The sequence below is a fragment of the Mya arenaria genome, chromosome 9 (assembly GCF_026914265.1).
Source record: "Mya arenaria isolate MELC-2E11 chromosome 9, ASM2691426v1".
Lineage (NCBI taxonomy): Eukaryota > Metazoa > Mollusca > Bivalvia > Myida > Myidae > Mya > Mya arenaria.
Window position 1 is genome coordinate 46,549,622 of NC_069130.1, and position 60,948 is coordinate 46,610,569.

The 60,948-nt window shown below is 37.1% G+C and overlaps 4 protein-coding genes and 1 long non-coding RNA gene across 8 annotated transcripts; 2 read left to right on the forward strand and 3 right to left on the reverse strand.

Moving 5' to 3' along the window:
* Positions 1-6,635: 6,635 nt before the first annotated feature.
* LOC128246097 (uncharacterized) lies at positions 6,636-8,377 on the reverse strand. Its single transcript, XM_052964302.1, has 4 exons — positions 8,057-8,377; positions 7,627-7,823; positions 7,047-7,408; positions 6,636-6,697 (listed from the first exon to the last, which is right to left on the reverse strand). Exons 1-4 carry the CDS (start codon positions 8,369-8,371, stop codon positions 6,636-6,638), a joined length of 936 nt encoding a protein of 311 aa, XP_052820262.1. The 5' UTR covers positions 8,372-8,377.
* A 3,991-nt stretch (positions 8,378-12,368) lies between these two features.
* Positions 12,369-14,361, reverse strand: LOC128245712 (uncharacterized). Its single transcript, XR_008263226.1, has 2 exons — positions 14,139-14,361; positions 12,369-12,445 (listed from the first exon to the last, which is right to left on the reverse strand). It is a non-coding gene; the product is annotated as an uncharacterized LOC128245712 (long non-coding RNA).
* Positions 14,362-19,489: 5,128 nt separating this feature from the next.
* Positions 19,490-20,005, reverse strand: LOC128246099 (uncharacterized). The gene has a single exon (XM_052964303.1). It carries the CDS (start codon positions 20,003-20,005, stop codon positions 19,490-19,492), a length of 516 nt encoding a protein of 171 aa, XP_052820263.1.
* A 9,953-nt stretch (positions 20,006-29,958) lies between these two features.
* On the forward strand, positions 29,959-50,862 carry LOC128203782 (uncharacterized). 4 transcript variants are annotated; one of them, XM_052905322.1, is made up of 6 exons: positions 29,959-30,093; positions 30,700-30,842; positions 42,459-42,629; positions 43,854-44,149; positions 48,489-48,596; positions 49,452-50,862. In XM_052905322.1, exons 2-6 carry the CDS (start codon positions 30,761-30,763, stop codon positions 49,953-49,955), a joined length of 1,161 nt encoding a protein of 386 aa, XP_052761282.1. In that variant the 5' UTR covers positions 29,959-30,093; positions 30,700-30,760; the 3' UTR covers positions 49,956-50,862. The 4 variants fall into 4 exon arrangements, with proteins under 4 accessions (XP_052761282.1, XP_052761285.1, XP_052761283.1 ...); XM_052905325.1 differs by having other exon boundaries at positions 48,515-48,596; positions 49,452-49,654; XM_052905323.1 differs by lacking the exons at positions 29,959-30,093; positions 30,700-30,842 and adding an exon at positions 41,968-42,059.
* A 5,504-nt stretch (positions 50,863-56,366) lies between these two features.
* On the forward strand, positions 56,367-60,712 carry LOC128203196 (uncharacterized). Its single transcript, XM_052904500.1, has 2 exons — positions 56,367-56,770; positions 56,992-60,712. The coding sequence occupies exon 2, from the start codon at positions 57,017-57,019 to the stop codon at positions 58,889-58,891; it is 1,875 nt and encodes a 624-aa protein (XP_052760460.1). The 5' UTR covers positions 56,367-56,770; positions 56,992-57,016; the 3' UTR covers positions 58,892-60,712.
* The last annotated feature ends 236 nt before the right edge of the window (positions 60,713-60,948 follow it).

Genomic DNA, 60,948 nt, shown 5'->3' on the forward strand with positions numbered 1-60,948 from the left:
ATTTTTCTTAAGCTGTCAGTATCGGTTTAAGCCATAAAACATTATTTTTAGAACGGAAATATGCAAATCTGCGATCTGATTTTTTGTCAGAAATCTTATATCACTGGTTTACAGATATATACGCAAAAAGTTGCTCTTTCCACGACAAAATATAAAAAAAAGTTGTAAAAATAGTATATCTGTGAGAGTGCAGTTTTAACAGTCTATTTTATAGTATTGTGTTTATCTTATTTGTTTGTCATTTTGTATATGGATATTTCGCCGTTAGCTTAATGTCACTTGGGTGGTATGCAACTTAAATCAATCGTATGTCATTTCATTCACTGTATTTGTTTGTTATTTATTTCTCGTGATCCGATACGCTACATCAATCTTAGATCCAATTTAGACCAATATAGAATACCATCCCTTGTCAACTAAACAGGACAAACATGATGAAACGGAACGACGGAATGAACATGAAAATCGGTCGTCCTTCTGCTCATCCGAACGTCGTCGGCCACGTCAGCGTCGGCGGCAGTTTCTTCGATGTCGTCGGTGTCATTGTCAGTGTCAGTGTTTTCGGTGTCGTTGTTGTCATCGTCAGTGTCAGTGTCGTCGTTATCGTCGGTTTTAGTACCAGCGTCAGGTTCGTCAGTGTCGTCATCAGTGTAGGTGTCATCGTCGGCGTTAGCATCGTCGGCGTAAGTGTCGTCGGTGTGCGCATCGGTGTCATGTTCGTTGGCGTCAGCGTTGTCGGTTTCATCGTCATTGTAAGTGTCGTCGGCGTCAGCGTCAGCATCAGCGCCGTCGGTGTCAGCGTCGTCGTTGTCGTCGGATTAATTCTCATTGTAAATGGCGTCGGTATCAACGTTGTCGTTGTCAACGTCGGCATCAGCGTCGTCGGTGTCAGTGTTATCTGTGTCGTCGGCGTCAGCATCAGTGTTTTCATTATCAGCGTCGGTTTGAGCGTCGTCGGTGTCGTCGTTATCAGCGTCGTCGGTGTCAGCGTAATTTAAATGATAAACCAGATTAACTACAGTCATTCAAACAGTGAGAATTAATACATGCGCGTTAAGCTCCAAAGTATATAACATTTTTTATATATATTACTAACGAATGTTAAGGGCCGGCCACAATGCAAAAGTAGATGGGGAAGTTGAATAATTAAAACATTAAAACAAAAATGCATGCATCTTTTTAAAAAGCTATCAACACAAAGCCCCAAGTCATTGTTGATTGGACAGCTCCGATAAATTTGGCAAATAAACGTATTCTTTTTGTATTAAGACATTTCCGGGTAAACGTAATTGCTTTTTGATTGGAAATCTGATAAAATATTATTTCGTAAAAATGGCTCAACTTCTAAATACAACATTTTGCAGGGGATATATGAATCATGCTTGTTAAATATTGAACCTCAAAACTAAATAGAATTGACTTTTTAAACACTCTAAGTTTTGGTTCTTCATCCGAATTTTGGATCGTTGCCGGCCCTTAAAATGGTCAGTCTGATGATATTTTGTTATATTTCGGCCCATTTAAAGGCATATTTATTCAATTTAAATAAGATTTAACAGACTTAATAATAATGTTTTAATATTCCAAAATAGATGAATAAATGTCGAAAACAATGGTTCTTATGAAGGATAACGAGTTTATTTGACAGAATTGAGCATAAAACGCAGTATCTCTACTTCATGAGACTATAGTAGAAGTATAATCTTTTAGCATTCACCAATCATTTAATATTTTTGCTTTTTCTGCTATATAAAAGGCGGTTACAACCTTGTCATGAGAAATTTATATTTTCAATAAATGCATTATTTAGTAAGTAGTTAAAGGTCTATCAGTCAAAATGTATGTTTGTTATACATGTGTATGTATTGATTTTGAATAAGAGCGTCACTTTATGGGTCTAAGACCTTCTGGTTAATTATAAATATAACTTGAAACTTGAAACTTTGAAATTAGAATACTAAAGCTTGACTATTGGAAAATTGGGCATTGAAAAATGGGGATTTGTATATTGTCCTTTCCGATAACTTGGTTACTTCCCCTGATTTCTAAGGGAGGCTACTCCATTTCCTACTTCCGGGGAATACATTTTGCAAGATGGCCGACGTAGACAATGAGATCACTGGGGCGTGTATGAATAACAATGAGTTGACACCATTTAAGGTCGTCGATTTGAAAAGATACCTTGCGAACCGGAAATTGAATGTATCAGGTCTTAAATGCGAATTGATTGAGAGGATAAAAGGCGCATATAGACTTTCTATAACTGACAAACGCGTGCTGGAGGAGAGAGATCGGGAAGAAAGAGAGAGAAGAGCAACCGAACGCTTTATCCTCCCATGTGGCGAGGGTCTTCCACCGCCATCAACACTGAAGGCATGGAAGTCCACTATTGATCTGTTTCCTGCTGTAGAGGAAAAGGATATATACAACTACATTGTACTGAAAAGAGACTCGAAACGTCAATTGAAGGCGAGGACTTATTATGTGGACGGACATGTACAGAAAGTTGAGGTATGTCAAATAGTGAGTTTATAATAAGTCTGAGGCTGTTTTTTCTGCCATGTTTACTTCATCTAGTTATATAATTAGCTCAAGGGGACTATTTTGACTTGGACATAAAAATAATTTGGTGTGAAAAATGTACTCAACATTTTTATGTAGGCGGGGCTAGCCACAATTAAGGGGGGTGTGGTGGATGCAAGCACATGTATGTGTCGAACCACACTGACTATATACTTATCTTAATTTTAAAAAAAATAATGTATTTTGTACAATTTTCATATGTTCTATGATGTATGTTGTTTATTTATTGTCATTTAAATTAAAATATTATTTATAATTTATTCTTCAGGTCCATCTCATAAGCGAAGAGTGCAGCCACTGTTATGTTCAAGCTTCCGTGCTGCCATCATTTCCAACTGCAGACAAAAGAAAGTCACCAGAGTACCAACCCTGGATCCTTCTGTCGAAAGTGACTGGCTGCATACACTCCGCGTTCTGCAACTGTCCAGCTGGGTAAGTTGAATTAATTTGTGATAAATCAAAGTCTCTGATCTGCATTGATGAAAGGTGTCAAACCCACACACGCTAGGCTATTTTGTCAGTATTATCAAATACTTAAACTTGGGGCATTCTTCAAACTATTTCATATCTTCTTATCAAACTTGGTACACTTGTTACAAGAGACAAAAAAGCACATGTTATAACTGTCATAATTTTGGCTTTCATGGTTAGCTGAGTTTTGCTATTTTTTTCTGAATGAAAGAACAGGCGAGCTTATGTATTGATTCAATGAACTCCCTTCACCGTGTTGGTGTTTACTTATGGCACTGTTTGTGTTTTGTATGTTCATGGCCTACCAGGAAATACTAAGTGTAAAATACTGTGTATTCACCTCCATTTTCAAACTTTAATGTTTTGGAATATACATGTAAGTATAACAAGTAAAAAGGCACACATGTAAATGAATTTTTTTATTTTCATCTAGTGAAGGTGAATGCTGCAACCATATTGGTGCCCTGCTGTATGGACTTGAAGACCTGACGCGTAAAAAAACCCTTGCTCCAACATCCAAACCCTGTGCCTGGAACAACTTCAGCATGCTGTCTGCACCACGGAAACGTAAGCTGTCGCCTAGGAAATCTGAAGATCTTATGTTCTCAAAGAAGAAACTGTACAACGTGTCAGTACGTAAAGTTTCTGTAAACAAAAACCATGAACTGAACTCTATCAATGGATGCACTGTTAACATTGACAGATTTAGGCAGAAACTGGTTGGTTCGAAGTTGAATGTAGGCTGGTTAAAAAACTTTGAAATTGAAACAACTGAAAATGAACCAGATCTCCCTGTGTTACATTCTGTGCCATTCAACTACCATGATAGTGTAAACTTGAGGGACAGTTCTAGTAAGACAGTGTTTTTGGATCATTTTGACTCTTTGAAGCAAAGCGCTGAAGAAATTCAATTAACTGAAATCTTAACAAGGGGCCAAAAAAGTGGGAAATGGCAAGAGGCCAGAAAAGAACGCCTAACAGCTTCAAACTTTGGCAGCATCTGTCGTAGGAAAGAATCAACTGAACCTGACGGACTCCTGCGGCAGATGTTGTATTCCAATTTCACAAGCAAGTACACAGAATATGGAATTAAACATGAGAAGGCTGCAAAGAGAATGTATGCGAAAGCAATGCAAACTGACCACAAAGGACTAGCAGTTAAAGACAGTGGTCTAGTTGTATGTGCCGACAGACCCTACCTTGGTGCCAGTCCAGATGGGCTTGTGTTCTGTTCACATTGTACAGAAAGTGTTGGTCTGGTTGAGATTAAGTGTCCTGCCTCTAAGAAATGGAGGATGCAAACGCCTGAGGAATGCTGTGAAGACAATGATTTTTTTTGTCAGTTAGAGAATGGCAAGGTGTTACTCAAGGAAACACACAAATATTACTACCAGGTCCAAGGGCAGATGGGAATCACCGGGAGGAAATGGTGTGATTTTGTAGTTTGGACATGTGTAGGTCTTTCTATACAGAGAATTGCATTTTGTGAATCATTTTGGCTGAAAATGTTGTGTCAACTTGACAGATTTTGCCTTGAATCATACATTCCTGAACTGTACGCACAACGTGTTAAAAGGGGAATGAGTCTGTTCAATTGATTTGTACATCGTCTAGTTATGTGTTGTTTATACATGTACATTTGAATGATCAATAATGGCAATTTATGTGAATATCTTGTTTGCTTTCAGTTATTTTCATAACTATATTCAAAATGAAACTCCAAAAATGACTGTATTGTTACTATAATTTGAAACCATGAATAAAAAAGTTGTAAATCCAAATTTTGGGCAGTATTTTGAAAGTATGTGTACTTTTGTCAACATATTGTGATTATGCGATGCTGTAAATCTACTTTAATTATTTCCTTGTTTTATGTTTGACCTTTTCTACTTTTCCTTTCCATTTATCTAGTTTTCAGGGATGTATTTCTGAGCTTAATAAATGGACATATGTTTAACCTTTCAAGTGTGTTATTATTGCATTTTGTGTGCAGGATAGTGATAGCGTTTATATTGCCATTGTTTAAAGAAGTAGCTGAGTTTTACTCTAAAACAATTGAAGATGTTCAATTGAATATTGGTTTGCATGTAGCTACTGCACGGCCCATAACTCAAGACTGTCGAGTTGTTCTCCTTTTCTGACTTGCTAATTAAAAACAACAAATGAGTGTTACTTTCTTATGTTTGCAGGGTGCAAAACTTAAAGGGGCTATACACCGTGTGATGAAATATCGAAAAAAAAAAGAAACTTGTCAAAAACTGACATAAACTTGGTATCAATGTGTACAATGCATTGAAACTAACTAACTGAAGTACCACATACCGTAGTATACAATTAATTTATTTTCGCATTATTTTTTCCATATTTCTCCATTAATTTTTTTTTACTGGGTATGTATACCTAGTAGAATTCATTCTTATGCGTGATTTGCTAGTTGATGATATCATGGGATATAACCAAGTAAGGTATATTAGCTTAAGCATTCATATGGTTTCGGATAAGCCTTCGTAGCAAAGTGGATACAACACTGGACAGCTATTTTGGTGACACTAGTTCAATCCATAGCTCAATTTTCTTTTACATTTTGGTATTTCTTTACCATTATCATATCAGAAGAGTAAAACATTTTATTAAATAATTTGTCCTGAGATTTGTTACAGAAAAAAACTTTATTGGTGCCAATCTGGTGTACAGTCCCTTTAAACATTGGGACATATTTAGCATGGGGCTAGTTTTTTTAATCTAATGTATCTTAAAGTTATCATTTGTCGGGCATTTCAGTTTGATCTATGGCACTCTTGCCTATTCTTATTTCCACTTAGTTCAATTATGAAACTGATATGAAAATGGTTCATACTGAAAAATCCTTTAAGCAATTCAATACTAATGATTTGAAGTACGTGGTAGATCAATTACACATGGCAAATAAAAAAAAACTCATTTCAGAGCCAAACTTAATAAGTGATCTTTGACTTTTATTCTTAGAAATGTTACAAATAATAAAACCACAAAATACAAAGCAGATGTTTCACAAACAAAAAATTATATCAATAAATTGATCAGTTAATGCATACATGTTTCAAATCAAATCTTGAAATCCATTCACATGAGCATATTTCCTTATCCATTTTTGTCAAACCTGAATCAAATGTGTAATCTCATATGTTATCATATAACTTGCTCGAAAAAATGATTTTAAAACAAAATTGTAATTTCATTGTTCTAGTTAGAAGTATACAAGTTTTTATCCCTAAATCTAATGCTTGATATATACAAACGCTTTCATTGACACATGAGTTATTATTGAACAAGTGGTGGCCATAGATTTGTCAAATATGTGCATATTTTGAACACTTTAGAAATTCTCCTTGACTGTGTTATAGGAATATTGCCATGCAATATTCGAAAGTTCTTGATTCTCTCCATTTGCCTTTCAACATGTATTCGTAAACTTGCAATATCTTTTGTAAGGAGAACCTCACGTTTAGAGAATTGTTTTCCTTTCTGTTTAAATGGTGGAATAATGAGATGAATGCCTCTTGGAGTAGTAAGGTCTGTAATAGTGAAACCCTTATCAACCATTATGGCGTCTCCTTCTTCAAGCAAGTCCAAGAGTCCACATTTTTCTGTGAGTTTCTTGTCACTGGTACAGCCCACCCAACAGTCAGAAACAAAAGTTACAACACCATTTGGGCTTATACCCACCAAAATCTTATGAGTCATGTGAGACTTGTAATCACTGTACATTAAACTTTTCAAAGAAAGAGAACTGGATGTTTCACTGTAAATTTCAGTGCAGTCGATAATAATTCTAGTGTTAGAATATTTCTCTTTAAATTGTTCAGGCATGTTATTTTTCACTACCTCACGAGATGGCCATTGAACAAGAAAGGATAATTGTACATGTAAATAGTTGATCCATCTTTCAACAATGTCACTACATTGTGAAGTGGATATGCAAAACCTAGTACCTAGATCTTCAAATAACAGACCTAGACGTAGGCGCATCAGCACCATGAAAAATTCATCCAGAACACTTAGAGTTCTTGGCCGTCCTCCATCTGAATCTTTATAGTTAAGTTTCCGCCTTGATGTCCGCACTTCAGCTTCATCCTTGATTTCATCAAACAAAGCTTCAAACACAACTCGATTAGGGATTCCGGTGTAAAAACTGACCAAATCGTCATTGTATTTTACGTCATCATATGTGAGCATAGGTAGCTGACATTGTACACCAAAGTCTCTAGTAGAATGTTCTGTTTGTGAACTGAAGTCTGCTGTTTTTCCCAGGAAACTTTCTTCAGTTTGTACTTCCATCACTGCACAGTTGTTCTCAGTCTGTGTGTCACAACATCTGAAACATATACAAATTGATCATGTACCCATTTACCACATCTTACATGTACAGTCTGGTAACCCTAACCAAATGTTTGTTTTTTTGGCCTTAAACATTTACAAACACTTAAATTTTCCTATTTTTGTTAAAGAATGAAGAAAAATGATCAGAAGTAATTAACTTATCAGATCGATTTCATAGCACAAGAAGCAATATATATATATATTGAACAATACCTAAAGGACTGATTCTGTGGCTGTAGTACTGGTCCCATGCAGTAATCATGCAGGTGGACAGAGGTATCAATGGCATGCCCGGAAGGGGATACAAATGACAGTTGTGGCTGTATACTATCATCATTTGACAGTTCTAGGTCTAAATCGTCATTGACCGTATCACCATCATCATCATCACCTACGTCTTCATCAAGGAGCTGAAATTGCAAATGAAACTGTATAAGATAAATGTTTTAGTACAAAATCTGCCAGGCTATATGGTACACATTTTTCCAGGCTGTATTTGAAAACAATTCTTTAATCATTTCTTAAATTACAAAATTTACAAATAAGTGCTGTGACATTGTTTTTAAGCACCGTTGATATAACATAATTCATTTTGAGGTGCATGTAAGGAAGAACTTAAACTAATATAAGAAATAAAAAATACCGTTGGCTGGAAGGTTTTGGTAGCACCAGTCTCAGTTGGAAACATAGATGGAAGTGTATGCTGGAATGAAGGTCCTCTGAAGCCAACAAAATGCTCACTACACAATCGTCTGTGTTCATTCCACTGGAACGATCTCATGACCGTTTTACATCGCTGCACCCACACACGTTTTAAACGTTTGTTCTGAGGAAAACGGTGCAATGACACTTTTCTCCCATCAATAACCTTTCCTCTGTAAATTCCTTTACAAATACAACAGTACTTAGGGGTTTTCCTGCCCGTTTTCTTTATTAGTTTTGAATCTTTACTTTCCATTTTCACTTGTTGCTGTTTACTTCCTGGTTTGTGTAGTCCCCGGAAGTAAATTTCCGCTTTTTGCGCATGCCCACTTGAAGAGTATTCAGGGAAAGATAATCGAGTTATCGGAAAGGACAATAGATAGCGTCCATGATTCTTTATATACATTAGAATCACAGTTCTGTAGTTCCATGGAGTTTGGAGTTTATTTCGGAATATAATAGGCAATATTATACCCTATCTAAATGTGTTTCTTCTTTATATAAGTATAAAACCGATCGGTCCGAATATCACTGTATAAAAAGTGTATTTAAAATAAATCCAGTTTTATGACGTCAGCGGTCCATATCATATTTTGGCCGGTCCGGACCTCGCAAAAATATAATATGGACCGCTGACGGCATACTATAAGGACCGATCAAAAATCTGGTGAGTGCAGCATACGATTTTCAAAACGACGAACAATCGTCGCAAGAAAACATCATTTGCTTTTTTCAATAAAACACATCAAAAGCACATTAAAATATTGAATGGTTATATGAAATAATCGGTATAATAAAAGAAAGACTATCATCAATTCGGGCAATATGGCATTACAAGGACCGGCCATGTGACCCTCAGTGTCGTGTAATATTTCCTTAATATGCTCATGCGAACACGAAATAATAACATATGTTAATGCAAATAACATTTAAGAAATATTACACACCACTGTATTCACCTTGGGGGGCTGACTGACCGAGCTTATAATGCCATATGACCCGAAGTGTTGTGTTATATTTCTTATATTATACCGAACACTTTTCATTACAAGACAATATTTTTAAAGCGATTTAAATGTGTTTTATTTAACAATCTGATAATGTTTACTTGCGACAATATTTTGCCGTTGTGAAAATAGCAAGCCGCACTAACCAATCGTATGACGTCAGCGGTCCATATTACATTTTTGGCGAGGTCAGGACCGGCCAAAAATATAATATGGACCGCTGACGTCATAAAACCGGATTTTCATCAAAATACAGTGATATACGGACCACAGCGAGATTATATATATAAAGAAGGGACAAATTGATGTGAGGTATAATACTAGCATAGTCAATGGCCAGTCAATCTTTCAAGTTGATTTAACAATCACAGTACCATAGCACAACATATGCATGACAAGAAGAAAATTAAATAATGCCCCAAATAAGTAAGTCTTTCTTCACTCAAAAGCTATATATATGCAATAATGCAAAAGACGAAGGTTGCAAGGGGCATGTTTGTTTTATTAAAAGACAAAGCAGGTGCCGGTAAGAAAGTCGCTAAAAGGGAGATAGGAACAAGAAGATATAAGTGAAAGAAAACTTATATTTAGCTTTGCGTTCATAATCAGGCTTTCATTTTCTGAATAAAGGACACGAGGCAGAGTTCAAACATTACAATGGAACAAGTGAATAGTATATAAATATTGACTGCCTTGAGGGTGGCAGTGCATATTGTCAACCTGAGGTAAAAACTGTCGACCGAGGCGAACAAAAACTGTAGTATTTTAAAGACTAAAAATACCATTTTCACTGACAGCTGCGAATCTTGCTGCCATTTTGGCAAGAATTGTCGGCTGGTAAACAAAGCGCTCAGGTGATACAGACTTTAAGTAAAATACTATCAGTAAATCCCGTATTCGTACCGTTTTGCCAATTTCATATGTTCTATAGAAGTGAGGTTTTATAATTAGTTCATTTTAAGGTTGCAATGCAAATTTTATATTAATCATAATTTTTCACATACAAATCCAACATGGCGGCGTATTTGTAGCGTATTTTCAATTTCATGACGTCAGAGGGTGACAGTGCGGCAGAGGGTTATAGTGCGGGGTGATAGTCGAAAATAGTGTCCTGACGTTTTTACTATATGTTCTATAGAAGTTAGGTATAATAATAGTCTTTACCGCGTGATATCCACATGTATTGTCGGCCTGTTGCTTGTGACGACTCATAACGACCTAAGACTGATTATTACATGTATGTAAACAGGACTAATTTATATATCTGCTATTCAAATCACTGATGCAATTGATGTCTTGAATTTCACATTTGTAATGAATACATGAAATATCGGCTGTAACCATGTTCCCCCGTTGTTGAAGTTCATAGCCATAATACGTTCAGTGTACACAATATAAGGATAAACATTATTTTCCTTGTTTAATTATGTCAATGTCAAGGTTGAAAAGAAAATACTTTTATTTAACGCGGCTATCGTTCACTATTATACTTCTGTAAGTTATTTTCGAGTTTGCCTCCCTTTATTGCATTAAGTGATTGATTAAACTTTAAGGCCTCAATTAAATATGATTACATAGTCTCGCTGGTAGTTATTTTGATTTTATAGCGGAAAGTAATAAACGGGATGGATTGCCAGTTTTCCACAAGCGGATCGTAAAGCTCATAATGCAAATTGGGCCATGCTATGATATGAATATCACTATTTATTATTTAATATGTCCTTGCATACCAATATGGCGCTGTTTTATTCGTGCAAATGTGCATGCATTCGCCATTCCTAACACCTCGGTCATTTTCCATCGAAGTCAGATACCAATAAATAAATTTCCTATATTGACCAATCTATGTGCAAGATAACACTTATGTCGAATTACAATGTACGTGAAGTTAGCGGCCTAGCGGCGTAGCGGCCTAACGGCGTGAAGTTAGCGGCCTAGCGGCGTGAAGTTGGCGGCCTTGCGGCCTGGCGGCCTATTTATTTTTTCTATTTCCAAGCAATTGTTAATGCTTTATTTTTTAAAACAATGATAAATCAAAGTTTTTTTATTCATATAGTCACATAGCGGCATTAAATTGTTATCTATTCAGAATATTTTTCTTTACCTTTTATTCTAAAGTGCTAGATCGACTTTTTTGAAAAAAAGTTGAAAAACGCTTCAGAGTGATAATTTGTGCATAAATAAGAAACTTTATCATTGTAAAAGAACAGGCATGTTTAATGTTTTGAATTAGCTTACTGCTTTATAGACGTTTTTGAAAAAAAAATGTTGATAATCGCTTCAGTGTGTTAATGTGTGCATAAAACAGTTAAAATGTCATTGTTTTAGAAGAAAATGCATGTATACATGCTTCGAAAAAGGATACCATTTTAGGCGCTAGGCCGCCAGGCCGCTTACTTCACGCCGCCAGGCCGCTAGGCCGCTGAAGTGCTCGATCGACTTTTTTGGAAAAAGAATGAAAAACGCTTCAGAGTGATAATTTGTGCATAAAAACAGTAAATACGAGTACATCATTGTTTAAGAAGAACAGGCATGTTTAATGCTTTGAATTAGCTCACTGCTTTATCAACGTTTTTGAAAAAAAAGAGTTGATAATCGCTTCAATGTGTTAATGTGTGCATACAAACAGTTAAAATGTCATTGTTTTAGAGGAAAATGCATGTATACATGCTTCGAAATAGGAAACCATTTTAGGCCGCTAGGCCGCCAGGCCGCTAACTTCACGCTGCTAGGCCGCTAACTTCACGTACATCGAATAATACTATATATGGGGAGAAAGCTCCACTTGTGCACTAAACATTTAACAACGTTAGAAAAAAGTTTAGATTCTCTTCAGTGTTCGGTAAAATGACAATATCCGGTGTACAAGGACAAACAACGCGGTGAAAATATAAACGGTAAAAGGTAGATCAAATGCATCAAGCATTATTATCCTGTTTTGAAAAAAAATCACAAACCATTCATCTTCAACACCTATGCATATGGAAGGTAGCAAGTAGGCTGATATGGATTTAACATATACTGTCAAAGAAATATGGCATGAAACAAAGAATAGACATTTCCAAATTGGTGCATTTGCCCTTTACATATCGGCAATTTTTCCATCGGAAACAACTTTGTTTACGATGGAAAATGGTCGAGATCATGTCGATTGATGCATTATCATGGCGACCTTCAGCGACCGTCAACAACTGGAAACCTTCGTCATCACTTAAGCACAGTTTTTACAAAAGACTAACAGATAAATCACATTGATGTTTTTAATGCTAAATATGTTTTCCAGGGTCTATCCAACCATGTTTGGCTCCCCATCGACATGTCCACTGGAATAAAGACGTTAACATATTAATAACATGTAATCCGATTAGCTATATCGTCCTTAGATCCAATGAAGACCATTGTTGAATACCAACCTAGAACTCGATTAAACGATATGCTTGTTTGTAAGATGGCATAATCGAACTCCATGCGTGTAGAACATTTAAAGACCTGATTTGCGCCTCGATTTACCAACGACTCGAAATATATAAAAAAAATGACCGAGGAGCTTCGAATGGAAATATATAAACTTTTAATCGATATTACTGAATTAATTCATTAATTGTATCTTGTTTTTGTTTTACATGTTATCATAGGCAACATCTGTATATGCATAAATTTAACCAGTCAGTGAACTCGTTTTCCAGTGAACTCGTACTCCATTGGATATTCAAATGAAATATCCTAACATTTGTTAATTAATGCATGCTTGGTGTGTTTGTGGTTTCTGTACGTTCGTTTCTCGTTAGAGATTTTATTCTGGGTTTTATATTTGATTTTTGACAGCTGTTCTTGTACATGTCATTTTAATTTAAAACACTAAAAATATCATTCATTTATTCAAAAAGCTGAGTAATGTACTTCAAATCTCGAGCATTTCCCACTTATATATCAAACATATTCCTATTATCCCAATTCGGTCCAATCCGTACAGTATCCAAAATGTAAACGTCGTCTTTTCAGTGGCGATACCAAAAACAAAATACAAGAGCAACGGGGAGTGAACGCCAATGCCCGTCTGTTTCTTAGTCAAGCAAATGGAATAACATACCAGAAGTATGCAGTATGGGGTTCCTCGGACAAGTTCACAGATTTTGAGATAATAAATGAGACAACCGTCCCGTTGAACCCCAAATTGCATACTACTCAGGCCATGATTAAAAGCAAGAGTGACGGGCTTTGTGTGTGTCTTTCCTACTGGCAAGTTATCAGAATATCTGGAACGGAAAATAATAGCAAAGGTTTTGTACACCACCGACACATTGTGACCGTCAAGAGCGACACTAAGGAAATGAAAATATCTCAAAAAAGATAAAAAGCAGAAAAGATTCTAATTTCACCCATCTCAGATAAATAGATCCAATCATTTAAGTATGCTAAAAATTCTTATCTTGCCCACGGGCGAAGATAAAATGCCATTATGGAACTCCTTTTTAATGGTCGCCACATTGTAATTACCTCCCCTGTTGAAGACTGTAGTCTGTAGCATCATGGAAACCTTGTCTTGTGGCAATATTTAGAATGCTAATTAATTATTTCTCGTCATCATAAAACAGGTTTCACGCACCTTTCAAGAAATAATGCTTCACTCTCCTTAGAACTATTTAAAGACCGATTTGACTATTAACATCATCTGAATCACTGCACGCATATCCACCACATCTACGAACTATCGCATATCCATACGCAATTATGTTCACTTAGCACAAAAGAGTTCCAGCCAAAAATACATTTTTACTTAATTTTGTTTAACTGAGGTGGGAGAAAAAGCATCTACCATAGCCGCTCGTGTAAGATAGGTTCATCCCAACCCTGGGGCAGATAAACCTCGTTTCCGCCGCAAAACACCATAAGCTCGGGTCGGAATGAACCTATCCTACACTCTCGGCCATGGAATATACTTATAAGAATCCAAGCATCAACAGGATAGAAAATGGATAGTGTGCGAACCGTAATGACCAATACGTGGATGCTTACCTCATTTCGCAAATGAATTGCAGCGGATGTCTGCATTGAAAATCTCCCCACGTGTAGTTCTTTGGCATCCACATATGGACGCAATCCTCCGAATGGTTCACATCAGACGGCTCACCAACTCCCCAGTCTGAAGTTTAAGACAGTTTCAGATGATGACATAGAAACAAGTTTGAAACAGTTTAAACAAAACAGTAAAACATATACCAGTAATTACATTATATATAATACAGCGGAAATGATGTGTGTAGCACTGAAGATGAGATAGAATTGAAAATAATTCTCAAACAAAATACAATAATATTAGGCTATGTAAATTAATCTACTGATTTGAGAATTAACAAACTAAATGTAATTGTGAAGCTAACACAGTCGGCATTGGGGCCTATTAATGATTAATTAATTAATGAATTATTGGAAGTTACACATTCTTATCTTACAAGATAAGGCGAGGTTAACCAGTTGATTTTTATCTTTACAGTTTATAAGTTATTCAAGTTTTAAAACATTTGGATAACAATTTTATTGAAATACAATGATATTTACTCTTTGATTTAGGAAATATTCAGATAACCCAAGCTCACCATAAGAAATAAGAATATTATTTTTGTGCAAAACTAACATAGCATTGTATAATAATTCACATATTTTACTATCCCAAGCATTTAAAATTCCCCCTGTAACAAAGCATTCTGCATTTCTCTTGAATGGATAAAGGTGTCAAGCCTAGTTCGCCTTACACCATGCAATTAGGTGTTCAATTATAAAGATTTAGTATGATTTTACAAAAATAATTGTTTTTAGATAATCTATAATATTAATGGTCTCAAAAGCCACTGGAAAACCAAGACAGAAGACATTGCCTTTCGAGCTTGATCAACTAATCTTTATGGTTGTTTTAGAAAAGTTAATTTTATAATTAAATTGTACATCAAGACATGCAAAGTATTCCTCTATCTCAGTTTTGTTTTCCGTTATAAATTATCAGGAACATTATTCATCTTATGTTTACAAAAAACAGCAACTTTTGCCTTATCTTTTTTAACCACTAAGTTCCACATTTTACATTAATCATATATGGCATTCAAAGCGGTTTGCAATTGAGAATGACTATCAGCAAGTAAAACAGTGTTAGCAGCATATAAAAGACAGAAAATCCTTAAATATACATCTACGTCTTTGATCATCCGATTCAATCCCCATTTGAGTGTGGTTTTTGGCATAGTAGCTAGACCTTCAAATTTTGTTGACATAAGTCTTGCAAATCATTCAAAAAGGTAGAAAATAATATTGTATAGATTCTCCCTGATTGACACCTACTTGACACTCAAGAAAATGGACCAAATATCATCAACTTTAACACATGATTTTGCTTTACTATTCATACTGTCAGATATGTTTATTTTGAGTATAACACGATCAACTGAGTCGAAAGCATTTTTATAATCTATAAAAGCCCGATCCAAAGTAAAACTCAACAAGCCTTTTAAGAGAAAATATAAGATCAGTCTTTCGAAATCCGGCTGTTTAGTCACAAAGCAAGTTATGGTTTTCTAAATAAGTGTTTAACCACCCGTTTAAATGATTAGTAAACAATTTATCAAAACAGCTTAGAATAGTAATGCCTCTGTATTTGTTGAGATTTGACGTATCCTCTTTGTTTAATAGATATGCAATATTATTCCTCTACGCCATGCCCCACGGAATAATCCGAATCTAAGTTGATATTGAACAAACTTTAAACCGAACGTAAAATGGTATAATTATCTACTTATTTCAAGTACTCATTCAGGATATTCTCAAAAGTAGACGCACTCTAATTCTTCTTCTTGAGTTCTTTAATAATAGTCCCTACATCGTCAATAATAAATTTGGCATTCAAAATATCATTATTAAAAGAGCAAGATCTAATATCAATATTATTAGAAGCATTAGAAGTAGATAGTTTAAGCTTGACATGTTTAATGCTCTTAAAAACACACATGTTAGTTTAGACATAGTCTTCTTCCTGTCAGATTATATAAAAATATATAGTAATGCATTATATATACTGTAGACACTATTATTGTAGATGGTTGTGTATATTTTAAATAAATTGCTAACAGCAACATAACTGCTTGTTATTTAAAAAGTTATATTAACATATATACAAAAAAGGTTTCCCTATTACTCCTATTATGTTTCACTTAGTCATCTAGTAAACTTTAAAGTGTCCGGCAATAACACTTCAAGCCCGTAGAGGCAGCGCCTTAGTTCATATTTCTTATGAAGCAAGTTCCATTAGCTTAGAATTGGTCTTATGTCAATTAAACAACCTGTTCATTACACCATCTTGAAACAATCGAAATTTCCTACTCAATGTATTTTTATATTACTTGCTGCTGGCTACGAGGCAGCTATGACTTTCAATTGTTTTAATTCCATGATGATATCTTTTGTAACGTAAATATTTTTTGAGCATTTTTACAATCCGTATTTAACCATGGCTTTCCTTTAATTTCATTTAAGAGTGATTAGAACAAGTAGGACCTGGTTTATCTATAACATGATTACAATTATCTGCAATATTAAGAAGTACATTTGACTCTCAGTAATATCACTTAAACATCCATCAGTATACGACGTATAACAATATTTTTTCTACCTCTATTTATAAATCTTATAAAACATCTTTACCGTAGCTACTTACATAACTAGCTATCGAGATTACACGTTTACAATCTTTATTAAGATAAATAAATTGTTTTAATGAAATTCTATATAAACTCAACCATGTATAATAATATAAATCTATCCGTTAACGCATTTATGATGGACCAAAACCCTTCTAATTCTAAGAATTAAAATAGAAGAGCAAATAACATCGAAAAGCGGTGAGTACGATACCCACAGCAACAAAAGGATATACCGAAACTAACGTAACTAATATAAAATAGTCGAATTGTGTGCCATGGTGGCGTTGTGTGTCTCGTTAAGTGTATATTGCCATGGTGGCGTTGTGTGTCTCGTTGAGTGTATGTTGCCATGGTGGCGTTGTGTGTCTCGTTGAGTGTATGTTGCCATGGTGGCGTTGTGTGTCTCGTTAAGTGTATATTGCCATGGTGGCGTTGTGTGTCTCGTTGAGTGTATGTTGCCATGGTGGCGTTGTGTGTCTCGTTAAGTGTATATTGCCATGGTGGCGTTGTGTGTCTCGTTGAGTGTATATTGCCATGGTGGCGTTGTGTGTCTCGTTGAGTGTATGTTGCCATGGTGGCGTTGTGTGTCTCGTTAAGTGTATATTGCCATGGTGGCGTTGTGTGTCTCGTTGAGTGTATGTTGCCATGGTGGCGTTGTGTGTCTCGTTAAGTGTATATTGCCTTCGTGGCGTTGTGTGTCTCGTTGAGTGTATATTGCCAAGGTGGCGTTGTGTGTCTCGTTAAGTGTATATTGCCATGGTGGCGTTGTGTGTCTCGTTAAGTGTATGTTGCCATGGTGGCGTTGTGTGTCTCGTTAAGTGTATGTTGCCATGGTGGCGTTGTGTGTCTCGTGAAGTTGAGTGTTGCTTTGTTGGCGTTTTGTGGTTCGATGAGTGTCTATTGGACAGTGATTCACTTTTCTTAAAACATTTTATTTTTGTTAAATGTTTGACTGGTACTCTTTTCAAAGTAATATATAATATAATATATGTTAGAAAGACATCATACGATTTCCGTCACGTCCGGTATCAATTTATCAATACACTCTATCATTAATGTCTTGAATGTCAATTAAAAGACGTCTACACTTGTATCAAAGTTCCATCATATTAAGTGTTGATTTGTTCAATGTATTCAATAATAAAGGCAATTTATGGAAAGCCATGAAAATGAAATTTAATTTCTAGGGAAAATGATAGTTCAGTTTCGTGGTTATTAGATATTGTATCTGTTTATTAAATGGAAGGAGTGAATGTTAACTCTTTAAGCAATGAACTTTACGATTTAAAGAACACTTGGTAGGAAACATTTCATTGGCGTGTGCGTGTTGATATTGTGATTGGTCGATTTGCCACACTCACCATTCGACCCTTCGTTCCATAAGGCCGTACTCAACTTCTCTTCAGATCCCAGTTCCAATACTACGGTATAAACTACAGGGATTTGCCCAGTATCCAAAAATCTACCTAGACCATAATATCAACGGCATCATTTCCGAAGTGACGTCAAGTTAGCCTAACGTTTGAGGCGCTCTTTTGGAAAATATACATTTAACTGCTATTTCATATTCCCTTTATACACATAATAAAAATCTGGATTGTTTCTGTGAACGATCCCTATACATTTCAGTTCGTGAATAACACACGTAAATACTTCATATAATTTACAAAATTAATATAGCTTTTGAAGTTCACTCGATGAAATATATTACGATCTTACACTGACACAAACAAGTATCCTCTACATAATGCACGCATACCGTTGCGTTATTTCATAATTAATTGCGATACATGTAAAACAACATGACATTGACGACATATGGCAGTCAACTCGATTTTAATAATTTCATGTGATGAAACAAGCGCTCATGGATTTTCATATCGTATAACATAATTGTAAGTCTAAACAAAACCTTCAATAAAGTGTTTGACGTCAACAAAATTACAAGCTCAAGAAATGTCTGAGAAATATTGACAAACTCGTGCTCCGTCTGTGTTTACGTTTCTTGAAGTCTATAAACTACATGTAGTTGTACCCATATCTCGCCTCTAGAATGATAAACGCAACGCCATTGGTTCGGGACTGGTCACCCATATTTTTCTGCACTCTCACAGATTTAACGTTTTAAATACTTTTATTTAGTTTTTTGTATTGAAACGAGCCAGTTTTTGCGAAAACCCATGGAAACCAGTCATACAAGACTGCTGACAAAACATTAGATAGCAGATTTTAATATTTAAGTTCAAAAATAGATGTTTTATGCATTTTTCTTAAGCTGTCAGTATCGGTTTAAGCCATAAAACATTATTTTTAGAACGGAAATATGCAAATCTGCGATCTGATTTTTTGTCAGCAGTCTTGTATGACTGGTTTGCAGATATATACGCAAAAAGTTGCTCTTTCCACGACAAAATATAAAAAAAAGTTGTAAAAATAGTATATCTGTGAGAGTGCAGTTTTAACAGTCTATTTTATAGTATTGTGTTTATCTTATTTGTTTGTCATTTTGTATATGGATATTTCGCCGTTAGCTTAATGTCACTTGGGTGGTATGCAACTTAAATCAATCGTATGTCATTTCATTCACTGTATTTGTTTGTTATTTATTTCTCGTGATCCGATACGCTACATCAATCTTAGATCCAATTTAGACCAATATAGAATACCATCCCTTGTCAACTAAACAGGACAAACATGATGAAACGGAACGACGGAATGAACATGAAAATCGGTCGTCCTTCTGCTCATCCGAACGTCGTCGGCCACGGTCAGCGTCGGCGGCAGTTTCTTCGATGTCGTCGGTGTCATTGTCAGTGTCAGTGTTTTCGGTGTCGTTGTTGTCATCGTCAGTGTCAGTGTCGTCGTTATCGTCGGTTTAAGTACCAGCGTCAGGTTCGTCAGTGTCGTCATCAGTGTAGGTGTCATCGTCGGCGTTAGCATCGTCGGCGTAAGTGTCGTCGGTGTGCGCATCGGTGTCATGTTCGTCGGCGTCAGCGTTGTCGGTTTCATCGTCATTGTAAGTGTCGTCGGCGTCAGCGTCAGCATCAGCGCCGTCGGTGTCAGCGTCGTCGTTGTCGTCGGATTAATTCTCATTGTAAATGGCGTCGGCATCAACGTTGTCGTTGTCAACGTCGGCATCAGCGTCGTCGGTGTCAGTGTTATCTGTGTCGTCGGCGTCAGCATCAGTGTTGTCATTGTCAGCGTCGGTTTGAGCGTCGTCGGTGTCGTCGTTATCAGCGTCGTCGGTGTCAGCGTAATTTAAATGATAAACCAGATTAACTACAGTCATCCAAACAGTGAGAATTAATACATGCGCGTTAAGTTCCAAAGTATATAATATTTTATATATATATTACTCACGAATGTTAAGGGCCGGCCACAATGCAAAAGTAGATGGGGAAGTTGAATAATTAAAACATTAAAACAAAAATGCATGCATCTTTTTAAAAAGCTATCAACACAAAGCCCCAAGACATTGTTGATTGGACAGCTCCGATAAATTTGGCACATAAACGTATTCTTTTTTAATTAAGACATTTCCGGGTAAACGTAATTGCTTTTTGATTGGAAATCTGATAAAATATTCTTTCGTAAAAATGGCTCAACTTCTAAATACAACATTTTGCAGCGGATATATAAATCATGCTTGTTAAATATTGAACTTCAAAACTAAATAGAATTGACTTTTTAAACACTCTAAGTTTTGGTTCTTCATCCGAATTTTGGATCGTTGCCGGCCCTTAAAATGGTCAGTCTGATGATATTTTGTTATATTTCGGCCCATTTAAAGGCATATTTATTCAATTTAAATAAGATTTAACAGACTTAATAATAATGTTTTAATATTCCAAAATAGATGAATAAATGTCGAAAACAATGGTTCTTATGAAGGATAACGAGTTTATTTGAAAGAATTGTGCATAAAACGCAGTATCTCTACTTCATGAGACTATAGTAGAAGAATAATCTTTTAGCATTCACCAATCATTTAATATTTTTGCTTTTTCTGCTATATAAAAGGCGGTTACAACCTTGTCATGAGAAATTTATATTTTCAATAAATGCATTATTTAGTAAGTAGTTAAAGGTCTATCAGTCAAAATGTATGTTTGTTATACATGTGTATGTATTGATTTTGAATAAGAGCGTCACTTTATGGGTCTACGACCTTCTAGTTTATTATAAAAAAAACTTGAAACTTTAAAATTAGAATACTAAAGCTTGACTATTGGAAAATTGGGCATTGAAAAATGGGGATATGTATATAGATAGCGTCCGTGATTCTTTATATACATTAGAATCACAGTTCTGTAGTTCCATAGAGTTTGGAGTTTATTTCGGAATATAATAGGCAATATTATACCCTATCTAAATGTGTTTCTTCTTTATAAGTATAAAACCGATCGGTCCGTATATCACTGTATAAAAAGTGTATTTAAAATAAATCCAGTTTTATGACGTCAGCGGTCCATATCATATTTTGGCCGGTCCGGACCACGCAAAAATATAATATGGACCGCTGACGGCATACTCTAAAGACCGATCAAAAATCTGGTGAGTGCAGCATACGATTTTGCGAACACGAAATAATAACATATGTTAATGCAAATAACATTTAAGAAATATTACACACCACTGTATTCACCTTCGGGGGCTGACTAAAATGTGTTTTATTTAACAATCTGATAATGTTTACTTGCGACAATATTTTGCCGTTGTGAAAATAGCAAGCCGCACTAACCAATCGTATGACGTCAGCGGTCCATATTATATTTTTGGCCGGTCCTGACCTCGCCAAAAATGTAATATGGACCGCTGACGTCATAAAACTGGATTTTCATCAAAATACAGTGATATACGGACAACAGCGAGATTACATATATAAAGAAGGGACAAATTGATGTGAGGTATAATACTAGCATAGTCAATGGAGGGTCAATCTTTCAAGTTGATTTAAAAATCACAGTACCATAGCACAACATATGCATGCCAAGAAGAAAATTAAATAATGTCCCAAATAAGTAAGTCTTTCTTCACTCAAAAGCTATATATATGCAATAATGCAAAAGACGGAGGTTGCAAGGGGCATGTTTGTTTTATTAAAAGACAAAGCAGGTGCCGATAAGAAAGTCGCTAAAAGGGCGATAGGAACAAGAAGATATAAGTGAAAGAAAACTTATATTTAGCTTTGCGTTCATAATCAGGCTTTCATTTTCTGAATAAAGAACACGAGGCAGAGTTCAAACATTACAATGGAACAAGTGAATAGTATATAAATATTGACTGCCTTGAGGGTGGCAGTGCATATTGTCAACCTGAGGTAAAAACTGTCGATCGAGGCGAACAAAAACTGTAGTATTTTAAAGACTAAAAATACCATTTTCACTGACAGCTGCGAATCTTGCTGCCATTTTGGCAAGAATTGTCGGCTGGTAAACAAAGCGCTCAGGTGAGACTTTAAGTAAAATACTATCAGTAAATCCCGTATTCGTACCGTATTGCCAATTTCATATGTTCTATAGAAGTGAGGTTTTATAATTAGTGCATTTTAAGGTTGCAATGCAAATTTTATATTAATCATATTTTTTCACATACAAATCCAACATGGCGGCGTATTTGTAGCGTATTTTCAATTTCATGACGTCAGAGGGTGACAGTGCGGCAGAGGGTTATAGTGCGGGGTGATAGTCGAAAATATTGCCCTGACGTTTTTACTATATGTTCTATAGAAGTTAGGTATAATAATAGTCTTTACCGCGTGATATTCACATGTATTGTCGGCCTGTTGCTTGTGACGACTCATAACGACCTAAGACTGATTATTACATGTATGTAAACAGGACTAATTTATATATCTGCTATTCAAATCACTGATGCAATTGATGTCTTGAATTTCACATTTGTAATGAATACATGAAATATCGGCTGTAACCATGTTCCCCCGTTGTTGAAGTTCATAGCCATAATACGTTCAGTGTACACAATATAAGGATAAACATTATTTTCCTTGTTTAATTATGTCAATGTCAAGGTTGAAAAGAAAATACTTTTATTTAACGCGGCTATCGTTCACTATTATACTTCTGTAAGTTATTTTCGAGTTTGCCTCCCTTTATTGCATTAAGTGATTGATTAAACTTTAAGGCCTCAATTAAATATGATTACATAGTCTCGCTGGTAGTTATTTTGATTTTATAGCGGAAAGTAATAAACGGGATGGATTGCCAGTTTTCCACAAGCGGATCGTAAAGCTCATAATGCAAATTGGGCCATGCTATGATATGAATATCACTATTTATTATTTAATATGTCCTTGCATACCAATATGGCGCTGTTTTATTCGTGCAAATGTGCATGCATTCGCCATTCCTAACACCTCGGTCATTTTTCATCGAAGTCAGATACCAATAAATAAATTTCCTATATTGACCAATCTATGTGCAAGATAACACTTATGTCGAATTACAATGTACGTGAAGTTAGCGGCCTAGCGGCCTAACGGCGTGAAGTTAGCGGCCTAGCGGCCTAGCGGCGTGAAGTTGGCGGCCTTGCGGCCTGGCGGCCTATTTATTTTTTCTATTTCCAAGCAATTGTTAATGCGTTATTTTTTAAAACAATGATAAATCAAAGTTTTTTTATTCATATAGTCACATAGCGGCATTAAATTGTTATCTATTCAGAATATTTTTCTTTACCTTTTATTCTAAAGTGCTAGATCGACTTTTTTGAAAAAAAGTTGAAAAACGCTTCAGAGTGATAATTTGTGCATAAATAAGAAACTTTATCATTGTAAAAGAACAGGCATGTTTAATGTTTTGAATTAGCTTACTGCTTTATAGACGTTTTTGAAAAAAAAAATGTTGATAATCGCTTCAGTGTGTTAATGTGTGCATAAAACAGTTAAAATGTCATTGTTTTAGAAGAAAATGCATGTATACATGCTTCGAAAAAGGATACCATTTTAGGCGCTAGGCCGCCAGGCCGCTTACTTCACGCCGCCAGGCCGCTAGGCCGCTGAAGTGCTCGATCGACTTTTTTGGAAAAAGAATGAAAAACGCTTCAGAGTGATAATTTGTGCATAAAAACAGTAAATACGAGTACATCATTGTTTAAGTAGAACAGGCATGTTTAATGCTTTGAATTAGCTCACTGCTTTATCAACGTTTTTGAAAAAAAGAGTTGATAATCGCTTCAATGTGTTAATGTGTGCATACAAACATTAACAAAAGGTCATTGTTTTAGAGGAAAATGCATGTATACATGCTTCGAAAAAGGATACCATTTTAGGCGCTAGGCCGCCAGGCCGCTTACTTCACGCCGCCAGGCCGCTAGGCCGCTGAAGTGCTCGATCGACTTTTTTGGAAAAAGAATGAAAAACGCTTCAGAGTGATAATTTGTGCATAAAAACAGTAAATACGAGTACATCATTGTTTAAGAAGAACAGGCATGTTTAATGCTTTGAATTAGCTCACTGCTTTATCAACGTTTTTGAAAAAAAAGAGTTGATAATCGCTTCAATGTGTTAATGTGTGCATACAAACAGTTAAAATGTCATTGTTTTAGAGGAAAATGCATGTATACATGCTTCGAAATAGGAAACCATTTTAGGCCGCTAGGCCGCCAGGCCGCTAACTTCACGCCGCTTGGCCGCTAACTTCACGTACATCGAATAACACTATATATGGGGAGAAAGCTCCACTTGTGCACTAAACATTTAACAACGTTAGAAAAAAGTTTAGATTCTCTTTAGTGTTCGGTAAAATGACAATATCCGGTGTACAAGGACAAACAACGCGGTGAAAATATAAACGGTAAAAGGTAGATCAAATGCATCTAGCATTATTATCCTGTTTTGAAAAAAAATCACAAACCATTCATCTTCAACACCTATGCATATGGAAGGTAGCAAGTAGGCTGATATGGATTTAACATATACTGTCAAAGAAATATGGCATGAAACAAAGAATAGACATTTCCAAATTGGTGCATTTGCCCTTTACATATCGGCAATTTTTCCATCGGAAACAACTTTGTTTACGATGGAAAATGGTCGAGATCATGTCGATTGATGCATTATCATGGCGACCTTCAGCGACCGTCAGCAACTGGGAACCTTCGTCATCACTTAATCACAGTTTTTACAAAAGACTAACAGATAAATCACATTGATGTTTTTAATGCTAAATATGTTTTCCAGGGTCTATCCAACCACGTTTGGCTCCCCATCGACATGTCCACTGGAATAAAGACGTTAACATATTAATAACATGTAATCCGATTAGCTATATCGTCCTTAGATCCAATGAAGACCATTGTTGAATACCAACCTAGAACTCGATTAAACGATATGCTTGTTTGTAAGATGGCATAATCGAACTCCATGCGTGTAGAACATTTAAAGACCTGATTTGCGCCTCGATTTACCAACGACTCGAAATATATAAAAAAAATGACCGAGGAGCTTCGAATGGAAATATATAAACTTTTAATCGATATTACTGAATTAATTCATTAATTGTATCTTGTTTTTGTTTTACATGTTATCATAGGCAACATCTGTATATGCATAAATTTAACCAGTCAGTGAACTCGTTTTCCAGTGAACTCGTACTCCATTGGATATTCAAATGAAATATCCTAACATTTGTTAATTAATGCATGCTTGGTGTGTTTGTGGTTTCTGTACGTTCGTTTCTCGTTAGAGATTTTATTCTGGGTTTTATATTTGATTTTTGACAGCTGTTCTTGTACATGTCATTTTAATTTAAAACACTAAAAATATCATTCATTTATTCAAAAAGCTGAGTAATGTACTTCAAATCTCGAGCATTTCCCACTTAGATATCAAACATATTCCTATTATCCCAATTCGGTCCAATCCGTACAGTATCCAAAATGTAAACGTCGTCTTTTCAGTGGCGATACCAAAAACAAAATACAAGAGCAACGGGGAGTGAACGCCAATGCCCGTCTGTTTCTTAGTCAAGCAAATGGAATAACATACAAGAAGTATGCAGTATGGGGTTCCTCGGACAAGTTCACAGATTTTGAGATAATAAATGAGACAACCGTCCCGTTGAACCCCAAACTGCATACTACTCAGGCCATGATTAAAAGCAAGAGTGACGGGCTTTGTGTGTGTCTTTCCTACTGGCAAGTTATCAGAATATCTGGAACGGAAAATAATAGCCAAGGTTTTGTACACCACCGACACATTGTGACCGTCAAGAGCGACACTAAGGAAATGAAAATATCTCAAAAAAGATAAAAAGCAGAAAAGATTCTAATTTCACCCATCTCAGATAAATAGATCCAATCATTTAAGTATGCTAGAAATTCTTATCTTGCCCACGGGCGAAGATAAAATGCCATTATGGAACTCCTTTTTAATGGTCGCCACATTGTAATTACCTCCCCTGTTGAAGACTGTAGTCTGTAGCATCATGGAAACCTTGTCTTGTGGCAATATTTAGAATGCTAATTAATTATTTCTCGTCATCATAAAACAGGTTTCACGCACCTTTCAAGAAATAATGCTTCACTCTCCTTAGAACTATTTAAAGACCGATTTGACTATTAACATCATCTGAATCACTGCACGCATATCCACCACATCTACGAATTATCGCATATCCATACGCAATTATGTTCACTTAGCACAAAAGAGTTCCAGCCAAAAATACATTTATACTTAATTTTGTTTAACTGAGGTGGGAGAAAAAGCATCTACCATAGCCGCTCGTGTAAGATAGGTTCATCCCAACCCTCGGGCAGATAAACCTCGTTTCCGCCGCAAAACACCCTAAGCTCGGGTCGGAATGAACCTATCCTACACTCTCGGCCATGGAATATACTTATAAGAATCCAAGCATCAACAGGATAGAAAATGGATAGTGTGCGAACCGTAATGACCAATACGTGGATGCTTACCTCATTTCGCAAATGAATTGCAGCGGATGTCTGCATTGAAAATCTCCCCACGTGTAGTTCTTTGGCATCCACATATGGACGCAATCCTCCGAATGGTTCACATCAGACGGCTCACCAACTCCCCAGTCTGAAGTTTAAGACAGTTTCAGATGATGACATAGAAACAAGTTTGAAACAGTTTAAACAAAACAGTAAAACATATACCAGTAATTACATTATATATAATACAGCGGAAATGATGTGTGTAGCACTGAGGATGAGATGGAATTGAAAATAATTCTCAAACAAAATACAATAATATCAGGCTATGTAAATTTATCTACTGATTTGAGAATTAACAAACTAAATGTAATTGTGAAACTAACACAGTCGGCATTGGAGCCTATTAATGATTATGGCACATGACTTTAATTAATGAAGTATTGGAACTTACACATTCTTATCTTACAAGATAAGGCGAGGTTAACCAGTTGATTTTTATCTTTACAGTTTATAAGTTATTCAAGTTTTAAAACATTTGGATAACAATTTTATTGAAATACAATGATATTTACTCTTTGATTTAGGAAATATTCAGATAACCCAAGCTCACCATAAGAAATAAGAATATTATTTTTGTGCAAAACTAACATAGCATTGTATAATAATTCACATATTTTACTATCCCAAAAAAGCATTTAAAATTCCCCAAGTAACAAAGCATTCTGCATTTCTCTTGAATGGATAAAGGTGTCAAGCCTAGTTCGCCTTACACCATGCAATTAGGTGTTCAATTATAAAGATTTAGTATGATTTTACAAAAATAATTGTTTTTAAATTAATCTATAATATTAATGGTCTCAAAAGCCACTGGAAAACCAAGACAAAAAACATTGCCTTTCGAGCTTGATCAACTAATCTTTATGGTTGTTTTAGAAAAGTTAATTTTATAATTAAATTGTACATTAAGACATGCAAAGTATTCCACTATCTCAGTTTTGTTTTCCGTTATAAATTATCAGGAACATTATTCATCTTATGTTTACTAAAAACAAAAACTTTTGCCTTATCTTTTTTAACCACTAAGTTCCACATTTTACATTAATCATATATGGCATTCAAAGCGGTTTGCAATTGAGAATGACTATCAGCAAGTAAAACAGTGTTAGCAGCATATAAAAGACAGAAAATCCTTAAATATACATCTACGTCTTTGATCATCCGATTCAATGCCCATTTGAATGTGGTTTTTGGCATAGTAGCTAGACCTTCAAATTTTGTTGACATAAGTCTTGCAAATCATTCAAAAAGGTAGAAAATAATATTGTTTAGATTTTCCCTGGCGGACACCTACTTGACAACTCAAGAAAATGGACCAAATATCGTCAGCTTTATCACATGATTTTGCTTTACTATTCATACTGTCAGATATGTTTATTTTGCCAGAGTATAACACGATCAACTGAGTCGAAAGCATTTTTATAATCTATAAAAGTCAGATCCGAAGTAAAACTCAACAAGCCTTTTAAGAGAAAATATAAGATCAGTCTTTCGAAATCCGGCTGTTTAGTCACAAAGCAAGTTATGGTTTTCTAAATAAGTGTTTAACCACCCGTTTAAATGATTAGTAAACAATTTATCAAAACAGTTTAGAATAGTAATGCCTCTGTATTTGTTGAGATCTAACGTATCCTCTTTGTTTAATAGATATGCAATATTATTCCTCTACTCCATGCCCCACGGAATAATCCGAATTTAAATTAATATTGAACAAACTTTAAACCGAACGTAAAATGGTATAATTATCTACTTATTTCAAGTACTCATTCAGGATATTCTCAAAAGTAGACGCACTCTAATTCTTCTTCTTGAGTTCTTTAATAATAGTCCCTACATCGTCAATAATAAATTTGGCATTCAAAATATCATTATTAAAAGAGCAAGATCTAATATCAATATTATTAGAAACATTAGTAGTAGATAGTTTAAGCTTGACATGTTTAATGCTCTTAAAAAACACACATGTTAGTTTAGACATAGTCTTCTTCCTGTCAGTTTATATAAAAATATATAGTAATGCATTATATATACTGTAGACACTATTATTGTAGATGGTTGTGTATATTTTAAATAAATTGCTAACAGCAACATAACTGCTTGTTATTTAAAAAGTTATATTAACATATATACAAAAAAGGTTTCCCTATTACTCCTATTATGTTTCACTTAGTCATCTAGTAAACTTTAAAGTGTCCGGCAATAACACTTCAAGCCGGTAGAGGCAGCGCCTTAGTTCGTATTACTTACGAAGCAAGTTCCATTAGCTTAGAATTGGTCTTATGTCAATTGAACAACCTGTTCATTACACCATCTTGAAAAAATCGAAATTTCCTACTCAATGTATTTTTATATTCCTTGCTGCTGGCTACCAGGCAGCTATGACTTTCAATTGTTTTAATTCCATGATGATATCTTTTGTAACGTAAATATTTTTTGAGCATTTTTACAATCCGTATTTAACCATGGCTTTCCTTTTATTTTATTTTAGAGTGATTAGAACAAGTAGGACCTGGTTTATCCATAAAATGATTACAATTATCTGCAATATTAAGAAGTACATTTGACTCTCAGTAATATCACTTAAACAACCATCAGTATACGACGTATAACTGAATATTTTTTCTACCTCATTTTATAAATCTTATAAAACATCTTTACCGTAGCTACTTACATAACTAGCTATGAAGATTACAAGTTTACAATCTTTATTAAGATAAATAAATTGTTTTAATGAAATTCTATATAAACTCAACCAAGTATAATAATATATATATCTATCCGTTAACGCATTTATGATGTTTCTAATTCTAAGAATTAAAATAGAAGAGCAAATAGCGTCGAAAAGCGGTAAGTACGATACCCACAGCAACAACAGGATATACAGAAACTAACGTAACTAATATAAAATAGTCGAATTGTGTGTGTTTTGCTTAACCATACTGATAGAAAATGCATAGAGATGTTTTATTATGACTATGTATGTGTTATTGGTACTCTATGCGAAAAATAAATGAGAAAAAAAGAATTATTCAGTCTGGAATTTCAAAAGCGACATTCAACACACTTCAACACTGCGAATGTACCAGTTGTATCACGGAAGAGGGGAATTTGCCACTACGTTAGGACAGTTTTAGATTAAGCCAAACAAATATATGTTTAAATATTTTCAGGTACCGTAGCAGACCGTGCACATCGCGCTAGAGGACATGTGACAACTTAACAGCAAGCGCAGAGCTTGCCCTGCCAACCAAGCCGAAGAGATTATTATTGGAAGCAACTAACTCGCCGAAAACTCTCAGATTCCCATTAAAAGGGTATGTAACCGTGATTTGACCGTCGACGGGCATGTTATGTTGTCAGGCCCGTTTCAATGGTGCCGTCAACACAGAAACTGGAAGCTTTCACGATGGGGCTCCGTACTGTTAAGTAATAAGTCACGTTTTACACTCTAGTGGGCTGACATTCGCGTATTTTGACGCCCCGGTAAACTTTACAGTGATTGTGTGTGTGTTACAATTAATTATCAAATCAATTATTTAAATGAATATCCCTGACTTACATTTAGCAATATTTTATAGTTTTACCTTATGCAATATTTTAATTTACTATTGTCAGTAATGTTTGATTATTGTAACTTTGGAAAAACGTGTACAATGTGCGAGTGCGTAAGGAGGCGAATTCAGGTTATTTAAGAGAGAGAGAGAGAGAGAGAGAGAGAGAGAGAGAGAGAGAGAGAGAGAGAGAGAGAGAGATTGTGGGTGTGTGTGTGTGTGAAAGAGAGAGAGAGAGAGATATTTGCTTATCTAGACCATGACCCAATATTGTCACATACATGGTTATATAATGCTAGATAGTTGGTCGCCCTTTGATTCATCTGAAACAAAAACATGATTTAGGTGAAATGTCACTATACTTTACAGGACATACGCACCAAAGCAAGACGTCAATCCTATCAAACTACTGTCTTTATTGCCGCAAAATATGCTTGCAACCGCTAGACGCCGAGGTTTGGTGCACATATATCACTCCTTAAGTCGCGGGTCTATCTCACGCTGTTTAAGAGGTAAGGCCTCACAGAAAATGGAAACCAAGGCTGGTAACTTCCCAAGTAACTGGCATAATATTAAACACAATGCGATTGGTATCAGCATTTAGTTGTCCTCAAAAGCGGACAAAACTAAATATATCTCTCTCTATATATATATACGGTTATACATGGAAACTCCAGGAGCTAACACACTGACTATAGGCTTGTTTTAAAACACTCGGATACAAAACTAAAGGAAGATAGTACTCCCTTTCAATCTTTGCCTTATCCCAAATCTCGTTTAACATTTGACTTACTTACCCTCTTCAACCTCTGCGTTTTTAACCTCTTTTAAATTATGCCTAACTAATCCCAAATGACCTTTAATCTTTTTTCCTACTTACCCCTTTCAACATCTGCTTTACAAATCCCCAAATAAACCTTCATCCCCTACCTTTCTAGACCCTCTCCCCTCAAGCTATGCTCTACACAGCGCAATCCACCTTCAATATTTACCTTTCCTACCCCAGACCCCCTCAACCTCTACCTTACTTACCCCAAAGCCCCTTCTATCTCTACCGAACTTACCCACAAACCTCCTTCAATTTCTACCTTACTTACCTCAAAGTTCCTTCTAACCATACCTAAGTTACCCACAAACCTCCTTAAATTTCTGCCTTACTTACCCCAAAGTTCCATCTAACCATACCTAACTTACCCACAAACCTCCTTCAATTTCTGCCTTACTTACCTCAGAGTTCCTACCAACCATACCTTACTTACCCACAAACCTCCTTCAATTTCTGCCTTACTTACCTCAGAGTTCCATCTAACCATACCTAACTTACCCACAAACCTCCTTCAATTTCTGCCTTACTAACTCCAAAGTTCCATCTAACCATACCTAACTTACCACAAACCTCCTTCAATTTCTGCCTTACTTACCCCAAAGTTCCATCTAACCATACCTAACTTACCCACAAACCTCCTTCAATTTCTGCCTTACTTACACCAAAGTCCTTTCTTTTTATGCTTACAAACCCCCAAACCACCTCCAATTTCTGCCTTACTTGCACCAAAGTCCCTTCTAACCCTGCATACACCCCCATAACCACCTCCAACCTCTGCCTTACTTCCCAAATGGCCCTTTTTACTGTGCCTTAAGTGCCCCAAACTGTCTTCAACCTCTGCCTTAATAACCCCCAAACCGCCTTCAACCACTGTCTTACTAACCCAAATGGCCCTTTTACTGTGTCTTACGTGCCCCAAACTGTCTTCAACCTCTGCCTTAATACCCCCCCCCCCCCAACCGCCTTCAACCACTGCCTTACTAACCCAAATGGCCCTTTTACTGTGTCTTACGTGCCCCAAACCGTCTTAAACCTCTGCCTTAATAACCCCCAAACCGCCTTCAACCACTGCCTTACTAACCCAAATGGCCCTTTTACTGTGTCTTACGTGCCCCAAACCGTCTTAAACCTCTGCCTTAATAACCCCCAAACCGCCTTCAACCACTGTCTTACTACCCAAATGGCACTTTTTATCCTGCCTTAATAACCCCCAAACCGCCTTCAATCTCTGCCTTAATAACCACCAAACCGCCTTCAACCTCTGCCTTAATAACCCCCAAACCACCTTCAACCTCTGCCTTAATAACCCCCAAACCACCTTCTACCTCTGCCTTACTATCCAAATGGCCCTTTTTATTGTGCCTTACGTGCCCCAAACCGTCTTCAACCTCTGCCTTAATAACCCCCAAACCGCCTTCAACCATTGCCTTACTAGAATAGCCCGACAGCTCAGCGTTTGTGTCAGTCCATAAAAACTCTCCCTGCACCTGCTGATCGGACAAGCCGATCCACCAGCCGGCCTCATGAGGAACTAAAACATCAAATAGACACGTCCAAAAGAATCAAGGTTACCAAACATTATCTGTACCAAAACAAAACATAATTTCTTATGAAGGTTTGAAGATAGTACGAGACCTTAATCCAAACAGTATATGAGTATTTAATGAAGAAAATACCAAATGATCAATAATCTGTTTACGATATAACTCTAGATGTCATGAAGAGAACAAATCGTCAGTTACTTCCCTTGAACAATGAAGTAGATGCATCATATTCAAAATAGTATAATTTTCAAAAAGTTGAAACCAGTTTTGTCGAACGCGTGAGGACTTGGGGAAGAACAATCTTCAAGATAACAAACATTCGGGGTCGTAATATAGTACCAGAAAATCGAGATAAGTTCTTAATAATGAGGAGCAATAGTCCGTTAAACCAAATGGAACACTTGTAGTTATAATTCGGGCAGAAAATCAAGAGCTGTCCTCGTTAAAAAACTCTATTTACTATAGCGAATGATATATTACTTACTAAATGCTCGCAGACGATCAATGATGAAGTTGTTTTCGGATGCAGATTCAATATGTATCAAGTGGGATTTCAGGCTCTGACAGTAATGCTAGAACAAAAACGAGGTAGTGTTTTTAGAAGTATCGTGCAACATAAGACTGCCAAAAGAGAAGGGAGTGATATTTGAAATAAGCTACATAGTGCTACCAAAAGAGGAGGCAGTGTATTTTGAAATAAGGATAGAGCTCCTTAGTTCTGCCAAAAGAAAAGGGAGTGTATTTTGAAATAAGGTATCAAACAACGTAGTGCTGCCAAAACCAAGGGAGCAAATTTGATATAATGTATCAAGCAACATAGTGCTGCCAAATGGAACAGTTATATATAACAGCTCTTTACACATAGAACTTGCAAGAAGGAGAAAACATACTTTTTGCAGAATATGTTATTTAATTTGTACATGTATTTGAGATGAAGCGTGTTCATCTTTGACCGATATGGCCTACAAGTCGATGACCGGTTTACAAATACAAGGCAAACTTACCTCAGCTTCTATGAAGGAAAACGGGGTGTGGTAGAAGAAGTAGCATGACCCATCTCTTGCCACCCAGTTGTTAGGACAAGACGTGAACGTATTCGCCCCTGCAAGAAAAAAGTACAACTCATCGTCAGATATTCCAGACTCTCGACTACGCTCTGTGCTTCATCACCATCGGATACTGATTGATCATCGTTGGATACCTCTGGAACTCGATTACGCACTTCATCATTGTCGGATATCCCTGGTTCTCGACAAGGCTCTGCGCTTCATAATCGCCGGATGCAACTTTATTATCGCCGGGAAACCCTGGTTCTAGACTAAGCTCTGCATATCTTCGATTGATATAGCTTAATAATCGGTGGATACTCCCGTTACGCGATATTCCGCTCTGAGCTTCATGACTGTGGGATATTGCTTCAGCAATGTCGAATAACTCTGTTTCTCCTTTACGCTCGGCGCTTCATCAGTCACGGATACCGCTTCAGCAATGTCCGATATCCCCGGTTCTCGATACCGTCGGATATCCCTGTTTTTCGGTTACGCTCTGACTTAATAACCGTCGGATATCCCTGTTTTTCGGTTACGCTCTGACTTAATTACCGTCGGATATCCCTGTTTTTCGGTTACGCTCTGCACTTATTCACCGTCGGATATCCCTGTTTTTTGGTAACGCTCTGACTTAATAACCGTCGGATATCCCTGTTTTTCGGTTACGCTCTGCACTTCATCACCGTCGGATATCCCTGGTTCTCGATAACACTCTGCACTTCGTCACCGTCGGATATCCCTGGTCCTCGATAACACTCAGCACTTCATCACCGTCGGATATCCGTGGTTCTCAATAACACTCAGCACTTCATCACCGTCGGATATCCCTGTTTCTCGGTTACGCTTTGCACTTTATCACCGTCGGATATCCCTGTTTTCGGTTACGCTCTGCACTTAATCACCGTCGGATATCCCTGTTTCTCGGTTACGCTTTGCACTTAATTACCGTCGGATATCCCTGTTTCTCGGTTACGCTTTGCACTTAATTACCGTCGGATTACCCTGTTTCTCGGTTACGCTTTGCACTTAATTACCGTCGGATATCCCAGTTTTTCGGTTACGCTTTGCACTTAATTACCGTCGGATATCCCTGTTTCTCGGTTACGCTTTGCACTTAATTACCGTCGGATATCCCAGTTTCTCGGTTACGCTTTGCACTTAATTACCGTCGGATATCCCTGTTTCTCGGTTACGCTTTGCACTTAATTACCGTCGGATATCCCTGTTTCTCGGTTACGCTTTGCACTTAATTACCGTCGGATATCCCTGTTTCTCGGTTACGCTCTGCACTTAATTACCGTCGGATATCCCTGTTTCTCGGTTACGCTTTGCACTTAATTACCGTCGGATATCCCAGTTTTTCGGTTACGCTTTGCACTTAATTACCGTCGGATATCCCAGTTTCTCGGTTACGCTCTGCACTTAATCACCGTCGGATTTCCCTTTTTTTCGGTTACGCTCTGCACTTAATCACCGTCGGATATCCCTGTTTCTCGGTTACGCTTTGCACTTAATTACCGTCGGATATCCCTGTTTCTCGGTTACGCTTTGCACTTAATCACCGTCGGATATCCCTGTTTCTCGGTGACGCTCTGCACTTAATCACCGTCGGATATCCCTGTTTCTCGGTGACGCTCTGCACTTAATTACCGTCGGATATCCCTGTTTCTCGGTTACGCTTTGCACTTAATCACCGTCGGATATCCCTGTTTCTCGGTTACGCTCTGCACTTAATCACCGTCGGATATCCCTGTTTCTCGGTTACGCTCTGCACTTAATCACCGTCGGATATCCCTGTTTCTCGGTTACTCTTTGCACTTAATTACTGTCGGATATCCCTGTTTCTCGGTTACGCTTTGCACTTAATTACAGTCGGATATCCCAGTTTCTCGGTTACTCTTTGCACTTAATTACCGTCGGATATCCCTGTTTCTCGGTTACTCTTTGCACTTAATTACCGTCGGATATCCCAGTTTCTCGGTTACGCTTTGCACTTAATTACCGTCGGATATCCCTGTTTCTCGGTTACGCTTTGCACTTAATTACCGTCGGATATCCCTGTTTCTCGGTTACGCTTTGCACTTAATTACCGTCGGATATCCCTGTTTCTCGGTTACGCTTTGCACTTAATTACCGTCGGATATCCCTGTTTCTCGGTTACGCTCTGCACTTAATCACCGTCGGATATCCCTGTTTCTCGGTTACGCTTTGCACTTAATTACAGTCGGATATCCCTTTTTTTTCGGTTACGCTCTGCACTTAATTACCGTCGGATATCCCTGTTTCTCGGTTACGCTCTGCACTTAATCACCGTCGGATTTCCCTTTTTTTTCGGTTACGCTCTGCACTTAATTACCGTCGGATATCCCTGTTTCTCGGTTACGCTCTGCACTTAATTACCGTCGGATATCCCTGTTTCTCGGTGACGCTCTGCACTTAATCACCGTCGGATATCCCTGTTTCTCGGATACGCTTTGCACTTAATCACCGTCGGATATCCCTGTTTCTCGGTGACGCTCTGCACTTAATCACCGTCAGATATCCCTGTTTCTCGGTTACGCTTTGCACTTAATTACCGTCGGATAGCCCCGGTTCTCGATTACGCTCTGAGATAAGCAAACGATCTTCAACTCACAATGCAATTGGTAACTTCTCATTTAAGATTAAGTGCAGGTAGTGTTTCGCATGCTTTCTAACATAGATATCAGAATTATAAAACATCATACTGTTTCTTGTATGCAAATACTAAATCTCTTGGATGGTCTATTACAATGTCAATATTACATTCGTTATATAAAGCTCAATATGCTATGTTTCTGTGGGTCAGTTTTTATTAAGTTATGTCACTGAGTTCGACTTCTTATCTTTGTACGAAAATGAGTACAAACTTCATTTGTAATTATATGCTGCCAAAAGCTTATCACAGTAAGAATATAAACTAGTCACATGTATGTTAAAATAATGATATTTTTGTACTATAATATAGTAAAGTTTTATTTGCCCACTTAAGGAATATATTGCGGGGTTAATGTCAGGGGTATGAACGTAGTTGGGCTTGTTCGTCGGACGATACTTGCAATTGCCGTAAACTGTTCATTTAAGGAATTGAAGAAGTTGAATAGGTAACTAGCCAGAAGAAAGATTTGGCAGGAAATTGAACAGAATATCAGGGGTAGGAGCAAGTTGTGGAAACATAACATTAGATTCATATTAGGTGGTCTCTCAAATGCCAAAAAGTGTTGTTTGTAAGCGTTTTAGGAGGTCTTTCTTATGACTTAATATGTTGTTAGTTAGCATTTGAGAAGGTCTCTCTGATGCCAAAATGTGTTGTTGCTATGCGTTTAAAAAGGTCTCTATCATGTCAAAATGCGTTGCTGAAATTCGCTTTAGGTGGTCTCTATTATGCCAAAATGTGTTGTTGCTATGCGTTTTAGAAGGTCTCTTTCATGTCAAAATGCGCTGCTGAAATGCGCTTGATGATGTCTCTATTATGCCTAAATGAGTTGCTGGTATGCGTTTAAGGAGGTCTCTATTATGCCTAAATGAGTTGCTGGTATGCGTTTCTGGAGGTCTCGAAAAGACCAAAATGTGTTCCTAAGATGCGTTTTAATGCTACGTTTACACTATGTTCCCGGTGGCCACGGCAGCCCCGTTTCAGACAACCGTGGAGAAAACGGGATAAACGTGAGACAGCGCGGGGGAACGGGATACGCAAACGTGACAGACCGTTATTGCCGTGCATGCCGGGCCAGAATTTTAAACTGTCAAAAAAATTGCCACGGCAGCCACGGCAGCCACGGTGTGGATGAGAAACGTAGTAGGTCGTAGTAAAACGGGGTAAACGCAATGACACGTGACAGTACGTGGCAGTACGTAATAGGCCGTTACACAACTTATAAATCGTCCGTAGGGGGGCGGGAATCATATGTAATCCCCGGCATCTGAAGTTCCTTTATAGTTTTGTCACGTCGTGCTTCGTTTTGTCACGGTTTTCACGGCAAGCTAGGGTGGACGATAGCCGTTTCGTTACGTTTCATTTGCGGTGAAAACACAAAATCTTCTTCATCTTGGGAATTCATGTTTACTTGTCGAAGTATTCTGATACAGTGATTGCTGTTGCCTGGGGGATTTTCTTTATACCGTGGACACAAACGTAATCCAAAGCTCTGCGGTGTTCGCGTTCGATGCATAGGAGGCCTTGACAAAACGTGGAAAACGCATCAGACCTTGATCAAGACGTGAACAACGTGAGGGATCCTATCAGAACGTATCGGACCGGGACGCAACGTACATGCATCCCTGGTAGACCGCGCCCGGACCTTAGTGCGCCTTGGACGAACCAATTTTTCGCCCCTACGGCTTGTCACGGTTACCTTGATAAAACGTGATGAAACTTAGCACAACCTCACAAAACATGTTTATGGAGACAAAAATGGCCAAAATCCCACGGCGCAATACGTTTCGGGCAAACGGGGCTGCCGTGGCCACCGGGAACATAGTGTAAACGTAGCATTAGCGGTCTGTGTAACGCGAAAATGGGTTGCTTGGATAATTTTTTGAAGGTCTCTAAAATGTCAGAATGTCTTTCTGGGATAAATGATAGAAAGCACAAAAACTACTTACCACCATAAGTGCGACAAATACAGGACATGAAAATCACTCCTAACACAATTGCAGCCTTCATTATCACTGACGAATAGGTCAAAGACGCTTGATAAGAAAAGCACCTGTGACTGTGAGTTAGGTTTACTTGAGTTCAGAAGGGTCACCAAGGCTCTATATAGATAATTTATCGCCATATCTCAATTTTATTACAAAACCTAAAGCATTTAATGTATACAACCCGAACCTTTCCACCACCCCACCTATATTATTGTACAATCATTTGTCCGAGTTTTATAGATATTTTAAAAGCAATGTGGCCTTTTATGAATACAACTATACACGCAATAACGTGTTCCACGAAGCTTCTACGTATGTCAACAGATACGAGGATTTACCTTCTATGTCGGCAGATACGAATATTTACCTTCTATGTCGGCAGATATGAGGATTTACGTTTTATGTCGGCAGATACGAGGATTTACCTTCTATGTCGGCAGATACGAGGATTAACCTTCTATGTCGGCAGATATGAGGATTAACGTTTTATGTCGGCAGACACGAGGATTTATCTTCTATGTCGACAGATACGTTGAATTACCTTCTATGTCGACAGATACGAGGATTTACCTTTTATGTCGGCAGACACGAGGATTTATCTTCTATGTCGACAGATACGAGGATTTACCTTCTATATCGGCAGATACGAGGAGTTACCTTCTATGCTGGCAGATACGAGGATTTACCTTCTATGTCGGCAGATACAAGGGTTTACCTTCTATGTCGGCAGACACGAATTTACCTGCTATGTATCTGCCGAGAATTTACCTCCTATGTCGGCAGACACGAGGATTTATCTTCTATGTCGGCAGACACGAGGAATTATCTTCTATGTCGGCAGACACGAGGGTTTACCTTCTATGTCGGCAGACACGAGGGTTTACCTTCTATGTCGGCAGACACGAGGGCTTACCTTCTTTATCGGCAGATACGAGGATTTACCTTTTATGTCGGCAGATACGAGGGTTTAGTTTCTGTGTCGGCAGATACGAGGAGTTACCTTCTATGTCGGCAGATACGAGGATTTACCTTCTATGTCGGCAGACACGAATTTACCTTCTATGTATCTGCCGAGAATTTACCTTCTATGTCGGCAGACACGAGGATTTATCTTTTATGTCGGTAGACACGAGGATTTATCTTCTATGTCGGCAGACACGAGGGTTTACCTTCTATGTCGGCAGACACGAGGGCTTACCTTCTTTATCGGGAGATACGAGGATTTACCTTCTATGTCGGCAGATACGAGGATATATCTTCTATGTTGGCAGATACGAGGGTTTAGCTTCTTTGTCGCCAGATACGATGATTTATCTTCTATGTCGACAGACACGAGGATTTATCTTCTATGTCGGCAGACACGAGGGTTTACCTTCTATGTCGGCAGATACGAGGGGTTACCCTCTATGTCGGCAAAAACGAAGGCTTACCTTCTATGTCGGCAGATAGGAGGATTTTCTTTCTTTGTCGGCTGATACTAGGATTTACCTTCTATATCGGCAGATACGGAGATTTACCTTCTATGTCGGCAGATACGAGGGTTTACCTTCTATGTCGGCAGAAACGAGTATTTACCTTCTATGTCGGCAGAAACGAGGATTTACCATATTTGTTAACCATTAACGTTTTATAGATGCATACAACATAATCCAATAAAATCGATCGGGCGATGACGTACCTTTAATTTAAGGATATGGTGCAGTGAGCTATTGAAAATTAACTAAAAACTGATATATAACGATATGTCCACGCTATAACAAAAATGTGATATTTGTATCGTGTACAAGCGTGGATAAACGGTGCTCCTACTGGCATCAAATTCAACATAATTTCATTCAAATCAAACTGCACTTGTCTGTACCGCAGCAAGACGTTAGCACAAGAATATAGTCCATATTAGCATAGACCTAGTACATTCACTGACTTTCAGGTAATGGAAATTTACGCATACAACCGTCGAATTGCATATCGAATTTATTTAAAGTGACACTCTTATTCAAAATCAATACAAACACAGATATAACAAACATAAATTTTGAGAGATAAACCTTAAACTACTTACTAAACAATAGACTTTTGGAAATTATCAATTACTTATAACAAGATTATGATCGTGTATTTACTAGATGAAAACGCAAAAATATTAAATGATTGGTGAATGCTAAAAGATTTACACTGATCTACTATTATTTAATATGATAGGAAAACCGTGTTTTCTGCACCTTTCCTTCAAATTAAACTTGGCATCCCTCATAAGAACCAATGTTTTTGACAATTATTCATCCTTTTTGGTATATTAAAACAATTGAATTAAATGTGGTAATTCCATTTGGGAGTAAGAGTGCATCTTTAAAACAAATGTATAAAAATATTCTTCTTTTCATTTTTTTTATTTGACTCGGATCGACCATACTCATTTCTTTATATTCAGATTGATTTGGAATAAATTGCAAACTTGTGCATGCCTCTATGTGTGTTTTGCTATTTTTATCTTACAATGCAAGCATTTCAAATAACCGCTTCCGTCGATTTAAGTGTCGTATTTAAAGAGAATGCATTGTGCATACGAGCGTCTTGTCAAGTATTGAATGGTTGATTATGGTTATGCCATAAACGCTGGCTTGCACTTGTACTACTTCTCATTCGAGATGTGACCTTTAATGAACTTGCTTTAGGGAAGTTATACACAGTGGCGGATCCAGGAATTCATAACTGGGGTGTGGGCACAACCACCAACCTTAAAACTTTTATTTTACTGAGGTATATATATATATATATATATATATATGTATATATATATATATATATATATATATATATATATATATATATATATATATATATATATATATATATATATATATATATATATTATATATAGTTTACTTCCATATTAATGTTCACAATAAAAGATGTATAGCATCATTCAAGAGTACGAGGTATTTGCTTATTTTAAAACAGAACTTTTTTATACTTGCTACAAATTCATTATTATTAACCTGAATTATGAAATTCAAGACATCAAGACGTCAGTGAATCGTACACAACAAATTCGGATACAGTAGACGTATTTCTGAAAATTTGAAATTGATTTGAAAACGGATTGGCAACAAAATGTTTTTGCCTTTTTACCAAACTTGACTTAATCTCAAAAACTAAATTAGATTTGTGATTTTATCGTCGTCAAGTCTAGAGAAGATAACGTCAAGCCTAGAGAAGATAAGAATTTACAACTGGATTGCAAATAAATTCAGATGAAAAAAAACGTTACAAAAGAAGAACAAATGTATCCATTAAAGAGGTTATTATAAGGCGTAGCCGAGCCGTTGCCTGATAATTGGCCCTCATGCTCAAAAAGCCAATCGACTACGTCTCGGGCCGTGATGAGACACTCGGACCAGTTATCAGCAACGGCCCGGCTTGGCCACACATACAAATTAGAGTCCGTAGATTCATTTGCCGGCATTTTACGTTGGGTAAACGGGCCCTTGTGCCCCCCTCTAGATCCGCCACTGGAACATTCAGCCTGCTTGCGGTTGTATATAATATATATATATTTGAGATGCATGCAGTTATAAGTTATTTATGTGATCAGTAGCCAGTTGCGCATTTATTACAAAAAGAGATAAAGGCTTACAATGAGATTAAGTGAGTTTTGTTTTTGTTTTATTTACATTGGTGATTCGACTGATTACTGAACAGTTTCTTCACTTAACTTTAATAATTGAATTCAATCAAGTATGAAAATGCCAGTTCTAAGCAAACCATTGAAATTTGCTTGTATTGTTTTATTTTAAATATAAGAATTAGAGAACAATTGTTTGTTTGAGTGTCAGGTCGCAATAGAAAAATTGAGATGAATGTTGAGGTTCCTTCATTTGACTTAAAGGTGCACATTACAGATTGAAGCAAAATAAAATATTACTGCAGATTAAAATTTACTCTTATCTTATAACTTTTGTCAAATTTGCCCCCATAGGGTAATTTTATCCCCATGGGTATTGGTTATTTTTTATGTGACATGCATGCCATACCATTACATTGCAGGATTGATCAGAAGGGCAAAATGGTTTGTCCTTGTCTGTCTGGTCGGCTTTGTCATCTTTTTTCGCACTCAATACAATCTTCAAATCAATACGGAAGACTTCACTCAAATACACGTACCACATGTACAGAACGAGTCCATTTTGGTGCATGAAGTCGATGACCCTTATGTTGGTAATACTGTTAAAGACTTGATATTTATTATCTTTTATGTGCACAATAATGTATGTCAAAGGTATTTTTTCACACATTTCGTTGTTTGCAAACAGTTTAAATTGAATCGAGTTATTATTTTCACGATTTTTAAACACCAACAAGTCAAGCCAGTGATTGCACAGAATTGTGGAAATGCAAAGCTTAAATAATTGCATTTTACGATAAAATATAAGTATGTTCTTTCACAATTGTTCGCACAAATTACGTCTTGTTTAAACTTCCTACATCAGCATCTTATCACATTTACTATCTGTCTGTAATCATTACACTTATAAATGATATTTGTTGATGTTTGACATGATAAAACATAAGAGTATCTTTAAAGGGACTAGACACCAGATGATACAACTGCAAGCAAAAAAGGAAATTCTTACATAAAATTGATAAGTTGTGTACAGCGCATTTTATATTAATTACTGATGTATCACATCGCTTACGAAATAAGGAATGTACATTTCGAAGTTTGTGCGTATTTTTCAAATTGGAAATGAACCGGGTTTGTCTACCAAGTTAATCCCAGGTACACTTATATGTACTAATCAAATGACTTTAACATGCTAAATATACACAATAAATTGGGAAACCATTATTTGCTATTTTTAAAAAGGTAAACTCAGCTGAGACAGCGACAAAATATTAATTTAGTGTAATATGGTGTAACATCGGCCTCATACTAACTCGTATTGACAAGTCTAGTCTTCTTTTTAAGATATACTGTACTTTCCCGAGTGTTGGACCTACTGGTGTCTAGTTCCTTTAACAGCGTTTGTTGATACTAACTTTATATTACACAGCATATCATAACATATTGTTTATTCAGCATTTAACGTTACCATAGCCATAGTTCATAGCCATAAAGCATGTACAACACATCGTCGTAAATGGCAAAGTCATGGTCAACATATAAGTATAAACAATATATATTGTTTTGTTTTTTTTCTACAATCTGATATTATACATTTGTTTCGTTGGCGAATGGCAAATATAAGATTTAAAGTATATTCTACTTAAATTGTATATGTTTACTGTCCATAGAAAAAGGAATAAGCCCTATGTACATTTATGAGTAATGTATTCAGTCAATAAAGTCAAACAATAACATTATAACAGGACAATGAGATTCGTTAAATCAATTTCCCATTCATTAGGCGCTTGCACCCAATTACATATTTTATGTTTCAGGAAGTCAACAAATGCAACATAACTGCTCTGAATGGTTCGAAGACAACTTTCATTTGAATATTGAACGAGTAAAATTGTACCAGAACATGCATGATAAACGCGTCAACAACACACTGAAGTCGTCGGAGCACTTCCAGGATGTGCGTTTTCCGGTCATCGTTACGGCTGCCAGCCGAGATTTTTTCGACATAAGTCAAGGTCTTATTCAGAGTATCTACGTTCATCTTGTACCAAAATATGAAGATGTGAAGCTCATATACTACGACATGGGACTCACTGAATTGCAACGAAACATTGTAAGTATTACTTCTGTAAGTATTTTGTATCTGTACTTAGTTTAAATTCATTGCTAGTGAATTGTATCAAGCATAACTATTTAAGATTCCAAAGTTTTCAGTCTGCTTAATTGAAATTACTTCGTGATATATTTGTAGCGTGTTTTGTTATATGTATTGGATGTGTATTTATGATGGGAATATACAAATATTATTACCTATCAGGGACCTACCAAATTTGTATTTCTTGTTTTAAGAATCATCAACAGACGGAAACATGAAGATAATAAATTATACATGTTTAAACTTCACATTGAGCTGTCACATTACGGCTAACATGTTTATAAAGTCATGGCAGATGTATGTTCCTTATCCACTTCAAGTGTGCATATCCCGAACAAGTATAGTTTCAATTGAATAAAGGGAATACTTCCTTGATGTAATAAAATGAAAGATCAACTCGAAAAGTAGGAGAAAATTTACTGAATACGTAGTTTAAGTAATATATTATCTTATTTAGTATAATGTATGACCACTTATGCATACTTCGTATCCAAATACAGGTGATATACATGTCAGAAAACAGCATTAATATCAAACTAATAATATTAAAACCAACGCAATTAAATTTGAGTATTAACTATTTGAACTTACAGCAAAGGTGACAGGCGTCAATCAATTTAAGTCGGACTCGATATATTTATTAAACATTAAATTGGTTTTTAATATTATTAATATCATTTTTATTATTAGTTGTATTATTATTATCATTTTTGTGAATAGTAGAAGTAGTAGTAGTAGTAGTAGTAGTAGTAGTAGCCGTAGCGCCGTAGCAGTAGCAGTAGCAGTAGCAGACAACGACAGCAGAAGTACTGGTAGTAGTAGTAGTATTTATTATTATTTTATTATTACATTATTGTTATTATTATTATTATTATTATTATTATTATTATTAATATAATTAATATGATTCATTGATTCATTCATTCATTCATTGATTGATTGATTCATTCATTCATTCATTCATTCATTCATTCATTCATTCATTCATTCATTCATTCATTCATTCATTCATCCATCCATCCATCCATCCATCCATCCATCCATCCATCCATCCATCCATCCATCCATCGATTCGTTCGTTCGTTCGTTCGTTCGTTCGTTCGTTCGTTCGTTCGTTCGTTCGATCGTTCGTTCGTTCGTTCGTTCGTTCGTTCGTTCGTTCGTTCGTTCGTTCGTTTATTCATTCATTCATTCATTCATTCACTCATTTATACATCCATTTATTCATTCATTATTTATCATCATTAAATGTTTATTTAAAGTGACACTCTTATTCAAAATCAATACATACACATGTATAACAAACGTGTATTTATTAGCAGAAAACGCAAACATATTTAATGAGTGGTGAATGCTAAAAGATTTACTGTGGTCTACTATAGTCTCATAAGGTAGAAATACTGTGTTTAATGCTCATTACTTTCAAATTAAACTCGGTATCCTTCATAAAAAAACATTGTTTTTGACATGTATTCATCCTTTTTGGAATATTAAAAAAATAAATTGTGTTAAATCTTATCTGTGAGTAAGAGTGCATCTTTAAATAAATAGCAGTTGAGTACGTTGTATTAACTAGTGAACAATTTATAAAATAGGTTTGTTTGTACTAATTTATTTAAGTTCGTTTGTGCAGACAGCCGAAAACTGATATGAATTACTCTTGCGTCCGTTTCCTGGATTGAAACATAGTGCTGGGCCCGTCCGTATTCAATTAGCATCTTAGTGAATATTTTCAACGAGAATTTCGTAATTTTTGACAACGATTATTTTAGATACCCGCTACTTTTCATCAGATTAATTCATATCCAAAATTGTTTAGACTGGGCCCGTCCGTATTCAATAAGCATCTTAGTGAATATTTTCAACGAGAATTTCGTAATTTTTGACAACGATTATTTTTGATACCCGCTACTTTTCATCAGATTAATTCATATCCAAATTTGTTTAGACTGGGCCCGTCCGTATTCAATAAGCATCTTAGTGAATATTTTCAACGAGAATTTCGTAATTTTTGACAACGATTATTTTTGATACCCGCTACTTTTCATCAGATTAATTCATATCCAAATTTGTTTAGACTGTGCCCGTCCGTATTCAATAGGCATCTTAGTGAATATTTTCAACGAGAATTTCGTAATTTTTGACAACGATTATTTTAGATACCCGCTACTTTTCATCAGATTAATTCATATCCAAATTTGTTGAGACTGTGCCCGTCCGTATTCAATAAGCATCTTAGTGAATATTTTCAACGAGAATTTCGTAATTTTTGACAACGATTATTTTAGATACCCGCTACTTTTCATCAGATTAATTCATATCCAAATTTGTTTAGACTGGGCCCGTCCGTATTCAATAAGCATCTTAGTGAATATTTTCAACGAGAATTTCGTAATTTTTGACAACGATTATTTTTGATACCCGCTACTTTTCATCAGATTAATTCATATCCAAATTTGTTTAGACTGTGTCCGTCCGTATTCAATAAGCATCTTAGTGAATATTTTCAACGAGAATTTCGTAATTTTTGACAACGATTATTTTTGATACCCGCTACTTTTCATCAGATTAATTCATATCCAAATTTGTTTAGACTGTGCCCGTCCGTATTCAATAAGCATCTTAGTGAATATTTTCAACGAGAATTTCGTAATTTTTGACAACGATTATTTTTGATACCCGCTACTTTTCATCAGATTAATTCATATCCAAATTTGTTTAGACTGGGCCCGTCCGTATTCAATAAGCATCTTAGTGAATATTTTCAACGAGAATTTCGTAATTTTTGACAACGATTATTTTTGATACCCGCTACTTTTCATCAGAATAATTCATATCCAAATTTGTTTAGACTGTGCCCGTCCGTATTCAATAAGCATCTTAGTGAATATTTTCAACGAGAATTTCGTAATTTTTGACAACGATTATTTTTGATACCCGCTACTTTTCATCAGATTAATTCATATCCAAATTTGTTTAGACTGGGCCCGTCCGTATTCAATAAGCATCTTAGTGAATATTTTCAACGAGAATTTCGTAATTTTTGACAACGATTATTTTTGATACCCGCTACTTTTCATCAGAATAATTCATATCCAAATTTGTTTAGACTGTGCCCGTCCGTATTCAATAAGCATCTTAGTGAATATTTTCAACGAGAATTTCGTAATTTTTGACAACGATTATTTTTGATACCCGCTACTTTTCATCAGATTAATTCATATCCAAATTTGTTTAGACTGGGCCCGTCCGTATTCAATAAGCATCTTAGTGAATATTTTCAACGAGAATTTCGTAATTTTTGACAACGATTATTTTAGATACCCGCTACTTTTCATCAGATTAATTCATATCCAAATTTGTTGAGACTGTGCCCGTCCGTATTCAATAAGCATCTTAGTGAATATTTTCAACGAGAATTTCGTAATTTTTGACAACGATTATTTTAGATACCCGCTACTTTTCATCAGATTAATTCATATCCAAATTTGTTTAGACTGTGCCCGTCCGTATTCAATAAGCATCTTAGTGAATATTTTCAACGAGAATTTCGTAATTTTTGACAACGATTATTTTAGATACCCGCTACTTTTCATCAGATTAATTCATATCCAAATTTGTTTAGACTGTGCCCGTCCGTATTCAATAAGCATCTTAGTGAATATTTTCAACGAGAATTTCGTAATTTTTGACAACGATTATTTTAGATACCCGCTTCTTTTCATCAGATTAATTCATATCCAAAATTGTTTAGACTGGGCCCGTCCGTATTCAATAAGCATCTTAGTGAATATTTTCAACGAGAATTTCGTAATTTTTGACAACGATTATTTTAGATACCCGCTACTTTTCATCAGATTAATTCATATCCAAATTTGTTGAGACTGTGTCCGTTCGTATTCAATAAGCATCTTAGTGAATATTTTCAACGAGAATTTCGTAATTTTTGACAACGATTATTTTAGATACCCGCTACTTTTCATCAGATTAATTCATATCCAAATTTGTTTAGACCATTTTCTTCCTTATTTTCATATCTTTAGTGTACAAACCTTGTTTGTTTTCATTAAATTCAAATTAGAAAAAGGCAAGTTTTCGCTTAGTTGAAAATTGTTACTAAGATGCTTATTGAATACGGCCCCTGGTGTTTTTTTGGCAATCAATGAGAAAATCACTTGTCGGCGATAGAACCCACAACCTTCTGTAGTACATGTAATACACAGGTACTCGTCACGTGTGCCAGAGTTTACACTGCTACTCGGAACCTCCGATAGACGTTTACTAATATCTTTTCCAGCTACTTAAACACTGCAATATTTGCAGTTTAGTAACGTTCCAGTTCCAAAATTATCCTCCCCACGTGCGGAATTTGAAGACCTATACATGGAAACCTCTTATTGTCAAGGTACGTAGATGTAAAACTCAGGGGTCAGGTTGACAGAGCTTAAAAAAATTAATCATGTAAGATAAAGAAACAGTTTGAACATTTTCGTTTCCGTTTCTTGGATGGAGCATATTTGATTATCTATTGTTGAAAATAATATATCTTCACTCGTCACGCCCGTCCCATCCTTCCATCTGTCGGTCCGTCCGTCTGTCCGTCCTGAAAGAGGCTTCCTGCTAAAGAATTCTGACATTAAAAATCGTTCATACGTCCGAGGTTGATTCGATGGAAAATGGCCGAAGTGTTCCAATTGATATGATGTGATCGTATGAAAATTCAGTGCACTTGAATCCGCACTGCCATAAAGTGAGGTATATGTCTTGCAGGAGTGAAAATTATCCTTTTACAATGTGCTTAATTGTGAAGCATACATGCCTGTTGCGACAGCGATTTTATCACCATTATGTTACAATTAACGAAACTTGATAACATAGTGGTGACGTCAATGCTCAATGTTCAATGCAGAAAAAGCCAAAATGTTTTATCAATTTATGTTATACAATTTGCCCAAAATATGGCAATATCAAAATTAAAGTTACAATATTAAGAGTCTGTTGATTTAATTTATCTAATATATAGGTAGGGCCAATTAAGTATTACCCAGATCGAAATTAGGTCATTGACGGACAGCATATTAACCCCTTCACCCCTTATACGCCCCCCCCCCCCCCTTCGGTTTTTATTTCAAATTCGGGGTTTGGTATGATAAATATTACGACCTGCCAAAAATTCATTACGCAACCTCCTAATTGCGTACATTCAGCTACCGACTGAACTAAAAAATGAGTAGCTAACCAGTATCGTTTCATCTTACAGGAGCTCCTTCAGAACTTCTCGTGGGTGTGGTGGGCAGACACATCAGCGAGATTTTTATCAAATGACCTCGACGTTGCCCTGAATTATAGCATACGACATTCTATTCTTTTCTTCACGTATGGGGAATCACTCTCTATAGCACAGCACACGGACACACGAACAATGAAGTACCTTGATGAAGATTATTGCAAGTTTCGGTATTTCGGTGAAGTGGAAGCGAGTTTTGTTTTGTTCCATTTAGATGACGTCACAAAATTTGTTGTGACGACATGGAGCTCGTGCGCTCTCGTGAAAGAATGTATGTGTCCACCGAATGCAAACTTAGCTTGTTCCTCTAAAAACAGTACTGACGGACAATGTCATCGTTATGACCAGTCAGTTTTAAGTATAATACTCAGAAGACTTTTTCACAAGCAAAACAATTATCCTCTCGTTGAACAACCAATCAGAATACACACACTGAAACGAGGCAATACAGTGAAATTCTTTCCTACAATGGCATGATTATTTTGAACGTGTTTATTTTTTATTATTTTTTGTTTCAACCGAGTCATGGTGAGCTATTGTGTCCGCATTTTGCCTGTCGTCCATCTTCAAAAATGGCTTCGAATAGCGCCTCCTTCTAAACCACTGGACTAATTTGTAAAAAGGAAGCCATTTTGGATAACATTTGAAAATCCTCATAAACATGGACGTGTATTCAGAAAATGTTGGCCCACTTTTCTTTTTAAATTTACTATGTTCTTTCAAGCCCTATGATGGTTCATTAAAACATGGCTTCCAAGAACTTGTCCTTATACGGCAATGTAGGTATAGAATTGAAAACTGCAAAGAGAAGAGAGACTCAGAAAAATATATTCTGTAGAATATGTATGATTGTTAGCAGTACTCTTGATCATTTTTTAATTCAAATGTTTTTCGTCATTGCTCTGATTTACTTACTTTAATTTTCATTACTTATATTATCAGATGAAGTAGATACTGGTTAACTAACTTACACGAGCAATTTTCGATAATCGGACATTTCGGGTTGTGTCGACCCTAAAGTCACAGCAAGTTATGACCGACCCTCACGTCACTGCCACCATACGACAAACCCTTCAGTCACCGTCATCTTCCGGTTGACCCTTAAGTCACTGCCACTAAACTAACGACCCTTAAGTAACTGTCAAACTTCGACCGACCCTTCAGTTGCTGCCATCTTCCGGCTGACCTTAAGGTTACTGCTACTTTACGGACGACCCTTAAGTAACTGTCATCCTATATATATTGAAATATAATCGGCAACAGCGTAATGACTTTAAAATGTGCAGAACTTCAATTTGTTATTGCTATTCATCATATTACTACTTTCAATAACTAATTCTAATCATAATGTTGTAATAAACTTGTTTCAATTAAATCATGTGACGTGTTATATTTTGTTTGAATTGTATGACTCTCCCATCAGAATTCTGTTCCATCCGGGCTTTATCTATGTTACGCTTTAATTTTGGCATAGCGAACATTGTTTTACCAGCGGTACTTAATAATACATTACATTGTTACTAGAAAGAGGAAATGCGCACATTGTAACCATATCCTGACTGAGTCATGTTATGGCCTTTTAATAGCTGCATATATGCATTACTAGTCCATCATTTATGTACTGGCTATATCTTAACTTCAACACTGTTTAGTTTAATGTATTTCATAGGACAGTCAAAAGCAAAATGAAACGCGCGTATATACACAGTCACATCTTGTTTCTGTCAGATCACTTATCACAGCATTATGGACAAATCGTGACTACGTTCAGGAAATGGTAATGCACCAGTCAATTGTAACCACGGCCTCCCCAGAGCCACCAGGAAGGTAAAAACACGGCCCATTTCCCCGGCTATCCCCGGTATACCCCCGGACATGGGGGCCGTGGTTACAATTGACTGGTGCATAAGGGAAAAGACTGGGATGGGAGAAAGTTTAGAATGCAATAGGGGGAGACGGGGAAGCAAAGTATGAACTCTTAAAAGACGGGTAACGGAGGGAAGTGGGATAATTGGCTGGATTGGAAACACGAAGGCTATACTCGCTTCCTTCCCTTGAATCGCGTATCAGTTATATATATATATATTTGTTAATGCTTATAAACTTCAAATCAACCAACCGTAAATCTCAAAGGACGTGACTTCAAAGGGGTTCCCACATGACCAATCCTTTGCCGAATTTCAGCGTTGCATCGTTCTACAAAACTTCGGCAAGTTGAAATTTTGCATCATTAAAATACAAGCAAATCTACTTGAAATCCTGCCGGCAAAATCCCCGCAAAATGCGCCCGCATCAAGGGACCCTAGGTAAGGCAAATTCCCCGCTATTTTCGGCACATGACAAAACCACCGCATTCACCCACCACTACATGGTGATCTGGAAAGTAAACACGGCCGTTATCTCCGGCTATCCCCGATATAACCCCGGACCTGGGAGGGGTTGTGGGCGTGGTTACAATTGACTGGTGCAAAAAAATGACAACACTGATAAGTATTATGACGCTGTAGCTTTGTTAAATCAACAAAAGAAAGAACATGGTTGTGTGTGTGTGGGGGGGGGGGGGGGGTACAACTGCAGTGCATTAATCTGCGCGTTAATGATTGTACTGTTGACACAGAACTGTTAGTTCAACGTCCAATAAGCATTGGAACAGCTCTGCAAACCCATAAGGCTTTATCCATCTACATCTATTCGTTTGCAGTTTGGTTGAACTACGCAAGAAACTATACCTGAAATGTATACCTGATTATTCAAATGCATCAATAAATAAAAAATCACCAGATGTATTGTCTACTTATTTCCTCTTCAGGGATTTCATGAAATCACTGACTACATTTTTTAGGGATTTCACGAAATTACTGGAATTTTCAGGGATTTCATGAAATCCCTGAGTGATTCAGTAATTTCGCGAAAATACTGAAATTTTCAGGGATTTCATGAAATCCCTGGTTTCACAATCTTACTGTAACATATACACAGGTACACCGGCAAACGGCACATGCAAATACGCCGAGTGTATATACACAAATAATATCAAATATACACGTTTAACAAATAGCACATGCAAATACGCGCGTATATACACAGGTTCACCAAATGGCACATGCAAATACGCCGCGTGTATATACACAGGTATACCAAATGACAAGGTATACCAAATGACACATGCAAATATGCCGCATGTATATACACAGGTATACCAAATGGCACATGCAAATACGCCGCGTGTATAAACACAGGTATACCAAATGACACATGCAAATACGCCGCGTGTATATACACAGATATTGCAAATGACACATGCAAATCCGCCTCGTGTATATACACAGGTATACCAAATTGCACATGCAAATACGCCGCGTGTATAAACACAGGTATACCAAATGGCACATGCAAATACGCCGCATGTATATACACAGGTATACCAAATGACAAGGTATACCAAATGGCACATGCAAATACGCCGCGTGTATATACACAGGCATACCAAATGGCACATGCAAATACGCCGCATGTATATACACAGGTATACCAAATGACAAGGTATACCAAATGGCACATGCAAATACGCCGCATGTATATACACAGGTATACCAAATGGCACATGCAAATACGCCGCGTGTATAAACACAGGTATACCAAATGGCACATGCAAATACGCCGCATGTATATACACAGGTATACCAAATGACAGGGTATACCAAATGACACATGCAAATACGCCGCGTGTATATACACAGGTATACCAAATTGCACATGCAAATACGCCGCGTGTATAAACACAGGTATACCAAATGGCACATGCAAATACGCCGCGTGTTCATACACAGGTATACCAAATGACACATGCAAATACGCCGCGTGTGTATACACAGGTATACCAAATGACACATGCAAATACGCCGCGTGTATATACACAGGTATACCAAATGACACATGCAAATACGCCGCGTGTTCATACACAGGTATACCAAATGACACATGCAAATACGCCGCGTGTGTATACACAGGTATACCAAATGACACATGCAAATACGCCGCGTGTATATACACAGGTATACCAAATGACACATGCAAATACGCCGCGTGTATATACACAGGTATACCAAATGACACATGCAAATACGCCGCGTGTGTATACACAGGTATACCAAATGACACATGCAAATACGCCGCGTGTATATACACAGGTATACCAAATGGCACATGCAAATACGCCGCGTGTATATACACAGGTATACCAAATTGCACATGCAAATACGCCGCGTGTATAAACACAGGTATACCAAATGGCACATGCAAATACGCCGCGTGTTCATACACAGGTATACCAAATGACACATGCAAATACGCCGCGTGTGTATACACAGGTATACCAAATGACACATGCAAATACGCCGCGTGTATATAGGTATACCAAATGACACATGCAAATACGCCGCGTGTTCATACACAGGTATACCAAATGACACATGCAAATACGCCGCGTGTGTATACACAGGTATACCAAATGACACATGCAAATACGCCGCGTGTGTATACACAGGTATACCAAATGACACATGCAAATACGCCGCGTGTTCATACACAGGTATACCAAATGACACATGCAAATACGCCGCGTGTGTATACACAGGAATACCAAATGACACATGCAAATACGGCGCGTGTATATACACAGGTATACCAAATGGCACATGCAAATACGCCGCGTGTATATACACAGGTATATCAAATGGCACATGCATCATAAACGCTACGTGTACAAAAAGTTTATTAAATATGATTACGTCGACCAAAATAATGACCAAAAAAAAATACCAAAACAGTGAGTACTATTTGATTCCATTAACTGTGACACGCATGGAGAAGATCCGTGGAAAATCAAATTGACATTTTGTAATTCAAATATTGTATTTCCAATTGATGATACAGGGGCAGACGCTACAGTCATTTCTGAGTCCACATTCAAATCTTTGAAAAAGCGCCCAGCGCTAATGCCTTCATCTTCGGTGCTTCGTGGTCCTGGTGGTCAAATTGTTTGTAAGGGTTATTTAGTCTGGTTCCCTGCTTACTGATATTTCATAACGATAGTGTTAGGGGAGGGAACTCCAGACTAAGGGTTATTTCGTTGCTAATAGGTACAGAGATGGTAAAAAGTTTCTGTTTCGCGTGTTCGTGGTCGCAGGAAACGAACAAAATAGTCTACTTAGTAAAGGAGCCGCGAAGGCTATGAATTTAGTACAGCGTTTAGGTGAAATTTCAAAAAGCATATTTGGAACCGCGGGTACCATGAAATGCGAGCCTGTTAGAATACAGCTCAAAGCAGATGCACAGCCGTACAGTGTGAATAAAGCGCGCCGCATACCATTTCCACTATTGCCGAAGTGTGAAAAAGGCACTAAATGACATGCTAAATGACGGTGTCATAGAACGTAACGGAACCGACAGACTGGTGTGCACCGATGGTACCAGTAGTAAAGCCGAATGGAAATGTAAGAATATGTGTCGATCTAAAAACGTTAATCCACCACAGCGATATGGGAACTATGTTTAATGTTAGAAGTAATGACATTCAGATTAAGTTCAACAGTCTCAGATAAGACGTTATAATGGCTAATTAAGAAATGTATTTACTGCCAGTTTCGTAAATGCTTAAATATGAACTTCACAAAAGTTAACAGTGCTGTCTCTAATAATTATGTGAACCTTAGGTTATCATTTTATGGAGGCAGATGGTACTCCATTTATATAAAAAGGTTACCATGAATACTCAGAGCTGCTAATGAATATTAGGCTCCGTCTTATGTTATTCTTATTACTGCTTCAGGCTTTTGTACATACTATTAGGAGAGTTGTGTTTACTATCATGAGATGTATATCGTTATTAAAGTATAACACATTGAATTGTGTTTATATACACTGACCACCCAATTTTATAACACAAATACATCACACACACACACATACATGTATACACAGGTTTGCCAAATGCACCGAATGCATCGCACATATATTCACCGGTTGTTCTAATGCAGCATGCAAATATACACAACGTGTTGGATTATAGGATTACAGGATTACATCATACGTATATACAGATTCGCCAAAGGACAAATGTAAAGACATCATGTATATTAATTAAACAGAGGCCTACTGTTTGAAATATGCCAGAGTCTTCAATGGTAAAAGATAAGTTTACATTTAAATCGCCCTTTTGTATCTTGGTTGTGAAGGGTTAATGTTTCACCACTATAAACAATCTAAATCAGATACTGATATCTATTGAATTCATTCTTAAAATAAAAGAATGAACGAGCTTGAGCTGTAAACAATAGTAATACGATTAATCAGCCCAAACAAATGTAATCTTAATAGCTTAGATACAAGCCTGAGTGTTAACTGGATTCCACAGGTGCTCGGTTAACACATTTGGAATTTTTCAAATGCATGTCACATTTGACCAATCGTTCTAAATGACAGATGTTAAATATGTTTTGTTGTTTTCAAGCTGCCTTTTATGCATTTTATATCCCCATACTGTCTGATAATTAAGCCATTTTGATTTTTTCAAATGCATGTCACATTCGTTCTAATTGACAGATGTTAAGTATGGGTTGTTGTTTTCAATTTTATATCCCCACACTGCCTGATTATTAAAATGAAATTCTAACAATTGGTGTTTCACTAATGTTTATTTAAAAAAAATGCGATCCCATACTGTTTGAAGATGCGAGTAGATTTAACAACATGTAAACAATCACAATTACAGCAAATTTTGTATCAATTACAATTACATTCTTAGAGTAGTTTGAAAAATGTATTGATTTCTATTTACAGATTTGGAAGAAGGTCAGCAGCTTCTATGTGATTACTAAATATGTTAAAACTTGTGGAACGCTTTGGATTCTAGAATTGATAAAACAATTTAGAATACAACTAATAATTCATTTTCACCACATAGTTCGCTATAGTTATTCTGAACCAGTAAACATGCTTCGTTTTTCATCTTCCACTTCGCCACACGAAAATAAGATTAAATCAAAATGAAGAACTTAATATGGATCCAAATACAACAAATAAAATGCTCACGACTACGTTTAATCTCGGTTTTATGATATTAAACATGTTTTTAAAGTATTCAATAAACTTGTGTGTAAGCCCCTGTGGAATATCTCTCGTATGTGTTCAGACATGATTTCCTTCGAGAGCAATTCATTTAAAAACTAAATTATTAAGTGCTTTAATGGGTGGTTTTTGGAAAGTGCGGACTTATTGTGATGACAATTAGGGTATGAAGTTATGCTTACTAAATATTGTTGTTTATTTATTGTATACTATGCAAGCAAACCTTTGATAATGTTGGAAACGTAGTTTCGGTTTCATGTGCAAGAAACACAGTTTATTTTTCCTTACCATAAAGCGATATAAGTAATACGTATGCTTGTAATGTAAATTACTCCTATAATTAACCATGGATGTCATGGATATTGATTTGATATATCCTTTACAGATCGAATGCCACAACATAAAGCAATATGCCAGTCTACCATAAGCCCTCCGTTCCGCCATACATGGCAACAAAGTGTTCAGTGTGCATGCAGATGTCAACTAACCAGCAGATTCTTCAATGCAAACACACGTTCTGTCAGCCTTGCCTCAGTCAGCAGTTAGCGCGACTAACAACACTCATAGACGGTCCAGACACCATATCCATCACTTGTCCCTACTGCAAGGACTTTTTCTTCTCATCCATGAAGCCTCTCGGCCACAAAGCCGACTTGAGAAGACGGAGAACTGAAAAAGAAACTAGAAGACCGCAAACATCTCTCGGGCACGTTTCTGAGTACCGGGACCAGTATCAAAAACACGCTGGCGACCGCAAAGCGGAAAGATGTCAGCCATGCGCCGAAGGGTCGATTTATGAGCTTGCTGTTTTCTGGTGCCAAAACTGTTCCGAATATATGTGCTCAATGTGCGCAAAATACCACTCGGCGATGAGAATGTCCAGGGATCATATCGTGAAGACAATCAGGGATAAAGAACGCTATGAACACGTCAGACCAAGGATTCAATCAACGCGTCCCCGATCGGCTAGAGAAGCAAAACCATTCGAAGCTTCGACAGCGAAAGAAGTAAGTCATTACTATTGCGAGCCCTGCAATTTGGGAAAGATGACCAAGTTTGCCAAATACCTCTGCGACAACTGTAAAGAGCAGTTGTGTGACGACTGCGCTCGATGTCATCGCAACATGAAAATGGCGAAATCGCACAAGATTGTACCAATGAAAGATGTGCTCTCCACGAAAGATACGGCGTACAGCCTTGGGGTGAAATGTGATCGCCACTCCGGGGAAGTGCTGAGTCTCTACTGCAAGCAATGCAAGACGTCCTGCTGCTCCATATGTGCTGTCACTGCTCACAGCCGCTGCGGGAAGGCAACAAAACTTTCTGATCAAACTACAGGCACTGGTAAAGCCGAGGACGGAAAGAAAGAGGAAGCTGCTTATTACGCTTGGGATGATGTCGCAAAAGATTTATCCAATGGCAAAACTGTTTCCTTCGGCATAAATCCAACGAAGATGAAATACCCCAAGAAGAAAATGGAATTAAGAAAGAAAAGAATTGAACTACAATCGAGCAGCGATAAGGAATGGGTTATCTCCTTAGCACTATTGACATGCGGGGATATACTGGTCATCCAGCTGTATGAACCAACCCTGAAAATGATCTCCCCGGACGGAACTGTACTGTCTTCGTGTAGATTCTACGGCGACCCATGGTCAGTTTCAGTATACAACGACTCACTCGCGCTCGTAAGCTTCTCCGACCGGAAACAACTTCAGTTGATCAACATAACCAGGTCAGGTCTTAACACAGGAAAGAAGTTCAGCACTCGACACAAATGCATGGCGATCTGTTTTGCCAAGAGCCTGATCGCAGCCTCATGCTGGGACGCGTGTATTCATTTGATGGACATTACGGGACGAGAGATTTCCTCTGTTGACCTGGACAGTCGCGGTGACCGTCTGTTTACAAGCCCGGAATACATCGCAGCGAACAAGGATGGTAGTTCTCTCTACGTATCTGACTACAAACGAAACAGTATCACAGGACTTACGGTACTGCCCTCAAAGATCAAGAATACGCCGGAGTTTGTCTTCAAACACAAGGAGCTTCAGGGTCCGAAAGGGATCGCGGTGGATACAAAGGGGATTATTTACGTTTCCGGGATGTCTAGTCGCAACATATTTCGCCTGGCGCCATCCGGGGATGTCATCCAAGTATTTCGGCGGCGAGAAGACACGGAATATTATGAAGCCATTGCAGTCTCGCCGGATGTAGACAAGATACTTGTTTCAGCATATGAGGACAATTCAATTCTGGAATATAAACTAAAAAACGATAAATGACGTTGTGCGAGTGTTTTAAGAAAATTAAATGTTTTATGAATTTGAAGAATAATTATCATTTACATTTGCCTGTGCCATTTAAAATAACAGCATGCGAAGTTTTTGCCTTATTCGCTACACGGGTGCAATATTAGCCACATAAAAGATTGGAAGTCCATGCTGTAAAACAATCAACGGGTGCCAAAATAGCCACCTCAATGACTGGAAATTCGGGCTGTAGAACAATCAATTTGTGCCAAAATAGCCACTTCAGTGACTGGAAATTCGGGCAGTAGAACAATCAACGGTGACTGGAAATTCGGGCTGTAGAACAATCATCGAGTGCCAAAATAGCCACCTCAGTGACTGGAAATTCGGGCTGTAGAACAATCATCGGGTGCCAAAATAGCCACTTCAGTGACTGGAAATTCGGGCTGTAGAACAATCAACGGTGACTGGAAATTCGGGCTGTAGAACAATCAACGAGTGCCAAAATAGCCACCTCAGTGACTGGAAAATCGGGCAGTAGAACAATCAATTGGTGCCAAAAACGCCACCTCAGTGACTGGAAATTCGGGCAGTAGAACAATCAATTGGTGCCAAAATAGCCACCTCAGTGACTTGAAATTCGGGCAGTAGAACAATCAATGGGTGCCAAAATAGCCACCTCAGTGACTTGAAATTCGGGCAGTAGAACAATCAATGGGTGCCAAAATAGCCACCTCAGTGACTGGAAATTCGGGCAGCAGAACAATCGCTGGATACCGTACTAGCAACATGACTGGCTGGAAGTTAGTGGTTTAGAAGAATCAACAGGTGCCGTACTAGCAACAATACTGACTGGAAATTAATTCGGGCCGTAGAACAATCGACGGGTGCCGTACTAGCAACATGACTGACTGGAAGATCGTGCCGTAGAACAATTAACGGGTGTCGTACTAGAAACATGACTGACTGGAAGATCGTGCCGTAGAACAATTAACGGGTGTCGTACTAGAAACATGACTGACTGGAAGATCGTGCCGTAGAACAATTAACGGGTGTCGTACTAGAAACATGACTGACTGGAAGATCGTGCCGTAGAACAATCGACGGGTGTCGTACTAGAAACATGACTGACTGGAAAATCGTGCCGTAGAACAATTAACGGGTGTCGTACTAGAAACATGACTGACTGGAGGATCGTGCCGTAGAACAATTAACGGGTGTCGTACTAGAAACATGACTGACTGGAAGATCGTGCCGTAGAACAATTAACGGGTGTCGTACTAGAAACATGACTGACTGGAAGATCGTGCCGTAGAACAATCGACGGGTGCCGAACTAACAACATGAGTTACTGGAAGATCGTGCCGTAGAACAATCGACGGGTGCCAACATGACTGACTGGAAGATCGTGCCGTAGAACAATCGACGGATGCCAACATGACTGACTGGAAGATCGTGCCGTAGAACAATCGACGGGTGCCGTACTAGCAACATGACTGACTAGAAATTCGGACTGTAGAACAATTTAATGGGTTCTACAACAGCCACAAGAGTTACTGGAAAATAGAGTAGAACAATCAAAGAGTGCCTCAATGGTTTCATTTTAGACATTATATTTATATTCGTCCGTAACATATAAGTTGTGTTGTTGTTTTTTGTCCTTACTCAAATATTATGTGACTGATAGTATTAGTGCTTATTTACTCGTTGTTCGTCAGTATACTAACACATATAATCATTTGATATTTACATACTTTGTATTCGAGATGTTTAATGCTACAAATGTATTTACACAATCATATGCAAGCAAACAGTGTCCTATAAAGAGCGAAAGGGTATTGCATGGATGTTCGGGGAATTCCACAAGAAATAAAAATAATGTGAAAACATTGAATTCTGGTGTATTTTAAAACCCATTTTCAGTCTACAAAGCCCTGATGTAACAAGCCTTCTTTGCTTCATTTTAAATTATTCCAAGATAACAAGTTATTATAAACAAGACTTGAGATAGATTAAATGGGAGATAAACGTTTTGGGTCAATTAAGTTTAAAGCTGCTCTCTCACAGATTGAACGTTTTGACAACTTTTT

Excerpts from the sequence above, each read along its gene's own strand:
- LOC128246097 (XM_052964302.1), bottom strand. The coding sequence starts at position 8,371 with ATGGAAAGTAAAGATTCAAAACTAATAAAGAAAACGGGCAGGAAAACC. Across the intron at positions 7,824-8,056 it reads CCAAAACCTTCCAGCCAACG|CTCCTTGATGAAGACGTAGG; the intron begins GTATTTTTTATT and ends TTGCAATTTCAG. Across the intron at positions 7,409-7,626 it reads CCACAGAATCAGTCCTTTAG|ATGTTGTGACACACAGACTG; the intron begins GTATTGTTCAAT and ends TATATGTTTCAG.
- LOC128246099 (XM_052964303.1), bottom strand. The coding sequence starts at position 20,005 with ATGACAACACTGATGCTGACGCCGACGACACAGATAACACTGACACCG.
- LOC128203782 (XM_052905322.1), top strand. The coding sequence starts at position 30,761 with ATGCTTGCAACCGCTAGACGCCGAGGTTTGGTGCACATATATCACTCC. Across the intron at positions 30,843-42,458 it reads TATCTCACGCTGTTTAAGAG|GATTGATCAGAAGGGCAAAA; the intron begins GTAAGGCCTCAC and ends ATTACATTGCAG. Across the intron at positions 44,150-48,488 it reads CTGAATTGCAACGAAACATT|CTACTTAAACACTGCAATAT; the intron begins GTAAGTATTACT and ends TATCTTTTCCAG.
- LOC128203196 (XM_052904500.1), top strand. The coding sequence starts at position 57,017 with ATGCCAGTCTACCATAAGCCCTCCGTTCCGCCATACATGGCAACAAAG.